At 31.6% G+C, this 72,089-nt stretch overlaps 4 protein-coding genes across 4 annotated transcripts in view; 3 read left to right on the forward strand and 1 right to left on the reverse strand.

Annotated features, from left to right (window-relative positions):
- Positions 1–2,112: 2,112 nt before the first annotated feature.
- tapas lies at positions 2,113–29,581 on the reverse strand. The gene is made up of 10 exons (XM_065511189.1): positions 29,300–29,581; positions 23,356–23,584; positions 21,784–22,740; positions 10,191–11,495; positions 9,761–10,132; positions 9,579–9,697; positions 9,224–9,521; positions 8,937–9,085; positions 3,224–3,372; positions 2,113–3,114 (listed from the first exon to the last, which is right to left on the reverse strand). The coding sequence occupies exons 2-10, from the start codon at positions 23,578–23,580 to the stop codon at positions 2,888–2,890; spliced, it is 3,801 nt and encodes a 1,266-aa protein (XP_065367261.1). The 5' UTR covers positions 23,581–23,584; positions 29,300–29,581; the 3' UTR covers positions 2,113–2,887.
- Positions 29,582–51,889: 22,308 nt separating this feature from the next.
- On the forward strand, positions 51,890–57,110 carry LOC135962450 (uncharacterized). The gene is given in 4 exon segments (XM_065514382.1): positions 51,890–52,644; positions 54,236–55,570; positions 55,644–56,014; positions 56,095–57,110. Coding segments are annotated over 4 exon segments (1,884 nt in total). The 5' UTR covers positions 51,890–52,640; the 3' UTR covers positions 56,269–57,110.
- A 1,941-nt stretch (positions 57,111–59,051) lies between these two features.
- Positions 59,052–60,355, forward strand: LOC135961149 (protein transport protein Sec61 subunit beta-like). Its single transcript, XM_065512646.1, has 3 exons — positions 59,052–59,063; positions 59,573–59,781; positions 59,864–60,355. The coding sequence occupies exons 1-3, from the start codon at positions 59,052–59,054 to the stop codon at positions 59,949–59,951; spliced, it is 309 nt and encodes a 102-aa protein (XP_065368718.1). The 3' UTR covers positions 59,952–60,355.
- Positions 60,356–61,622: 1,267 nt separating this feature from the next.
- Spred (Sprouty-related protein with EVH-1 domain) overlaps positions 61,623–72,089 on the forward strand; it is a 16,510-nt gene continuing 6,043 nt past the window's right edge. Inside the window, exons 1-2 of the mRNA XM_065513562.1 lie at positions 61,623–61,849; positions 64,034–64,378. Of these exons, the coding sequence (XP_065369634.1) occupies positions 64,359–64,378 (20 nt within the window). The 5' untranslated portion in view covers positions 61,623–61,849; positions 64,034–64,358. The remainder of the gene's footprint in view (positions 61,850–64,033; positions 64,379–72,089) is intronic.

Raw genomic sequence — 72,089 nt, forward strand, 5'->3', positions numbered from 1 at the left:
GGGAATTATTGAGAAAAGAGTACGGCAGATTGAAGCGTACGCGGAGGAAGTCGAGTTAGTTCAGCATTCGCTGATACTCCATCCTATTCTTCACTGATACTGCCAGCATTTGGCATCCTTCATTCATGAACCAAAATTAATGGATTGAGTACCAACCCGGATAAGACGGACATAGTTGTGATGAGTGTCTAAGGGCACTGCTACACATTCAATATATATTGACCGCGATCCAGTATCGCGATATGTATTGAACGTGTAGCATGCACGTTCCAAAATTGCAGAATAGCCAAATAGCCAGAATAAAAAAGTACGACGACAGACCACAACATGGCGAATTTTGCATCGTGACTTGGGCCTACACGCTTACAAAATTCAACTAACCCAGGAGTTTAAGTTAAACGATCATAGACAAAAACGTATGTTCGCTTGAATTGACTCTGAAGCAGTTGGAAATTGTCCCACATTTTCTTCAGCGTTGAGGCCCAGTTCTGGATGAATGGGTATGTCAGCAATCAAAATTGTCGAATTTGGGATGATACCAATCCACATGAGATCCGAGACCGTCCAATGTATCCCGGAAAAGTCTAAGTTTGGAATCCTTTATTCATGGACCAAAAGTAATGGATTGAGTATCAACCCGGACAAGACAAGGAGATAGTTGTGATGAGTGTCTAACAGAGGTGTCACGAGACAGAAGATAACCAATTTCGATATTTCTCTAAATTTCACTAACAATGAACCCGTACGATGGCGTCCCTCACAAGAACTCGGCCTTTCACAGACCACAACATGTCGAATTTCGCATCGTGTCATGGGCCTACATCCTTACAAAATTCAACTAACCCAAGAGTTGAAGGTAAACGATCATAGACAAAGACGTGTGTTCGCTTGAATTGACTCTGAAGCAGTTGGAAATTGACCCAAATTTTCTTCAGCGTTGAGGCTTAGTGCTTAATGAATGGGTATGTCAGCAAGCAAAATTGTCGAATTTGGGATGATACCAATCCACATGAGATCCAAGAGCGTCCACTGCATCCCGGAAAAGTCTAAGTTTGGCATCCTTTATTCATGGACCAAAAGTAATGGATTGAGTATCAACACAGACAAGACGGATATAGTTGTGATGAGTGTTTAACAGAGGTGTCACGAGACAGAAGATAACCAATTTCGATATTTCGGCGTCGCTCACAAGAACTCGGCCTTTCACAGACCACAACATGATGACTTTTGCATCGTGACTTGGGCCTGCACCCTTACAAAATTCAACTAATCCAGGAGCTGAAGATAAACGATCATAGACAAAGACGTGTGTTCGGTTGAATTGACTCTGAAGCAGCGTTGGGCCTACACCCTTGCAAAATTTAATTGACCCAGGAGCTGAAGGTAAACACCATAAACAACGATTTGTGCTTGCTTGAATAAACCCTGGAGCAGTTGAAAACAGATCCTAAATTCCTTAAGCGTTGATGCCCATTTCTGGATGAATGGGTATGTCAGCAAACGAATTTGGGACGATACCAATTTACCTGAGATCCAAGAGCGTCCAATGCATCCCGGAAAAGTCTAAGTTTGATGTGGATTTTGGGCTGGCAGCGTCATCGGTCCATATTTATTCGAAAACGATGTTGGCCATCAACGGCAAGCATTATAGGTCGATGATTACTAACTTCTTTTGGCCTGAATTGGATGTTACGACACAGCTCATGTAACATTGAACATTCTGCACTAGTGATTTGAGGGCATGGTCATCTCAGGAGGAGGTGATATGATCTGGCCACCGAGATCGTCCAGTTTGACCAGGTTAAACTTTTTCTTATGGGGTTTTCTTAAGTCTCTGGTCTATGAGAATAAGCCACAAACCACAGCGAATCACAAAGACAACATCGATCAAATTCAATCTGATTTATGGGGCAGTCATGGAAAATTTGAAATTTCGCAAGAGCGCCAACTAGCGAAGCCTCGGCGTTAATATTACTTACATAATGACATCGATAGGTATGCCTTTCAAACGAATTTGTTTTATTTAAATTTAAAGCTAGGAAGCGCTTAATGAAAAACCCTTTAGCTCTCAAACTCGTCTTAAAACTTTTAGACAATAAAACGCAATTAAAATATTTTTTATATCATTTTTTTTTTTTGTTTTAATTTTCGCATATTTATAAGTGGTTTTTATTGTTATATATATAGAGTTGTTTGTGTAATTAATATTCTATTCATGTCTATAATTCTCATTTTGAAAAAATTGTTTGCATTCAAATAAATATACACGCATATTTATATAGATGATGAAGATAATAATTGTGTTAGTAAATTAACATTTTTTATGTTGCTTTTTTTTTGAAATCATTTGTTTTTTTCTCGATATAATTATAAATAAAAATAAAGAAGTAATAATAAAAAAAAACTAACTAAAACGAGGTTTTAGTTTATAACAAAGGGAGAAGAAACTTAACTTAAAGTAAAATGAGGAGCAGAAAAGTCTTTAAACAAAATAAAAAAACTGATAATGATAATCTTTGAAAAATGCTTAAATGTCGTTCGTGTTAAATGGATGAGGATTTAAGGAAATAAGTAACTTTTTTTTTATTTAAACTAAACAAGTTCGCGGAATGTGAATGAGAAAATTAAAGTAAAAGTAAAAATCTCGTTTAATATATAATGAAAATTATATGTTTTAGATGTAATTCGTTTTGTGTAATATAAATAATTTATAAAAAATAATAATAATAATAATAAACTTACGTGATCAACACGTAAAAAACAATTAATAAAAAAGAATTATGAAACGATTGATTGATTACATTACATTACCCACTTTTTTGTAATTAAACGCAACGTTTTTTTTTATAGGGGGGAGAGATTTTTTCAAAAGTCTTACTTTCCCTGCTTACTCTTCGTTAATAGCACGTTTCTCATTGAGTAAAAGTTCATGTATCAAAATATCTTCATCCGTAGTAACATCAATCAATTCCAATTCGAGTATTGGGGTGTTTGGTGTACAATCCTTATCGTATTTTATATCTTTAATAACAGATACAAAGGTTTTACCCATAGTTAATTTACGGAAGAATAAACAATCATCCAGGGTCCAGTCACCATTAACAGCTTTAATACCTGTTTTTTTTGTTTTGAAGGGGGCGTGGAGGGGGCGTAATATTTTCGTTGATAATAAAATTTTATATAAATAATCGAATAATTGGAAAAAATTTTATGAAAAACTTACCATAAAGCTTGGCTTGTATGGCCATTTTGGGTAATTGACGGAATTTCAAAGGCAATGTCTTCAATTGACTGCTATCTAATGTGACTATATCACCGAAATCGCAAAATAAAACATGCAGCATATCGCCATACTTTTTAACAACCGTCACTCTGTAATTGAAAAGAAAAATATACAAATTTAGAAATATTTCTTTGAGTGTCCTCGGCTGGGTTAAAATAATATTTGTTAATAGAACTTAGCATAGAGAATTATACATAGAGACGAGACACTCCGTTTTGTCAAACAATAAAAAAACAAAAAATCATATGTCTGACAATACAACAAAATATATTGACTAACATGTATTTGGTTTTTGGAAGAGTTAGGTTTTTGCCAACATAGAGAGTAGGTTCTTAACAATTGCGTCTCGTCTCTATGTTACCCTATGTAAACTTAGCTTAACCCTAGGACTAATTAATTAGAACAAGATCAAGGCGGAAAAATCATCATGGATATCTTATTGAGGGTTCATTGATACAGATAAGATCCTAGTGTAACTACCTATATTTAAAGAAGAGATGGCTCATGAGAGGCTTGACCTACTTTTAAAAGCATAATTTTTCCGTCTGTAGATGATTACAGGCGAAAGCAAAACTTTGATTAGGTACCGGTTATTTTTCGGCCATGTTATTTAATAATTCTGTAGTCTACAGCACGGATAAGATCCTAGTATAACTGATTATATTCAAAGAAGATTTTATAGTTGAGAACCTTGCCCTACTAAGGAGTGGAATCGAAAAAATCTTAACATACATAAATGTTAATAAGAAAGAACAAGTAAGAGAGCTATATTCGGCTGTGCCCTTCACCAAATTATACTTCAAAAAATACTTTGGAAAAGATTTTTTTTTCGAATGGTTTTTTAAATTTTTTAAATTTAAAAAAAAAAATTTTTTTTTTGTTTTTTAATTTTTTTTTAATATTTAGCGAAAAAAAACTTTTGGTGAAAAAAAAAAATTCTGGTTAAAAAATATTTTTTCCGATTTTGACATTATAGGCCCAACTGGTCTTATATACGTCGCTGCAAAGATCTTTGAAATATCTATCATTAGATATCGATATTGTATATATTAATGACTTAGAGCTAGTTTCTGGGATAGAGATAATCTACATTCTTCGCTTAAACCTAAATTAAACTAAAAATTGTGTTTCTCACTTATTGTTTATATGCTATATAATCTAGGTTTAACTGAGCATCATTGGTGAGTTAAACCTAAGTATAAAACGCCAAAGCACAAACAGATGAAAAATAAAATAAACAATTCAGCACAGCAGCTCTTTGTTTTTATTTGCTTTATTAACATCAATATAATTTTTAATATACATTTTATATACTTTAATGTCACTTTTTCTTTTAGAAAGTTAAAATTTACAAAAAAAGTTATGTAACGCGGTTGCATTTTCTTATAAAATCTATAGTATTGCCATATTTATATGAAAAAAACTGAAGAATAAACATGTGATTTGACTGAAAAGTATGGCAATGCTAACAAAATTAATCCACTAGTGAGAAACACAATCATTAGTTAAATTCCGGCAAAATATGTTTCAGGATTAATATAACAGCGTGTTAAGCTGAGTTTAACTGACAAGTAAGAAACTAGCTCTTAGTAATCCAGATATAGGTCAAAAATCGAGGTGGTTCTGATTTTTTCCTTATATCTCAGCTATTTGTGGACCGATTTTCTCGATTTTAAATAGAAACCGAGCCGGAAGAATTCCAGAGATATTGATGTATGAATCGTGTATGTAAGTTATTTGGGGCTTCAGAAAGTTGATTTCAACAGACAGACAGACTTAATCGACTCCGCATTCTATAAGGATCCAGAATATACATATATACTTTATATGGATTACTAAATCATTAATATAGACAATATGGATATATAATGATAGATATTTTAAAGACCTGTGCAGCGACGTATAGAAGACCATAGTAAGTTGGACCTACAATGGGTCAAAATCGGAAAAAATATTTTGTAACTCGAATTTTTTTTTTCACTAAATATTAAAAAAAAAATTTAAAAACTAAAAAAAAGATTTTTTAAAATTAAAAAAAAAAAAATATAAAATTTAAAAAAAAATAATTAAAATTTAAAACAACTATTTAAAAAAAAATTTAAAAAACAACCGGAAAAAAAAAATTATTTTTGTTTACCTAAATATATTTAAAATTTTTATTTTAAAGTATAATTTGGTGAAGGGTACATAAGATTCGGCATAGCCGAATATAGCTCTCCTACTTGTTATTAACTTAATTTAACAAAAAACAAAGGACATAATTGATTAAATTCTAAAAATGAGAAAACAAAATTAAAAGATTTCCTTATTACGGCATTGACAAAACAATGGAAACTTAGGTATTATTTTAACAAATATGGTCTAAACTATGCAATAACTCAATATTTTGTTGGGTATCCCTTATTATTTATAACTGCTACACATCGACGATGCATTGAACCAATTAAAGAGTCAATGGTCTCCTTTGAAATATTTTGCCATTCCCTTATAACAGCCTCCGATAAATCTTCCTTCCTGGTGTAATTTTGGGTCCTTATTTTACGATCTACAATTTCCCATAGATTTTCTATGGGATTGAGATCTGGCGATTGTAACACGTACCTCGTTGGATTGTAACCACTCGGTTACAACTCTAGAGGTGTGTTTCGGGTCGTTGTCGTGTTGGAATTTCCAAACTAGGGGCATATTTTCCTCAGCGTATGGATACATAACATCGTTTAATATGGTTCTGTATCCTATAACTGTCATGGTATCTTGCCCTGAAAAACATTTCCATACCATAATATTGCCACCGCCAAACTTTACAGTCTTATTTGTGTACTTTGGATCTAATCTTTTTCCCTTTGGTCGTCTTACAAATGTTCTCCCATCACTGCCTCTTAAATTGTATTTGGATTCGTCGGAAAAGAGGACAGTATTCCATTTCTGTATCGACCAGTTTAAATGATCCCTGGCAAATTGTAGACGAGCAGAACGGTTCTTTTTAGAAATGAATGGTTTTTTCACAGGACGAAAGCAACCAAGACCAGCCTCATTTGCCCTGCGACTAACTGTTCGGGTACTTATTTCTAATTTTAGGCTATTAACAACCTCTCGAGGAGTTATTTTGGGAATTTCTTGAACTCTCTCGCTATTAAATTATCTTGTCTAGGAGTAGTCTTACGAGGTCTTCCACCTAAATGTTGAGTTTTTACAGAACCGGTCTCACGAAATTTCTTTATAATTTATGAAACTGCTGATTTATTTATTGAATATTTGTCACAGATACTTTTTTTGTTTTAAACCAGCTTTAAAATCGTTAATTATGTTATTTTTTAAGTCTTCACAAATCTTAACTTTAGCCATTTTCGTTAACTTTGAATAAAAGCAATTATGCGAAAAACTTAGAAAAAGAAGTTGTGAAAAATTACCAGAATTTAAAAATAAAATAACTGTAAACAGGAGGCTTTTTACATCGTTTTTTAAAATATTATTTTCGTTTTACACTTCTTTCTTGCAGAAGTTTAAAAGTTTCCATTGTTTTGTCAGTAGCGAAAAAGTGAATATTTTGTTCCCTTTTTTCAGAATAATGGAGCATTAAGGGCTGGTTAGGGTTATGGATGTGGACGGGCTTCTAGTATTGTCGAGAGACTCTCTTGGTGAATCTAGTACCACTGAAAAGTTCGAGAAAATGGTTCTGCTCTCTGACGAGGACGAGCTGGATATCACTGTGATATCAATTAACAATAAGAAGGATCACCTACAGAGGGATCACCTACTACCGATGACGACAAGGGAATCCCAAAGAGTCTATCGTTAGGGGGTATTGCAGCGGAATGCTAGGAGCGGAACCCCGGAAATCTCTAGCTCATCTGGCTAAGATGGAGAAGAGAGATCCGTCTTCATTTATCTCATAGAAGAAGTATCTTCTGAAAAACTATCGTCTATAAATTTGAAAGAATTTTCTTTCCTGTAACAGCAGTTTTGGGTTGGTCTTCTTCTGGGTAGCTTCATGCAGATGCTGACCTGGACCAGGCAAGCACTCGTAAGGGTGTAGGGTGGGCGATGTCATTAGCATTTAGCTTATGTGAAAATAAGGAGGGTGGTGTTCCAACTTTTGAATCACTTAGGGCTTCGGTAATATTTGTGTATGTTAGAAGGACATCACCGTCATCTTCACTGGTACCAAGGGTGAAGAGTGCAGGGAAACATTCGGCTAGTTCTCTTAAGGTACTCCTTAAAGGGGACCATAAAGGAAACAAAGCTGACAGTGTTCAGCATTCCACAACAAAGGTACTGAAGATCTCGGCATTGGTAAAGACAGGCGGTTTAATTTCTGATAGTTCTCGTAAAGGCTCCCAAAATGAGACTATTAAGAGATCTAGATCTGGGGATGATCAGCCGTCCTTATCAACTAAGAAAGTGAAGAAATTTTTGTGCCAGGATGTAAACTTTCAGGCAGCTTTTATCGATCGTTCCTGATATGAAAATCTGTACCAATCTGTGGCAGTTGGTTGAAGGTAGGCTCTATAACAAAGGTACTGAAGATCCCGGCATCGGTAAAGACTGGCGGTTCAATTCCTGCTAGTGCAGTTAAAGACTCCCAAAATGAGACTATTAAGAGATCTAGATCTGGGAATGATCAGCCGTCCTCATCAACTAAGAAAGTGAAGAAATTTTTGAGCCAGGATGGTAATTTTCCGGCAGCTTTCATCGATCGTTCCTGATGTGAAGATCAGTACCAATCTATGGCAGTTCAGTTGAAGGTAGGCTCTATAACAAAGGTATTGAAGGCTGGCGGTTCAATTCCTGCTAGTGCAGTTAAAGACTCCCAAAATGAGACTATTAAGAGATCTAGATCTGGGGATAATCAGCCGTCCTCATCAACTAAGAAAGTGAAGAAATTTTTGTGCCAGGATGATCATTTTCAGGCAGCTTTCATTAATCGGAATGATCCTAATGGGAAAATCAGTACCGATCTATGGCAGTTCGTTGAAGGTAGGCTCTTAGTCGAGACATTTAGATTGACAATTCAAAGTATGTATTCTTCAAAGGTGCTGATTGTTAATAGTGGCAATAAGAATTCCTTCGAATTCTTAAGGGCCTCCAATGGAAAACGTGGCGAACTTAGTCAAGACTCAAGTGATATAAACCTCTGAGTTGCCCTTAAGTTTAATAGTGACAGGAAACCATAGAGGCGATACTGGAAAAACCGAACTGTAATCTGGTTAGGGACCAATGTGGGCTGGTTACCTCTACGGTGTGCAAGGCGAATTCCGAAACGGATTTTCGATTCGCTGTAGATCGAAAATTCCTTGAATTCTTGGATGGGGTGAAGGGTATTCTCAATTTTAGTCTTGGCCAAAGAAATTAAAAGTGAGGCAGCTTCGGCAGAATTAGCAAAAATCATCATCCAATCCATGGCACACGGGCCCTAATCCAAGAATTGGATTAACTTGGATTAACAAAAATAGCGTTTGCGGAAGAGACTTTCTTAACTTTATTTTTGAAACTCTTTTTTGGATATTTAAATTTTTAACTTCTTTAATCTATAGTTAATCCATTTTAAACATCCATAATTGAAAGTACTGGCATTTAAACCTGATAAATTTTGTTATTTAACCTCAAATGTTGAAAAAATTTAAACGTATTAAAGGTTATTCTAGCAACTTACCTATGAAAGAAACCATCAGGATTTTTGGCAGCATAAGCCTCGCCAATTTCCACCATATCAGTGGGTATAAACTCATCACTATTCTCACAAAATTCTTGTAATTCTTTCATTAAAGCACGCAAATTGGGATAGTCTTTATAGGGTTGTATCTGCAAAAAATAATTTAATGATTATTCAGAAACCGTTAAACTTTTTAAAGAAATAAATGTCTGTCTTTAAGACTTCAAGGTCTTCGAAATGTTGATTTTAACAATTTCTAGAATCCCTGAAAATATCAATATACTCACCGTAAAGTTCGAAGGATTAGCCGACATTGTTATGCGCACTTCAAAGTAATCATGTATATTTGGTATGTCTGCATAGTTTTGCAACTTAGGGAGATCAGATGATTTCTGTGGTGAGCCTGGCACTTTGGTAAGTGTAAGGCCTCGGGTTACATCGATGAAGGGATTCGAAGTAGGTGTTGTGGGTGAGGCTAGTGAAGAGCCACTGGTGCTATGGGCTAGTTTCTTGCTAATATCTTGGGCAGATTTAGTGGATGAATTTGTATCATCTATAGTACAACCTTGTAGTAAATCAGAACATCTGAAAGAAACAAGGAAAGAATAAATATTTAATTTTTCAAATTATTCTTACACTCACTCTTCTAATTCATGTTCTATACGTATCACATCATTAATAGTACATAAAGTACCAGGTCCTTCCAAACGAGTATAAATTGTTACGAGAGGAGGAAGTGAACCGGTTACAGACAGTCTTACCTTTTGGGGAAAAACAAATTATTAAATTCATAAATTCTTTTGTTTTATTAGAAAAAAACTTACTAAAGCTTCACAGTCACTGGGCAATAGACCACGTATACGTCCCACAATATTGGCCGTAATATCGGGTATATTATGCAGTCTCACTTTAATGGCCTGAGCCGGAAACTTGCTCAAGGCCATGCTTAAACTTTCCAATAAAAATATTTTCGAAATACTGGTAGATTTGGTACGACCATTGTCCACACAATACATTTCATAGCTATCGCTGTCTGGTTGGACATTTGAGTCGGCCAAGGCAGCACGATACCATTTGATGTCAGTGCTATCATCATCATCACAAATTAAAAATAGATTGGAACGTTTCAAATCCTCAAATGAGATTTTATGTTGATCGCTATTGAATTTCGACTCAACTATTTGTTGCAAAAGTTTCTAAAAAGGCAATAAAATTAGTATTTCTTTTCAATTTTCACCTCCCAGCTAAACTTACCTGCACATATTTCAACTCAGCACTATTTACTTGCAAATAAATATCACCCTTGTCGTTAATATGAGTGACAATGACATTGGTTACGGTACTTTGTTTAATTTCCGGTACCATTGTCTCACTGCATATGGTATTCAACAGCTGATGATTGAGATTGAGATCCTCTTGTGTAGAGGTATCGAATAATACCAATTGTATTTTGCCATGACTCTTCGAGTTGGTATCATAGAATTCGTTTTCTTTGGTGAATATACGACCCACCAATGATTTGGTGGGCAATAAATCATCCAAACACTTGCGGGCATAAGGATTTCCCTCGAAATCTTCTAGGCCATACAGAGAAAAGGGCACAGCTTGTGCCGGCAGTCTTAGGAAATGGGTTTCGCAGATGTGCAATTGATCGACAGCCAACCAGTCGGCATCACCGAAATCAATAAAGAAACACAAAGCACTACCCTTTGATTTATCCAGTTCTTCTACTCTCACACGATGCCAGCATTCGTTAATGTGTACAAGATAGATATTATTGCGAGCTATGGACACGGGTCGTTCCTTTTTGGTGGCCATATAGGCCTCAATATCATTTACCAAAGCACCAAAGCGTACATTATAATCCTGACCAAACAGGCGACCCCAAACCTCTACAGTGGAGGTGCAGTGTGTTATAAAAACATCCCAATACTCATCCGACCAGGGCAAACGTATGGGATCGATTTGTATGGTCTTGGTGGCCTCGCCCGTACACAAAGCCAACGTATCCTTATCAGCATCCTTGTTGGCAAATATAATCACTTTTCCCAAATTCGTTTCGGTGGTAAACAAACTGGAGGTCTGCACCAAGGCCCACCAATTATCGGGCAACTGTAGCTGGAAGGTTGACTCAAATGTTTCGGGTAAATTTTTGGCAAATATACCATGAGGATGATTCAATAGTTCCGTGTACAGTTTATCCAAAAGTTCAGTGTCTGTTAGCGAACATGTGGGCAGAGGACGTTTCTTCTCTAGCATTTTAGTCTTTTCCATGGCTCTTTTGGCACACGCCTCTTTGGCCAAATATTCAGTCTCATATTCATGGGGATATGTAGAGAAGATGATGTCGTTAACATGAACACTGCACGAATAGGTGCCACGTGAAAATTTATCCTTTAGTACATTGAAACGGGGTGCTGGATAGTTTTTGGCACGACAGTATTGTATAATGGAAGCTATGGCATCCATTTTTTGTGGTTGATTGCTGAACTGATGATGCGAGAAGGCATTGTAATCGATTTTGGGCGCATTGCTGAACTGATGATTGTAGGTTATGGGCTGGAAAAGTTATAAAAAGATGTTAGTTTACAAAATAATATATTCACGATTGCTTTATAAAATTTACTAGAGAAAGACCCACGATTGCTTTATAAAATTTACTAGAGAAAGACCCACGATTGCTTTATAAAATTTACTAGAGAAAGACCCACGATTGCTTTATAAAATTTACTAGAGAAAGACCCACGATTGCTTTATAAAATTTACTAGAGAAAGACCCACGATTGCTTTATAAAATTTACTAGAGAAAGACCCACGATTGCTTTAAAAAATGTGCTAGAGAAAGACCCCTGATTGCTTTATAAAATTTACTAGAGAAAGACCTACGATTGCTTTATAAAATTTACTAGAGAAAGACAAACGATTGCTTTATAAAATTTACTAGAGAAAGACCCACCATTGCTTTAAAAAATGTGCTAGAGAAAGACCCCTGATTGCTTTATAAAATTTACTAGAGAAAGACCCACGATTGCTTTATAAAATTTAATAGAGAAAGACCCACGATTGCTTTCAAAAATTTAGTAAAGAAAGACCCACGATTGCTTAAAAAAATGTACTAGAGAAGACCATCCTTCTTGCTTAAAAAAATGTACTAGAGAAAACCCATCATTCTTGCTCAAAACCCTTGAGAGAATCATTGACACCCACATTCGAATGTCGATTGATCAGGGACTATTATCTACCTCTCTACATGCTTTTACCAAGGGAAAATCAGCTGAGATGACACTTCCCTCATTAGTAGGGTTTATCGAGAGATCTATCGAATTCAGCAATTACACACTCGTGGGCTTCCTAGATATGGAAGGAAACTTTAATAAATTGAAATCTTCAACCATAATATCAGCCATATGCTCTTTAGGAATTGACCAATCCATTGTTAGGTTCATTACATACCTTCTGAATTATAGGATCTTCCTGATAATATCGATTACTCACCCCTAGACCCTTTTTCTTGAGGAACTTCGGTTTTTCAATCTCATGCAGTATGGAATCTGAAGTTCAAGGGGACCATCGTACACTTCTTATATAACTGCCTGGCACTGGGTGATCTGTGTGCCAGGCTCTTAGGGGAAAGATCGTTTAGCAACCTTCTTCTCTACTGTAACTCCTCTAATTTCCATCTAAAATTTATCTTATGAACCCCACTCTCACTAGACTTATCCCTCAACGCCTTCCCTATTCTCTTTTACTTCTCTTCTCTATTTTCTTTATTTTCCTCAGGTAACACAAAGGGAACAATCAATGGACCCACGTGAGCTGCAGAAGGATGAAAGGCTTTGGGCTACCTGAAGACTTAACCTAACACATGACTATTTTAAAAAAGAACTAGAGAACGACACAAGATTGCTTTAAACAAGAGAGCTTTATTCGGCTGTGCCGATCTATATTATACTTAAAAATAATAATTTTTTTTAAATATTTTTATTTAAACAAAATTAATTTTTTTTCCAAATTATTTTTTAATTTTTTTCCCTTCCCAGGCTATTTTAATGGCATGAAATAAATTGTGAAAATTTCCGATCCTTATTTCCGCAATTTTCACGATTTATTTTCATATTAACAATGTGCCACAAATTCTCAATAGGATTAAGATCGGGAGATTGACTAGGCCAATGAAGAACTTGAATCTTATTGCTCTGAAGCCAAGTCATACAAACTTTGGAGGTGTGCTTAGGATCGTTATCCTGTTGGAAGCTCCCTTTAAGTGGCATCTCTTCACTGGCATATGGCAACATTACATCTTTCAATACATCACGGTACATGAAGCGATCCATAATCCCATAAATTTTATGATTTGGCCCAAATCCTTGACCAGAAAAGCATCACCAGACCATTACATTGGCTCCTCCATGTTTAATTGCTCCTTTGCAATACTTAGGATTCAATCTTTCTTCTTTTGGTCCGCGTACACGCCTTATTCCAGCGAAACTTTTTAAGTTCTATTTGGATTCGTCAGGAAACAGTACACTGCAGTCGATGTTGGCTTTGGTAAACTTCAGTGTAGCTTTCTTGTTCTTAGCTGGTGGAAATGGTTTTTTTGCTGGTCGTCAGCTGAATAAACGGGCTACTCTTCTACCGATTGTTCTTTCGCTAACGCATAATCTTAAACTTGTTCTCACTTGACTAGCGGATGCTCTACAATCTTTTTATATTGCTCTTTTGATCAAGGAATCATCATATCGTGTGGTTTTATGCGAACGACCTGCAGAATGCACCGGTGATATGCGGCCAGTCTTAAAAAATTTTGAAACGAGCCTGAAAATAACTGATCTGTTAATTGAATATTTTTTACTCAATTCATGTAGTGATAAGCCCGTCTTCCAGTCTTCAATAACTTTAATTTTAAATTCACTGGAGTACTTGTTTCTTATAATTGTTTTTTTTTTAACAATAAACTGTATAAAACTTAAATTTTAAACACTACGCCTTCCATTATTTTTATCTTTTGGAATTTTTAAGTCCATTCATTGCGATTCCCGATAACTCACATTGCAAATATGCAGTACCGAGTCAAATTTTTAAACATCTTATAAGAGGGTGCTTTTGTATTGTCCGTTGCGTTTTGAGTTTTTATATGATTTATCATTTTAAATTAATTTTTAATAAAATTATATTTTACTAAATGAATATTAGATGAACATTAATAATATTAGTTAATAAAATATATACAAAATACATCCCAATAAAGCTGTTTTATCAAAAAAATTATGATTTGAAAAAATTCATTGAGGGGATGCTTTAGTTATGGCCAATACTGTATCTATCATTAGATATCCATTAGGGTGGAGCGATTTTGATTTTTTTTCGTAATCGCTTAGGAATACCTGTTAAAAGTTGCCTTTTTAACTCCTAAATACACACAAAAAATTTCATTTGGTGGATCGTATATATAGAGGTGCCCCCACATCATTATAATAATACAGAAATAAATGTCTATAGACAACGGGGGTAGTGAAAGTCCCCAATGCCCTTCTTATGTCTAGTAGCCTTGGATGTCCTCTATCAGTAAAAAAAATAACCAAGTGATTAGGCCCACTTTCCTAAGCTACAAGTACGATTTTGTGGATTGGGTATAAAAATACCCACTTCGGCATATGTGGGCTGTAGGTTAGGTTAGGTTAGGAAGGGGTGTACATTGAGTGTACTTCCACTCGGAGACCTTGAGGTCCATTGTGATTCCCTTCAATAGAGATAGATAAAGATGATAGCATTAGAGTAAGCAAAAAAAGTCCAAAATTTCGTCTGTTAAAAAGAAGAAGAAAGAAAGGAAAGATAAGTCTTTTTACGGATTTGGACCTGCCGTAGAACGTCCCTTAAATAGCCACCCTATTCCTTTAATGAAATCCAGTATGTTGCTTAGTTTGCAGCCAGCAACACTACCAAGTTCGTCCAGAAATCTATTTCCTAGCCATTTAAGTCTGTGACCCTGTAGCATAGGGCAGTTGCACATAATGTGCTCTACTGTCTCTATCTCCTCTGCATCCCCACATACTCTACAGAAGTCCTGTCTGCCAATATCCCATTTACCCTTAAAGGCTCCAATTGAGCAATGACCGGTTATCACTCCTACTACAATCCTGAGATTGTACCTATCCAACTCTAGCAGTGTTCCAGTCGCGTTCGCATTCAGTCTTGGCCATAAGGGCCTGGACACTTTGCAATCTGTTCTACTGCACCAGGATTGATTCGTACAGTCCCGGAATCTTTCGTAGATTACCCTGTAGTAGTGACAAATGGGTGGTCTAACAGCCCGTTTCCTAGTGTCATGGTCCAGATCAGAACCATGTCTAGCAAGTTCATCTGCTACCTCGTTACCCTGTATATCACAGTGCCCTGGTACCCAACACAATCTCACTGAGTAGTGTACCAATAGCTCCTCCAGAGCTCTCCTACAGTCCTCTACTAGGTTGGAGTGTACTAAATGACATTCCAAGGCCTTCAGTGCCGCCTGACTGTCTACATATATCGACACTACAGCCCCCCTATTGATGTGTGTCCCTATCAACTCTGTGGCTTTCCAGATCGCGAAGATCTCTGCCTGGAAGACGCTACACTCGTTAGAGAGTCTATATGAGCGCTTGATGTCTTGGTCGACCAAATAAACCCCGGCCCCTGTACCAGAATCCATTTTGGAACCGTCTGTGAAAACTGCGCACCCATCAAACAGTTGATCGGATCCAGCCCACTTATCCCTAGTGGGGAATTCTATTGGGGGTGAAGCACCAAAGCTGAAGGTCGCGACCTTATAGTCAGAGATTCCAGATGGAATAATGCCCTGACCAACAAGACCTGCTTCATACAGTATCATAGTGTGTCCTATCCGCAAGGGTTTCACCAAGGAAGACTCCGATAGTCTGAGTAAGTTCCTTGGTGCCACACTTTCAACATATTTCTCAATGGGTAGTAGGTTCAGGATTATATCCAACGCCGCCTGCGGGGTGCTGCCTAAGGCACCTGTGATACCCAGACATGCACATCTTTGAGCCTTGTTGAGTATAGCCCTGTAGCTACGTTTCCTCACTGCCTCCCACCACACTGTGCAGCCATAAGTAATAATAGGTCTAACAACAGAAGTGTAGATCCAATTAACCATACTAGGTCGCAAGCCCCAGTTCTTGCCAATTGAGTTCCTACATGTATAGTAGGCATTAAGGCCCCTTTTCAATCTTTGATTGTAAGTACATTTGTAATAGAGTATCCAAAACCGAAACAGAAAACCGGTTTTTTCATCTTTGTAAACTCGACCGGTTTCGGTTTTCTTTAACATTCCGGTTTTTTGAAAAACCGATTTTTGTAAGACGGTTAACCGGTTTTAATGAAATATATTTTCAAAAGCTCATTTCAACATATTTTTGAAAAACTTTTATACCATTTTTAAAAATATTGATTCATTTTATGGAAAATTGTAGCATTTAGCAATATTTCGAAAAATATATAAGGCAATTGCATTAAGAATTCCAAAATTTTAAATCAGCGTATTTTTCATATTGAATAAAAATTTAATATAAACCGGTTAACCGGTTTTTTTGAAGACAAAAACCGAAACCGGATAATCGGGTTTTTTAAAAGATAAAAATCAAAACTTTTTCGGTTAAACCGGAAACCGGTTTTTTAAATTTGCCGGTTTTTTGGACTCTCTAATTTGTAAGCTTGACCCCTGAATTTTTTTTAAAAATCTCGAACAACGGTAAGTAGTGTTTCAGTCAAATAATAAGTAGTTATCGCTTTGCTCCAATTATACTTGCTGGCTTACTAGGTAAGTAAAGTTTTTGCTGGGCAAATGAATATAGAAAGATCCACGATTGCTCTAAAAAAGTAAACTAGAGAAATAATCTAATCCTTTGTATTGAAAATCTTTCTGTATAACAGTTTTCTCTAGGGGGAAAAACTTGTGTATAACAGTTTTCTCTATAGATAATCTTGTGTATAACAGTATTTTTAAATAAAATCTTGCGTATAACAGTTTTTCCTATAGAAAAACTTGTGTACAACAGTTTTCTCAAGAGAAAAAATTGTGTATAACAGTTTTATCTATAGATAATCTTGTGGTTAACAGTAGTTCTATAGAAACTTTCTGGGTTACAGTATTTTATATAAAAACTTTGTGTATAACACAGAGGTTCGCAAAAATAAATCCTCTCACCAATACACTTACTCTCACCAACACATTCAATTCTTTATTTTATTCAGTGCACCTATACAAACACACAAATACAAAAACTGAAATAATAAAGAAAAAGTCATACACCACCCAGCAGTTAAGCAAGTAGTCAATGTATCCCTTAAAGACAGTAATTGTCACAAATATCTTATCAATTGGCTGACTCATTTTTATATATTTTGGTCATTTGACACGTGTGTGCACTTTGTAGTGCAGAGAAAAGACAATTGGTTACTTTATGCATCCCAAGTAATCTAGCGTGCAGACAATTGTCACTTAAGTGTCTCTAAGTAATCTAGAGTGTAGTCACTTTAAAAGTTTTGTGAGTTATTCGTACAAACTGGTTTTTTTTACAAATTGTGTTAATATAATTCTCATACAGTTTATTTTTATTTTTGCTTAAGTATACTGATATCCCATGTAACATAGCATGAAGTCAATATTCACTGAAGTGTATCTTAGTAACCTATGGTGTAATCACTTCAAACTTTTTTTTGTACTGCACTTTATTTTACCCACCAGAAGCGATGACTACTTTCGATCAGCTATCCGATATTCACATTGTAATCAAAAGGGTCAATTGGCCCCCTGTCAAGTACCTGATCAAGTAACCAGTTACAAAGCTAGCAAGGTAACTGACGCTATGTAACCAGTATGTGAATTCAATGCATTGCCAACTTTGGACCAGCTATTACACAGTCCCATTGTAATCAAAAAGAGACAATTGATCCTGTGCCTAGGACATGCCCGTGTTAAAATGACTAGTCACGTGGCTATTGAAGTAACTAGCTCCTACCCTAAAAGATGGGTAAAATCACTAGTTCGATACTGTCTCCTAGAACTGCTGGGCAGTGCTCATGCGTATTCATAGTTGTCTCGTTGAGTCAGTGTTGCCAAAACGGCGGTTTTTCAGCTAGATCTGGAGGTATTTTTTCGTCGTTGCGGGTATTTTTCGGAAAAAAAACGCTAATTGGTTTTTCTAGCTGCAAATTTTTTTCATTTGGCTGTTTTTAGCTTTTTTTATATCTTGTGTTTATATAAACGAAACAAGAAAAATTAAATTTTTCGAATATTTTTTAAGTGTATGCGAGTATCCATGTGAAAGCGGACAGTAGTCGGATTTATCATCTACGATTTTAATGAAATTTACCAAATACATAATCACCCCTATCGCGAAACAATATTTCACATGAAATATGTTCCCTTTTCCCATTTTTTGTTCATAAACTTTGTTCACGTGAAAAAATTGCCCATGTTGTGAAATTTTTAGATGGAATTTTGTAAACAATAAACAGCTGTTACGAACAAAATCAACTATTGTGAATAAAAAGTTTAGGGGAATATAACGATAGCAATTTTCCCTTTGAGGGAAATGGATATTTCATGGGAACATAAATTTCACATGTTTTTCACGATAGGGATGAATATATTCTTCATATCAGTGACTTTTTCAATGGAAACTCACTTGAAAAATTTTTTAAATTTGTCTAAAATTATATGCACATAATTGTGCAAAACTTTGAAACTACTCAAAGACCAGTATAATTTTTTTACTCCATTTTAAAGCCAACGATATTGTTCTTAAAATGGTGCGTAAGAAATTGTTTACTTCCAAAAGGTTAAAGGACAATTTTCGCAGTATATATTTCATTGTAAAAAATATCAAAGATCGCGGTGTTAAAAATTAATAAAGAACACGGTATGAGGACACCTAACTCTCTACTATATTCGTGCAAAAAAAAAATTCGATGGAGACTCGATTAGTTCAAACGTTATTAAAAGTATGTTTTAACATATACATTTTTTTTTATGGTTTATCGATAAATGGTGTTTGGCAAATATCTAAAAAATCTAAGCGCCTTATAGTGCATTTACACCGAAGCGAAATCTAGTACATATGAGATTTCGAGCCAAATCTAGTTATTTTGCCGAGATTTCCCATACAAAATGAAATCTACTTCGTGACTAGATTTTGGGGAAATCTCCTCAAATCTACTCAGTACCAAGTGATGCAACCGTGAATTTCTTCATAACGGACTAAAAAATACAGCACTGTACAAGTAAAATTTGACAGATACAAATAAAAAAAATAATATAAAAAGTGCGGAACAATTTTAGCGTTTGATAAATATTTTCAATGGATGCAAATATGAATAAAAGTTAAATTTATAAATTATAATACTAAAAATTTACTTATTTACTGCGGGTTTTGTTAGTCAGCTGTTTTTGTTATTAAATGAAATCTTGCTAAATGTCAGAAAACAGCGGTGTAAACGGTATAGATTTTGAACAAGATTTCAATTAAAATCCACTAGATTTCGCCTGGGTGTATATGCACTATTAACATACAGTTCTAAATCGAATGTTTTGAAAATTACATTAAGCCTAAAGCTACGTATACACGGTTGTCATATTCTTACAATAGACAATCTTCAATAACATCTACATTATTACTTAGGTGGACAAATCATTCAAATACTACATCGTTTTGGGTTAAGCTTTTCTAGTATCAGGATTCCGCAGAAAATAAAACTAGCTGAACTAGCTGATTTTACTTTACAAATTATTTGTATGCCATGATTAAATGTGGAGCGAGTTTCTAGTCATTGTACAATCAAAGTAAAAAATAACTTGTTTGCTACGAATTTTAAGTCTCAAGAAAGTTTTTAACTTTAATTGGTATCTCAGAAATATACTCAAAATGATAATTTCTAATGGATTGATCTTAATTAATTATACCCTTCACCTTCGTGAGAAGGGTATATATAAGTTTGTCATTCCGTTTGTAATTTCTACATTTTTCATTTCCGACCCTATAAAGTATATATATTCTGGATCCTTATAGATAGCGGAGTCGATTAAGCCATGTCTGTCTGTCTGTCTGTCTGTCTGTCTGTCTGTCTGTCTGTCTGTCTGTCTGTCTGTCTGTCTGTCTGTCTGTCTGTCTGTCTGTCTGTCTGTCTGTCTGTCTGTCTGTCTGTCTGTCTGTCTGTCTGTCTGTCTGTCTGTCTGTCTGTCTGTCTGTCTGTCTGTCTGTCTGTCTGTCTGTCTGTCTGTCTGTCTGTCTGTCTGTCTGTCTGTCTGTCTGTCTGTCTGTCTGTCTGTCTGTCTGTCTGTCTGTCTGTCTGTCTGTCTGTCTGTCTGTCTGTCTGTCTGTCTGTCTGTCTGTCTGTCTGTCTGTCTGTCTGTCTGTCTGTCTGTCTGTCTGTCTGTCTGTCTGTCTGTCTGTCTGTCTGTCTGTCTGTCTGTCTGTCTGTCTGTCTGTATGTCTGTCTGTCTGTCTGTCTGTCTGTCTGTCTGTCTGTCTGTCTGTCTGTCTGTCTGTCTGTCTGTCTGTCTGTCTGTCTGTCTGTCTGTCTGTCTGTCTGTCTGTCTGTCTGTCTGTCTGTCTGTCTGTCTGTCTGTCTGTCTGTCTGTCTGTCTGTCTGTCTGTCTGTCTGTCTGTCTGTCTGTCTGTCTGTCTGTCTGTCTGTCTGTATGTCTGTCTGTCTGTCTGTCTGTCTGTCTGTCTGTCTGTCTGTCTGTCTGTCTGTCTGTCTGTCTGTCTATCCGTCTGTCTGTCTGTTGAAATCAGTTTTCTGAAGACCCCAGATATCTTCGGGATCCAAATCTTCAATAATTCTGTCAGACATGCTTTCGAGAATTTTGCTATTTAAAATCAGCAAAATCGGCCCACAAATGGCTGAGATATGAGGAAAAAACCAAGACAACCTCGATTTTTGACCAATTTTTGACCTATATCTGGATTACTAAGACATTAATATAGACAATATGGATATCTAATGATAGATATTTCAAAGACATTTGCAATTTGCAACGACGTATATAAGACCATATTAAGTTGGACCTACAATGGGTCAAAATCGGGAAAAAAAAAATTTTTAACCCGAATTTTTTTTTTCAAAAAAAAAAATTAAAAAACCAAAAAAAATTTTTTAAAATTTAAAAAAAAAAATTTAAATAATCGAAAAATTTTTTTCCAAAAAAATGAAAAAAACAACTAAAAAAAATTAAATTTTGTTTACCTAAAAATATTTAAAATTTTGAAGTATAATTTGGTGAAGGGTATATAAGATTCGGCACAGCCGAATATAGCACTCTTACTTGTTTTAATATATAACGGTTTTGGCACACATTTTAATTTAAAATTTAATTATTTTTGTTTTTAAAGCAGTTTTGCTTCATAAATCGTTAAATAAAAATTTAGCTGTTTTATCAGTGGTTTTATTTAAAGATTTAGTGGTTTCTGGCTTTATTTTAAGTGCAATCTGGTGGGATATGGTCTTAAAGTTTTGGCCACACTGCGTTGAGTGGACAACGACTACTAAAATGTAAGTATTAACAGTATTTCCGAAAGGAAATCTTGTATAAAACGGTATTTTCTATAGAAAAACTTGTGTATAACAGTTTTCTCTATAGATAATCTTGTGTATAACAGTATTCGCTTTAGAAAATCTTGCGTATAACAGTTTTCCCCATAGACAAAACTTGTTTTTAACAGTTTTCTCTATAGATAATCTTGTGTATAACAGTATTTCCTATAGAAAATCTTGTGTAAAATTTAATTTTCTATAGAAAATCTTAAGTATAATTGAATTTTCTTTATAAATATCATATTTAACATACCTGTGCTGGATAATCTGGTTTGACATAAACTTTCAAACGATTTTGTATGCCAGAAGCCGCATTCGATTTTGATTGATCCATGATGGCATTAAATGAAGCGCCAGCTGAAGCTGCAGATGGCAATGGTTTGTGTGTTGGTGCAGCAGCTGGCTTAACAGCAGCAGGTGCTTGTGTTTGTGGTTGAGGTTGAACAACAGCGGCAGCCACAGTAGCTTTCGTTTGTTGCGGCTGTGTCTGTAGATTATGTTGTATGGCGTTTAATCTCTGTTGTGGTTTCAAAACTTTTGACTCCAACGATGATGCTGATGAAGCTGAAGATTTTTCAACTTTGTGTTGTGCCGCTGTTGTAGAGTGTTTTTGTTGTGTTTGTGTTTTCACTTCCGATTTCTTGTGATCAGTATTATTTTGAGACTCTCTGGTTTGTTGTTTGGCACCTAGTATTGCTCGTGGACCACCGCCTGCTAAATGTTTTTGCTGTTGATCATTAGAGGAACGTTGTGGGTCTTTGCCTTGTTGCGGTTGTATAACTTTACTAGCTAATGGTGATTGTTGTGCCGTTGTTAACTTTTGTTGTATATTGGATTGTGGCAAATTGGTTTTGAGATTTTTCTTGGAATTCAACATTTCACGCAAATCTTTAGCCTGGCTACTATTAACGCCACTGCTGCTGCTGCCCATGGATTTTTGTCTTTGCAACGATGCTGTATGATTTGAAGGTTGATTATTAAAACTTCTGGCTTGAGTTAGATGACCGCCACCAGTTGCACCAGTAGAGCTACGATTATTGCTGTAACTATTGTTATTGCGATCACCAAAACCATTTGAACGTGAAGGCATACGAGAAGGTTGTTTCATAGCTTTTACCGGGGCAATGCGGGTACTTCTACTCGTCTTTTGACCTCTAACCATAGACGAAATATGTGCCGAATTTTTGCTATACTTGGCGGTTATGACAACCTTTAGGTTTTAAACGACCGATAAAAGAAAAAAATTAAGGAATATATTCGACTTGTTTTAAATAAAAATGTAGGAACAACACAAACGTTTGCTAGAAGAGCGTTATTAAAACTAAAGAGATACAAATTGTATGTAGATACATATTTGTATGTATCTGCACATTGAATTGAAATATTTATTTATATACACACTACAATGAACAACAATAACAACAACAAAATCTATTTATAATTTCATTTGTAGCAAGAAACATAAACAATTGCATATTTCGTTTTCGATAAAAAAGAAGGAGCAGTCAAAAACAACAGCATCAGCAATAAATAAAATAAGTAAATAAATAACAAACAAACAGACAGAAAAAAATAAAAGTAAAATCAAATCAAATCTTCAAATGGGGTGAACGAATGAATGAATGAATAAATGTATGGCAGCCAAACAGGCAGGCAGGCAGGCATGCATCACATCATACATGTATCCATTAAAACAAAATCCCAACTCGTATTTGTATTTTATATATTTTAAAAGATGTTGCTTTCATTTTTTTTTGTTTCTTTGTTAAACATTGTTATTTTTCTTATCAAATTATTGTGTTTTCTTTAAGAGTTTACTACTTACATCTCCACTGCCATAACTATTAAAAATAAATTCTCCAGTATCTTCGAGCAGTTCTTGAGCCGTTTTATAGCCCATACTTTTAAAGGGTAAAGTTTTACTTTCCACTTCGGGATATTCCCTTAAAATATCGCGTAAATAACATGGCGGCTTACGTGATGTTACCAATGCCCGAACTATAGCACCAATATGCTTAAGTTCTTGCTGCTTGGCGGAATTGTTGGACATTGTACTGGAAAATAAAGTAAAGTGAAATTATGATAAATTTGTTTATTGAAAAAAAGACGGAACAGACGGATCCAGTCCTGGGACAGCTTATATTTACAAGTTATTATAGCCTTCACAATGAGTGTAATTTCTACATGTTTCATTCGCGATCCCATAAAGTATTTATATAGTGGATCGTTATGGATAGCAGAGTCGATATAGCCATGTCTGTCTGTTGAAATCAACTTCTCGAAGACCCCAAATAACTTATATACACTTTTGGTATATCAGTATATCCGTTATAGTCCAACTTAGATTTGCTATTTAATATCGAGAGTATAGGGCTACAAATGGCTGAGATATGTATATGTACTTCGATTTTTTTTACACAAATTAGAGCATTTTGCTTTAACAATTTAATGAATAATGGATTTCTTTAAAATATTTACTAAAGAAAGATCAACAAATGATTTTAAAAATCAACTAGAGAAAGCCTTGAGAATGATTTAAAAATGTACCAAAGAAAGACTATTGCTTAAAAATATTTACTGAAGAAAGACCCACAATTGCTTTAAAAAATGTAACAGATTAAGATTTACGATTGCTTTAAATGTCTACTCACGAAACTCCCTTTATTGCTTTAAAATTGTTATGCAATAAAGACCCACGATTGCTTTAAAGTGTTTTATTATTTCCAAAAAATTGCTAAATAGAGTATAAACTGTATAAACATTTTGTGAAGTAAAAAAAAAGATTTAAGAAAAAGTTACTTTTAATAAAAATTACTAAATCTACTACTTTTTAAGGAAACTTAAATAAGACGCTAAAAATTTGATAAAAAAAAAACTAAAGACTAAATATGAAAACAATTACATAACAAAATCTATTACTTTACGTCTTTTTAAAAAGTAGTAAAAAAGTACTTTTTTATTTTCATCGAAATTTATCGAAAATTAAACTAAAATATGATAAAATGGCTTAAAACCAATAAAATGTTTTTTTTAACTGATTTAAAATAAAAGTAATAAATCTACTACTTTTTAATAAATTTGTTAAAAGTGAATAAAACTTATAAAAACCGTTAATAAATGTTACTTTTTATAAAAAGTACAGTTTTAAAAAAGTACTAAATATACTACTTTTTAATAAAACTTAAATAAAATTTTATAAAAACTTATTAAGACTTAAAATAAGTACAAAACAAATTACAAACAAAAAATGTAGTAAAAAGAGTATTTTTATTATTTTTATCGAAATTTATCGAAAATTAAATCTAAATATGATAAAACCAATAAAATGATAATTTTTCCAAATTTAAAATAAAAGTAATAAATCTACTACTTTTTAATAAATTTTTTAAAAGTGTAAAAATGTTATAAAACCGTTAATAAATTAAATTAAACTTAAAAAAACATTTCAAAAATTAAAAAAAAAAAATCATTATTTAAAAAACTACTTTTTTTAGTTCACCAAATATAAATTTTATAAATTTTTTAAAAGTGTAAAAATCTATTATGATTTTATGAACAAAATTATATTAAAAAAGTATAAACGTGAAAACAAAAAGTAGTAAGAAAAGTATGTTTTTATTTTCTTGAAAATTTTTCAAAAAAGAAAGCAAAACCATCTAAAAACCATTAATATGTAAATATTTCCAAATTTTTAAAAAAGTACTAAATCTACTACTATTTTATAAAATTTTTAAAAATTAAAAAAATCGTATTTATATCTCTTGAATTAATAACGGATTTGCGAAAATTTATTTTTTACGCAAAATTTTTAATTTTTTAAAAAGTTGCATAAAAAAGTACTATTTATTTTGCAGCAAAATTTGCATAAATGGAATTTTAATTAGTATGTATGCATGCTTAAATTGTCAAAATTACAAAAAGAGTTTTTTTTAAAAGAAAGCTTAGAAACAAATCTTAAAATGTTGTTGCAAGCTAAATATACATTTGCTGAACTAATAATAGTTTTTGTATAGTTTTTGAAAAAAGTACTAAATTTATTACATTTTTTAAAAAGTTATAAAATATGCTACTTTTTAACTTTTTTTTTGATTTTTAAAATATTTAGGATTAAAAAATAAACAGAAAAAGAATTTATAAAATTTTAGTAAATCTACTACTTTTTTAAAATATAAAAAAAAAATAATTTATAAATAAATTAAGTTTAAATTTTTATTAGTTGATTTAAACAAAATCTACTACTTTTGTTTAAATGTATTTAATCTGCTACTTTTTTAAATAAGTACTAAATTGAGAAACCACTACTGTGCGTTATTTTAAAAATGCACTAAATACTTTTGTAAAAGATTTAACATTAAAAAATAAAAAAGTATATTTAAAATATATGAGTAAATCTACTACTTTTTTATATAAGTTATAAATTTATTAAATAAAAGTACTAAAATCAAAACAAATGCTTTTAGTACTTTTTGTAAATTTACCAAAAAGTTTTAAAAGCTAAACAAAGGTCTTATGAAAATATGTTTTACTAAAAAATAAAGCAAGTGAAACTATTTTCTCAATATTACTAAATTTAGTACTTTTTCCACAACAGTTTTTAAGTATAAGTCTCATATTTGTGATGATAGGTACTTCTTAGAAACTTATTATAGGGTTATTTAACTAAATCTACAAATTTTTAAAAAGTATTAAATCTACTACTATTTTTACATAAATTATAAATTTACTAAAAACACGATGTTTAACTACAAATAAAGCAAGGAAACAATTTTTGAAATAGTACTAAATCTACTACTTTTTTAAGTAAATACTAAAAACAAAATAAACGCATTTGGAAATGATTTTTCACTAAAAAATTAATTTTTAATTATAAAATTTAATAAATTTTTTATGCTACCTCAAATCTCATATTTGAGCTGATATTTCACTAATTCTATTAATTTTTTAAAAAAGTTTTAAATCTACTACTTTTTTACAAAAGTTATAAATTTACAATAAACTTCTAAAATCAAAACAAGAGCCTTGAGAAAATAAATTTTACAAAAAAATAAAGCCAGTGAAACTATTTTTGAAATAGTACTAAATTTAGTACTTTTTCAAAACCGGGATTTAAACATAAAATTTAATGATTTTTTTATGCAACCTCAAATCTCATATATTAGCTAATTTTTCACTAATTCTAGTAATTTTTTGAAAAAGTATTAAATCTACTACTTTTTTACTTATGTTGTAAATTTACTAAAAAATGTACTAATAGCTTGGGAAACGATTTTTCACTAAAAATAAAGCAAGGAAAAGTATTTTTGAAATAGTACTAAATTTAGTACTTTTTCGCTATCGTTTTTTAGTACTTTTTCAACACCGGTTTTTAAGTTAAAAATTTAATATATTTTTTTATGCAACCTAAAATCTCATACACATTTGTTGTGATATTTCACTAAATCTACTACTTTTTTGAAAAGTATTAAATCTACTACTTTTTTTACATAAATTTTAAATTTACTAAAAAAATGATTTTTAGTTAAATAAAGCAAGGGAAATGTATTTTTGAAATAGTACTAAATCTACTACTTTTTTACGTAAGTACTAAAAGCAAAACAAACGCATTTGGAAATGATTTTTCACTAAAAAATTAAATCAAGGGAAACCAATTTTCAAATAGTACTAAATTTATTACTTTTTCTACAACGGTTTTTAATTATAAAATTTAATAAATTTTTTTTATATTTCTCTAATTCTATTAATTTTTTAAAAAAGTATTAAATCTACTACTTTTTAACAAAAGTTATAAATTTAAAATATAGTTCTAAAATCCAAAAAAAAGCCTTGCGAAATAAGTTTGCTAAAAAATAAAGCCAGTGAAACTATTTTTGGAATAGTATTAAATTTAGTACTTTTTCAACACAGGTTTTTAAACATAAAATTTCATATATTAGCTAATATTTCACTAATTCTAGTAATTTTTTGAAAAAGTATTAAATCTACTACTTTTTTACTTATGTTTAAATTTAAACTAAAAAATTTACTAAAAAAAAAAAGTACTAATGGCTTGGGAAACGATTTTTCGCTAAAAATAAAGCATGGAAAAGCATTTTTGAAATAATACTAAATTTAGTACTTTTCCGCCATCGATTTTTAGTACTTTTTCAACACCGGTTTTTAAGTTAAAATTTAATATGTTTTTTTATGCAACCTCAAATCTCATAATATTTGTGGTGATATTTCACTAAATCTACTACTTTTTAGAAAAGTATTAAATCTACTACTTTTTTTACATAAGTTATAAATTTACTAAAAAGTACTAAGCTAAAAAAAATTATTGGATAAGGATGTTTAACTACAAATAAAGCAAGGAAAACCATTTTTGAAATAGTACTAAATCTACTACTTTTTTGAAAAGTAGTAAATCTACTACTTTTTTACATAAGTTTTTAAATTTACTAAAAAGTACTAAAAGCTAAAAAAAATGAATTGATAACGATGTTTAACTACAAATAAAGCAATATATATTTTTGAAATAGTACTAAATCTACTACTTTTTTACGTACGTACTAAAAGCAAAACAAACGCATTGAAAACCAAGGAAAACCACTTTTGAAATACATACACCAAATGTAGTACTTTTTCAAAAATCGTTTTTTGAGCATAAAATTTAATAAGTTTTTTATAGGTATTTGTGCTGAAAATGTTTATTGGGTTTTTTTCAAAAAAACGTTTCTGTATCATCTTATCGCGATAATTATTATTTAGTGTGAAATTTTGTTTAAAAATAATCAAACGGCTGTATTATATTATCTATTTGAATGTATTATCTGGAATTCCTGAAGTTTGGTATATTTCTGCAAACTAATATTTCCGCAAGAGGTTTTAATCTTTTGATAATTCAATGTTTATAAATACATACTTGGCAATATAGCATTGCATTTCAATTAAATATAAATAAAATGAATGACAGAATTTAGAGACAAATCTGAGGATTTTCATTAAAAGTTGAGGCAAAAAATTAGGAGCCACAGACTATTACTAATTAATGGCAGCTAATGTTGATATTTAAAGGCTTTGAAAAATATTGAATTCATTTATTTAAATTTCTTACACTATACAATAAAAGGATCCACTTACCATCTTCTTATAAGACATGATATCAATACTTTTCTCGGTATGGTAGGTTATGTTAATAATAAATTATGTTCTAAATTCATATAAGACAGATATTAATTTAAATCAACAGCAGCATGAATATTTAATGGATCAAGGTCACTTCTTAATACATAATATAAATGAAACTCGCACACAATTTAATGAAAAATATCCACAATTAATATGCACAACATCACAAATTCCAGAATATTTCTGTTGCCACTTAAAATATTTATACAATGAAGTCATTTATATGCAATACATACTAAGTACATACATTTTCTCATAAAAAAATGACTGGCCTTTCTTTTTTTTTGCTGTTTGTTCACTTATTGACTGCAATTTGGGCGTACTTGTTTAGTGTTTAAACCAAAGTGTAAGACGAGAGGAGTATATGAAGAATACACATTTCAGCATACGCCAGCAATATTACTTGCATATTTTTTTTTTAAGCATGATAATGGCTTTACTTGTTTCTTTGCTTGTAATAACCGACTACCTACTTCTCCACCAAATCTCGTCTTCCAATAAGAATGCATGCAAATTTTTTAAGTAATTAAGCAATTTCCTTGAAATTAGCAACTTGTTGAATGATTTTAATTAATTAAACAAAAAATCTCTATTATACTTACATTTATAATTATTTCTCAACTTTTGCTTGTTTTTTTCTTGCAATTGTAAGCAGTAAATTGTTTTTTTTTTTGCACTTTCCCTGGTTTATCGAACTTTTTGTATTACGGGGAAAACTTTCACAACCGAAACACAATTGACCTACAACCGTTTATATTTTAGCGTCGTAAGTAAACAATTTGAATCATTGAATTTTGTTTACATACAATTCGACAATTGTTAATTATTGTTTAGCCAAGCGGGATTTGGTATTTTCGTAAAAATACACAAATTATAGTTTAATTACAATTAATGCAACAAAATTCCCTTACACGTACGAACTTTCTAGCTGATGAAGCCAGCTGTTTTGTACGAACGTTTTGATAGATTATATTACCATATTGTATTTTTATTTGTTTATTGCAGTGACTAGTAATTGCCAATCTGGCAACTTTATACTTCTCCGGCTCATCTGGCTTACATCAACATGATTACACACACACGCCGTGCATTTCTTATGGGATTGATTGGCTGAAGCTCGTAAAAACTTAATATAAAAAACAAATGGTTTTGCTCATGTCAGCCGCTTTGGCTCATAGGTTGTTGCCTCTTGTTGTTTTACTACAAAGTTTAGCTGTTTTGTGGTGAAATTGATGGAGAGAAGAAAATAATCGTACGGCAACGCAGACATGGTGGCAGCGCAATGCAACCCTGTAGTGTGATGTATTAGCTATCAGGGTGGGGAAGTTTGACATGCTTTAGAAATTTAAATAATTTTTAAGTGTTTTTTTTTAAATTAATAACTATTTTTAATACAAAATATGGTTTTATTTATTGCAAATACTAATACTAGTTGTATATGTTAGATATTTATTAACAAATATTTAAAACTGTAATGCCAAGGATGGAATACAATTTTAAATACTTTAAAAACTTGTAAAGAAAACTTGAAATAAGGAAATTTAACGGTCGTTTGATCCTGAATTTTTTTTGTTATTATACCCTTCACCTTCGTGAGAAGGGTATATATAAGTTTGTCATTCCGTTTGTAATTTCTACATTTTTCATTTCCGACCCTATAAAGTATATATATTCTAGATCCTTATAGATAGCGGAGTCGATTAAGCCATGTCTGTCTGTTGAAATCAATTTTCTGAAGACCCCAGATATCTTCGGGATCCAAATCTTCAATAATTCTGTCAGACATGCTTTCGAGAATTTTGCTATTTAAAATCAGCAAAATCGGTCCACAAATGGCTGAGATATGAGGAAAAAACCAAGACAACCTCGATTTTTGACCTATATCTGGACTTCTAAGACATTAATATAGACAATATGGATATCTAATGATAGATATTTCAAAGACATTTGCAACGACGTATATAAGACCATTGTAAGATGGACCTACAATGGGTCAAAATCGGAAAAAAATTTTGAACCCGAATTTTTTTTCACAAAAAAAAAATTTTTTAAATTTAAAAAAAAAAAATTAAAATTAAAAAAAAAAAAAATTTAAATTTAAAAAAAAATTAACAAAAAAATTTTTTTTAAATTTAAAAAAAAAAAATTTTAAATTTAAAAAAAAATTAACAAATGATTGGAGACATCATCCGAAGATCCGCCCTTGAGAGTTAGAATCTCACCTAGATAGCAGAACTGGTTCAGGTCTTGAAGAGTGATATTTTGAATGGAGAATGGTATGCTATTCTCCATTAGTAGAGTTGATTCTCATTACCTTTGTTTTTGGTATATATATTCTAAGGCCTGCGATTGAAGCTTCTATTTCGAACTTTTTCAAATTTCCTACCATATCTGAGTGATTTTGTGTGAGTAGGTATATGACGTCTGCGTGTAAAGTTCGAAAAGACGGCCATTTAAACCCCTGTGATCCCTTTTCTGCTAAACATTGTGGTTCTCAATACGATATCCAAAATTACGTTGAAGAGTAAAAGTGATAAGACGCAATCCTGTCTTACACCTGCTCTAACGTTCACCGTACCACTTACAAAGTTTTCGTGTAGTATCCGATAGTTTGAATTTCTATATAGCTCCTGGATGATATTGATTATTTTTCTAAGTATATCTTTACAGGCAAGAGCATTCCAAATGACAGAGTGGGAAAGAGTGTCTAAAGCCTCAGATTCGGATTGTTTGATCTATGTATGATTTTTGTGTTTTAAAACTCGCCTGTTCGCAACTGAATTCGAGATCGAGGGAGTCAGATAATCGATTGTGGACGATGTTTGCAATGACTTTGTTGATCATGCTTTTAAAAGTGTTATGTTATACAACAGAAACACCACCGGAAAACCATTTTAAAATTTTTGTATGAAAAAAACTCAAAAATTTTTTGAAAACGGAGTAATTTTCATATAAAAATTTAAAACTGTATTCCAGTAGTGTTTCTGAATCAGGCCCTTAATAAATAAGTTATATTTTTTGAACAAAAAATTAAACCACTTTTATTCTTATTTTCCAAGGGAAAAAATTGCACTTGAAAAATAATTAAATAAATAATTATGTCAGTTTTATAATATTTAAAACTTTTAATTGTAACGGTCTCAGTTTAAAGCTAAAACTAAACATTTATTGCTCTGGCAACACTTTCTAACAACAATAAATAACACAGAATACAACTCTGAGTGTGGTGAGTTTAAACTCTACAAAATAAGTGCTCGTTAACATCTCCAAAAAGAACCGTTAAAATTTTAACAAATGTGGGGAGAAAAGAATGCACATTATTATTAAAATATTAAACAGTTTTATTAATAAATATATAAATATAATAATAAAAAATTTAACATATTTATAAACTATTTAATAGAACTATTAATAATCCCCCTCTTTTAAGCGAAAGGCATCATAAAGACCCTGATATTTTTTTTGTTTCTTATTACTGCGTGTCTTTTGTAATTTGTCTTGCTCCTGCTGCACATCTCTGTTTAATTGTCTGAAGCCTTTACCTGGATAATTGTTATGCCCTTGATCTTTGAGCATTTCAAAATTTTCTCTGGTTAAAGGATCTGTTATTAAATCACTACTCATGTCGGCCTTTAACAAAGCATTATGTACAGCATTATCTAAAATACGTTTACAAGTCTCAATTTGTTGTTTCCAGGACTTGACGGCCTCTTGAGCCTCAGCTACAAAATCATTTGTTTGACCAGCTTCTGTTTTAGGAGGCACCGACCATTCACTGATAACATAACCCGGTGTCTGTGATAACACATCTGGATAGACTATTTTCTCCAGGCCATTCATAGATTCACTTAAATTTATGGTAGAATTTTTACATAATGCCTCCAGATTAGAGGGGGATGATGAAGATAATATATCCATTTCCAACACATTCATGTTTCTTATTAAAGCTATGGCATGTTGTCTCATAGATCTTAGTATAACTATAATGTGATCTATAACATCATCGGCTTCTGAGGTAATATAAGATTCGGATGTGTCTGATGGTGGAGGATTACGGGTTGTTGTTGGTAGGTCGGTGGTAGTTCTATATGATATTGGTTTACATTTTTGGTTATAGTTTTCATCGGCCTCTTTTGTGAATCTTTTATGGTTCCGGTCATAATTATCCCAATAATCTTGAATGTCCTTGTCGCTCACATCCAAACTGTTGTAATCCGGGTAATATATAGCAGCAGCTTCGGATAATTTCCACGATTTAAGCAAAAATATACAAAATAAAATAATTAATTGGTTAAGTATTGACATTTTTGTAAAAACTACACAGAGAGCGAAAAGTAAATGAAATAATATAGTAAACATTTTGAATTTTATACACTAAAATAAAATATAGGGACTTTTATTATAATGAAAGACCCCTTATAAGCTAATCTAAGACTATATAAAGATCCACGATTAAAGCTAATCTAAGACTATAAAAAGATCCACGACTAAAGCTAATCTAAGACTTTAAAAAGATCCACGATTAAAGCTAATCTAAGACTATATAAAGATCCACGATTAAAGCTAATCTAAGACTATAAAAAGATCCACGACTAAAGCTAATCTAAGACTATAAAAAGATCCACGATTAAAGCTAATCTAAGACTATATAAAGATCCACGATTAAAGCTAATCTAAGACTATAAAAAGATCCACGATTAAAGCTAATCTAAGACTATAAAAAGATCCACGATTAAAGCTAATCTAAGACTATAAAAAGATCCACGATTAAAGCTTATCTAAGACTATAAAAAGATCCACGATTAAAGCTAATCTAAGACTACAAAAAGATCCACGATTAAAGCTAATCTAAGACTATAAAAAGATCCACGATTCAAGCTAATCTAAGACTATAAAATGATCCACGATTAAAGCTAATCTAAGACTATATAAGGAGCCACGATTAAAGCTGATCTAAGACTATATAAAGAGCGAGGATTAAAGCTAATCTTAGACTATAAAAAGATCCACGATTAAAGCTAATCTAAGATGATATAAAGATCCACGATTAAAGCTAATCTAAGACTATATAAAGAGCCACGATTAAAGCTAATCTAATACTATATAAGGAGCCACGATTAAAGCTAAGACTATAAAAGGATCCACAATTAAAGCTAATCTAAGACTATATAAAGATCCACGATTAAAGTTAATCTAAGACTATAAAAAGATCCACAATTAAAGCTAAGACTATAAAAGGATCCATGATTAAAGCTAATCTAAGACTATATAAGGAGCCACGATTAAAGCTAATCTAAGACTATATAAGTAGCCACGATTAAAGCTAAGACTATAAAAGGATCCATGATTAAAGCTAATCTAAGACTATATAAGGAGCCACGATTAAAGCTAATCTAAGACTATATAAATATCCACGATTAAAGCTAATCTAAGACTATAAAAAGATCCACGATTAAAGCTAATCTAAGACTTTATAAAGATCCATGATTAAAGCTAATCTAAGGCTATATAAAGATCCACGATTAAAGCTAATCTAAGACTTTATAATGAGCCATGATTAAAGCTAATCTAAGGCTATATAAAGATCCACGATTAAAGCTACTCTAAGACTTTATAAAGAGCCATGATTAAAGCTAATCTAACACTATATAAAGATCCACGATTAAAGCTAACCTAAGACTATAAAAAGATCACAATTAAAACTATAAAAAGATCCACGATTAAACTTAATCTAAGACTATATAAAAATCCACGATTAAGGTTAATCTAAGGCTATATAAAGATCCACTACTTAAGTTAATAAATAAATTTGATTTAAAGAACACCAACATTTTTGTAACAATAACGGTATTTTCTTCTAACATAAACACAACAACTTATCTGGCAACATTATGACTCATTACTTGATGAAATTTGTTGCCAATTTTTCAATCCTTCCAGTATTAGAATACAAGAACAATGCGTTGACATTTCCAATTCCAATATGGAATACACATATTAAGTTTTTTTCCTATTAGTTTCCTTACAACCACCGGACGCCGCACTCTGGCGGACGTGCCTGACTCGTTAAAATTCCCAAAATTAAAAACAAGAACAAGAAGAAATAAGAAGAGGAGGAGGTGAAGGAGAAGCAGAAGAAGACTAAAAAAACTACATCAAATGCAGTTTGAAAATCGTTTATTAAAGTGTTATACCTCCGAGACATAAGAAGAACAAAAAAGCCAACCAACGGATGAAAATTTTCCAACAAATTAAAATATTTATACAAAACTTCTTGTTTATAAATATTTTTTGTGTTTAATTTTTCCAACTTAAAAAACAACTAACGAAAAAATAAACAGTTTTTTCAGTTTTTCGGTTTTTTTTCGCAAAATTTCAATTTCAATATTATTTTTTTTTTGTAATATAAGTTCATTTCGGAAATTTTCGTATTAAATAAAGGAAAAGAAACAAAGAAAATTTTAAAGAAAGTGGTGTTTCGTAATACAGTCAAAAACAGTTTTCCTTTGTGTATAAAAAAAGTCTTTGTGTTGCGGGTTTTTTTTTCTCGGGGTCTTGAACAACGTTTTGACCATGGACTTGTTAAGAAATATGTGTGTGCAAAATTTAATATTAATTTTATTTTATTATAACGGTTCCTACAATTGGAATCAAAAACTTTAAATTATATACTGATAAAAAAACAAGTAAAAGCTGAATAAATTTCTTAAAAATCAAGAAAGGTATGTAATAATCGAATATGTTATAAAAATCCTTTAAATATCAATAAATAAAATGTCTGGCTGTATATATGTATACCTATATTATAATTTCATAAAATGTTGTAATAATAATTCTTGGTAGTTTTGCGTTTTAATGATTTTTGCACCCTACCTTACACAATTTAGGTATATTAATTTATATAGTCATAAGCAACCAATAGAAATTATGGGAAATATTCTCTTGTTTCTAAATAATCAAATAAATTTAATTTGAATAAAGCTTTATATAGTCTTATATTAGCTTTAATCGTGGATCTTTATATAGTGTTAAATTAGCTTCAATCGTGGATCTTTTTATAGTCTCAGATTAGCTTTAATCCTGGTGATTTATTAGCTTTAATCGTGGATCTTTATATAGTCTTAGATTAGCTTCAAGCGTGGATCTTTATATAGTCTTTGATTAGCTTTAATCGTGGGTCTTTATATAATCTTTAGCTTTAATCGTGGATATTTTTATAGTCTTAGATAAGCTTTAATCCTGATGATTTATTAGCTTTAATCGTGGATCTTTATATAGTCTTAGATTAGCTTAATCGTGGATCTTTATATAGTCCTAGATTAGCTTTAATCTTGGATCTTTTTATAGTCTTAGATTAGCTTTAATCTTGGATCTTTTTATAGTCTTAGATTAGCTTTAATCCTGATGATTTATTAGCTTTAATCCTGATGATTTATTAGCTTTAACCGTGGATATTTATATAGTCTTAGATTAACTTTAATCGTGGATCTTTATATAGTCTTAGATTAGCTTCAATCGTGGATCTTTTTATAGTCTTAGATTAGCTTTAATCCTGGTGATTTATTAGCTTTAATCGTGGATCTTTATATAGTTTTAGATTAGCTTCAATCGTGGATATTTTTATAGTCTTAGATTAGCTTTAATCCTGGTGATTTATTAGCTTTAATCGTGGATCTTTATATAGTTTTAGATTAGCTTCAATCGTGGATCTTTTTATAGTCTTAGATTAGCTTTAATCGTGGATCTTTATATAGTCTTAGATTAGCTTTAATCGTGGATCTTTATATAGTCTTAGATTAGCTTCAATCGTGGATCTTTTTATAGTCTTAGATTAGCTTTAATCGTGGATCTTTATATAGTCTTAGATTAGCTTCAATCGTGGATCTTTTTATAGTCTTAGATTAGCTTTAATCGTGGATCTTTTTATAGTCTTAGATTAGTTTCAATCGTGGATCTTTTTATAGTCTTAGATTAGCTTCAATCGTGGATCTTTTTATAGTCTTAGATTAGCTTTAAACGTGGATCTTTTTATAGTCTTAGATTAGTTTCAATCGTGGATCTTTTTATAGTCTTAGATTAGTTTCAATCGTGGATCTTTTTATAGTCTTAGATTAGTTTCAATCGTGGATCTTTTTATAGTCTTAGATTAGTTTCAATCGTGGATCTTTTTATAGTCTTAGATTAGCTTTAATCCTGGTGATTTATTAGCTTTAATCGTGGATCTTTATATAGTTTTAGATTAGCTTTAATCGTGGATCTTTTTATAGTCTTAGATTAGTTTCAATCGTGGATCTTTTTATAGTCTTAGATTAGTTTCAATCGTGGATCTTTTTATAGTCTTAGATTAGCTTTAATCCTGGTGATTTATTAGCTTTAATCGTGGATCTTTATATAGTTTTAGATTAGCTTCAATCGTGGATCTTTTTATAGTCTTAGATTAGCTTTAATCGTGGATCTTTTTATAGTCTTAGATTAGCTTTAATCCTGGTGATTTATTAGCTTTAATCGTGGATCTTTATATAGTTTTAGATTAGCTTCAATCGTGGATCTTTTTATAGTCTTAGATTAGCTTTAATCCTGCTGATTTATTAGCTTTAATCGTGGATCTTTATATAGTCTTAGATTAGCTTTAATCCTGCTGATTTATTAGCTTTAATCGTGGATCTTTATATAGTCTTAGATTAGCTTCAATCGTGGATCTTTTTATATTCTTAGATTAGCTTTAATCCTGGTGATTTATTAGCTTTAATCGTGGATCTTTATATAGTTTTAGATTAGCTTCAATCGTGGATCTTTCTATAGTCTTAGATTAGCTTTAATCCTGCTGATTTATTAGCTTTAATCGTGGATCTTTATATAGTCTTAGATTAGTTTCAATCGTGGATCTTTTTATAGTCTTAGATTAGCTTTAATCCTGGTGATTTATTAGCTTTAATCGTGGATCTTTATATAGTTTCAGATTAGCTTCAATCGTGGATCTTTTTATAGTCTTAGATTAGCTTTAATCCTGGTGATTTATTAGCTTTAATCGTGGATCTTTATATAGTCTTAGATTAGCTTCAATCGTGGATCTTTTTATAGTCTTAGATTAGCTTTAATCCTGGTGATTTATTAGCTTTAATCGTGGATCTTTATATAGTCTTAGATTAGCTTTAATCCTGGTGATTTATTAGCTTTAATCGTGGATATTTATATAGTCTTAGATTAGCTTCAATCGTGGATCTTTTTATAGTCTTAGATTAGCTTTAATCCTGGTGATTTATTAGCTTTAATCCTCGCTCTTTATATAGTCTTAGATTAGCTTTAATCGTGGCTTTTTATTAGCCTTACGGCCATTTTCACAATGTACGATTATTTCATTTTAACCGGAAAATTAACTAACTGTCGGTTTGTTTAACGGTGACCATTTAACCAACGGTTACCGATTTACGTTTCACCATCATTTGATTACTTAACCAAAGCATTCAGTAGAAAGTATGGCAATAATACATGCATTTGTTTACGAAAAATAGTGTAATGAAAGATTGAAATATAAAAAATTGTCTAAAAGACGGCATAAAAAATAATAATTTGTGTTTTCTTAGTGGTATAATAAAAAAAACGTATAAAACTCAAAAAGATTAAGGTTCCTAAATGTAAAATTTACAGAACAAACTGAACAACAATTACTGAAAACCAACAAGGAAAAGTGCACATTTGTTGTTTGGTTTGTAAGTGCAATATCCGGGTGGTATATGGATCACCCCGTGCAAAATTTACTTTTCTTCACTTTACACTTTTAAAAATTATAAATATTACAAAAATATAAATGTTTTTCCATGTTCTTTTATTATATTTCTTACAATTAAGATACTAACCGGCGAAATTTATTCGGTTATATTTAACAGCAACTTTGTTGTTAAATAGTGTCAGTTAAGAATTAATCGTACATTGTGAAATTCATATTAGCCTAACTTGCGGTTAAAGTTCACGTTAACTTTTAATCGTACATTGTGAAAATGGCCGTTAATCTTGGATCTTTTTATAGTCTTAGATTAGCTTGAATCGTGGATCTTTATATAATCTTAGATTAGCTTTAATCCTGGTGATTTATTAGCTTTAATCCTCGCTCTTTATATAGTCTTAGATTAGCTTTAATCATGGCTTTTTATTAACCTTAATCTTGGATCTTTTTATAGTCTTAGATTAGCTTTAATCGTGGATCTTTATATAATCTTAGATTAGCTTTTATCCTCGCTCTTTATATAGTTTACTTTTTTGTACATAACCTTATTTTCTATAGAAAATCGTATATTTAACAAAATTGCCACACCAATCTTGTTTTTTATTTGTACCAAATCACTGTTCCATGACCGCTTGACGTGTCTGTGCAAAATACATAAAAAAAACCCATACATACCATTCCAAACTGCAGTGTACCTGAAATTCGTCTAATTTCAATTTCCAAATTTCTTACATATTGGAATTTTAATTGCCTTGGAAATGCGCAAACTCCGTATTAGTCACCACATCCAGTTATTCCAAGACCTACATGTGTTGTGCCATGATGTTTTTTTTTTTGTTAAATTATTCTTAGAATTTGTGCATATTGTTATTGTTTCTCAGAACTATGTTTACTATAAAATTCCACAACAAAACCCCCAACCAGATAACCACCCTTGCCCCCTAAAAGTCACGTGCATATATAATGTTTCTTTTTCATGAAACTTAATGTTGGCAGTTATTGAGAAAAAAAAACTAAAATATTCATGAACTTCTTATAAATTTAATGATTTTCATTAACTTTTTAATAAGCTATATATTGATTAATGTTATATTTAAACTTGAAACTAATATTTATCACAACAAAACCTTAAAATTAGTTATTCTGTTGCTTTACACATCCACTAAACTTAATTAGGAATATTTAATTAGCAACTTAATTAAATAAAACAACTAAAATGAAAAAGTATAATACAAAATAAATAAAAACAAAATACTTCTACACACATATTTTCTAACCTTAAGTGTATGATTTTTTCAATAAAAAAAACACCATATTTGGACATTACTCGTTATCAATAAACACGTGTTTTAATTATAACGGGAATTTCTTTAACTTAAATCTGGCAACATTTCTGGCAAAAACAATATCCTTCATTTTTGTTTTGACACTGCATTTGGGTAAAGGCCACACATAAACATAACCTTAATATGGGGATGTGTCATGATGTTGTAGTTAACAACATATGGTTTTACGTCATTTAATTAATTGCTCATTTAATTAAGAATAATAGACGCCTTAAGGTTGATTTTAATTGGTCATTTCACTTGTATTCCATAGGGGAGCATATGCAATAAATTGTTTGCTTTTATACTAAAAAAACATTAAAAGAAAGTTTAATTATAACTGAAGGATTTTCAAATGTGGATATTAGAGTGGTGCAAATTCACTTAATAATAAAGCTAAGCTAAGACTATATAAATATTCAAAATTATTGCTAATCTAAGGTTTTATAAATAGCCATGATTACAGATAACCTGAAACAATATAAAGAGCCAGGATTAAAGCTAATCTAAGACTATATAAAGATCCACGATTAAAGCTAATTTAAGACTATATAAATAGCGAGGATTAAAGCTAATCTAAGACTATATTAAGAGCCACGATTAAAGTTAATTTAACCCCCAATCTCTGGTTATCGTTTTTCGTAACGATATAAAGTTAAGCAGAGACTACATAACGGTGCCTTGATTAAATCTAATTTAAGACTGTATAAATAGCCACGATTAAAGATAATCTAGAACTAAATAACGACCCACAATTAAAGCTAATAAACACTATCAAAGTGCCAGGATTACAGTTAGTCAAAGACAATATTAAGAACCACGATTAAAGCTAATCTAAGCTACATAAAGAAGCACGATATATACTTGTATTAAGTTAAATAAAAACAAGTAAGAGAGCTATATTCGGCTGTGCCAAATTTTATATACCCTTCACCAAATTATACTTCAAAATACAAATTTTAAATATTTTTAGGTAAACAAAAATTTTTTTCCGAAGTTGTTTTATTAATTTTTTAGAAACATTTTCTTAACTTTTTTAAATTTAAAAAAAAAAAATTTTATTTTTTGATGAAAAAAAAATTTATTTATTTATTTAATTCATTTAGTCTATGGATACAAAAATCCTTACAGACTAGGTTTAAAAAATATTTTTTTCCGATTTTGACCCATTGTAGGTCCAATTTAATATGGTCTTATATACGTCGTTGCAAAGGTCTTTAAAATATCTATCATTAGATATCCATATTGTCTACATTAATGACTTAGTAATCCAGATATAGGTCAAAAATCGAGGTTGTCCTGGTTTTTACCTCATATCTCAGCCATTTGTGGACCGATTTTGCTGATTTTAAATAGGAAACTTCTCGAAAGCATGTCTGACAGAATTATTAAAGATTTGGATCTCGAAGATATTTGGGGTCTTCAGAAAATTGATTTCAACAGACAGACAGACGGACATGGCTTAATCGACTCCGCTATCTATAAGGATCCAGAATATATATACTTTATAGGGTCGGAAATTAAAAATGTAGAAATTACAAACGGAATGACAAACTTATATATACCCTTCTCACGAAGGTGAAGGGTATAAAAACGATTTTTGGCCAGAAATATGAGTGATCACAGATCGAGCTCTTTTTCTTGATTAAACGCTTATTGGCCAAGTTATTAACGATTTTAGATATTTTCAATTTTTATATAAAAAAATCGATTTTTGGCCAGAAATATGAGTGATCACAGATCGAGCTCTTTTTCTTGATTAAACGCTTATTGGCCAAGTTATTAGCGAATTTAGATATTTTGAGTTTTTATGTAAAAAAATAGATTTTTGGCCAGAAATATGAGTGATCACAGATCGAACACCTTTTCATGATTAAACGCTTATTGGCCGAGTTATTAACGATTTTGATATTATGAGCTTTTATATAAAAATATCGATTTTTGACCAGAACTTTGCACCAGGACGGTACTAAAATGAACTGTGGTTACTTTAGTTTGAGCCCCTGCACTATGACAATGAACAGGCAGGCGAATTAGCTAGAATAGGATCTGCTTTGGATATCTCCAATGCAATTTTTCAGTAGCTATTTTGACTGGGGACTATTCAAATTATTATCTTCAGACACTTTATACACTGAGAGTAGATGACGCAATTTAAATGTAGGGTGGCCAAGGTAATGTGGCCCTCTTTTAGCAAAAACTTAACTATGAAGCTGATAACCCGTAATAATAGAAGGGATGTATCAAGGTTGCTGGCAAATCGCCTTGGACTCTCTTTTAACGACCATTGTCGTAACTGTGAGGACAAGGAAAAAGAGGAAACGATTTTCCACCTCCTCTGTGAATGCCCAGTCCTGAGTGTCAAAAGGCATAAATTCCTGGGCAACCTTGGTGAGGTATCTAAACTTAATAACCTACTGAGATATCTCACGGTTACAGGTTGGGTCTAATAACTTCGAAATTTTAATATACGATGTAAATGACACTACATCTGATGAGTGGTGTGGTCTTGTCGAAACTGGGTCCTTTCGACTCTAATTGACGGTTCGCGCGCAGGGAACCATGTAGGAGCTTCAGCAACATTCCACCTCCAACATAAAATTTTCTAGAAAAACACGAATACCCTGTTTATTTCTATTTCATGCGAATGTGCGTGAAATAATCAAACCCCTTGTGATTCATTATTGCTGAGATGCCACGCTTTTGTTTATTTGTTTACGTCAAGCGCCACTTGTTTATCATACAACATAACTAGAAAAATCATTTCGCTGTTAACCACTTAAGATCTTTGCTAAAGAAATTAGCAAATTTTATATAATTTATGCAGATAAACACATTAAAACCCTTTTATTCTGAACAATGTTTAAAAAACTACGTATTTTATTTTATGATTGCCAAATAAACAAACAAATATAGAAAATTTAGCTAAATTAAATTGATAAGAGGCTATTATAAATATGTATTCAACGTGACAATTAAATTATGATTTCGCTAGACAATTGTTTAGATAAATACAAGTATATTTGGCTCTAAATGAAAATATTTAATAATAAAAATATGTAAACAAAATCTACAAACAAACATATTTACATAACTAAATATATTTGTTTATTATTTATTTGGTTTAGAGATAAAACAGCGCTATATAAAATAAAATTTTCCTACCTTAGCCTATGAATTTTGAAAAGACGTAAAAACTATTTCTAGAACAAGAAAAAAAAATGTATGTAAATATTATATTTAATAATGTGCAACAAACAAATTGTAAATTGTTTTTATCTTTTATATATGAAAACTGCATACGAATGAGTATTTATTTGTTTAATAAGCCAGGTATGGGTTGGGAACAGGTATTGTTTTGAACAATTTGTAGGCAAATGTCTCTTGCATTTATAGAATTAATAATAAATATAAATGTACTCAATTAATAATGTGATGAAAACAGAGAATTCTAATTGTTAGCAACGTTGGAGTGTCAATTTGACACGCGTACATTGTTTATATTCTCAATGTAGCAGATTGTGTTTGTTAGAAGATTTGACAAGCTGTCATAAGGTTATTCTGAGGGATTTCCGCTCTGGTTTATAGGTTTCCCTGGTTAAACTTGTTGAATTTTTTTTTTATTCATTAATAAAATATTAATTTTCTTAATCTAAATGAGTGTTTGTTACAAAGATTTATTGTGTGTAAGGTGTTCATTTTAAAGGTGCTCACAATAAAATGTGTTTTATTAGTTTATTTAAAACTTTTAATAACATTTACCCATGATGAATATAAATTTAAAAAAATCGTTAGGAATAACTCTTGCCCGTAGTCCAAGCTTCATATATTAAAGGCAATATGTAGTGAACCAGTTCTGGGGTGTATTTGAATAGCTCTGATAGAAGATTGTCCAAGCCTGATGCTTTGTTGTTCTTCAACTTTGCAATTTCGTTTCTGACCTCCACCTCTGTTGGTGCTGTTTTCGTTATAACTCTGATCGGGTTTCGTCTTAACAATGATTCTTTCTGTACAGGATTGTTGTATGGCGATGCTGGAGATTCAAAGAACTCTTTCCACCTCTGAAGCTGTTCATCTGTTTTGGTAAGCGTTCTTCCATTTACATCCTTGATGTTGGATAGGGAATTCGCCACTTAGTTGTCTGACAGCTTTGTAAACTGCGCGATGATTTATTTACTTCCTTCTCCGCATTATTATAATTTGTCCTTACGAGGAGTAATTCTGTCTTCCTTTGCGCACCAAGTTTCATTACTTATCCATGATTTAATATGATGTTTACTGCTACCAAGATCTGTTTGATTGCGTGTTACGTTGTCCGGGGACTGCCATGTGTACTTGTGAACATCGCAGTGGGGGAACTTTGTAAATCCATTGACTTTGTAACTTTATTTGACGCTCACCATTGTTGTTGCGAAATGATCCAAGCAATTTCTTACCCACGATGGAACGTTAGTTCGAATTGTCATTCCCGACCTTAGTAGTTCTTGTCGCCAAGAATGAATTTAATGTCACTTTTCATTTCCCGTGTCCAAAAAAACCCAAAATACAAATATTTAATACAAGCCTAAAATCGGTCTTGCTATACGGAAGTGAAACCTGGAAGGTTATAAACTCAATCTCCAAAAGACTACAAGTATTTGTGAACATATGTTTAAGGCGTATCTTAAAAATATTCTGGTCGCGACCAGATCTGCTCCAAAGATGCAGTGGATTGGTCACAAAATCATGTTTACAGTGGAATCCCCAGAGACATAGGAATCGTGGTCGTCCAAGAATAACCTGGCGAAGATCGGTGGAAGAAGAGCTTAGAAGGGGTTCTCATGAGCAAAACTCAGACATCTTGCCCAAGAAGCTAATGTCAGATTATATAGAGACAAGAATAAAGCTAATCTAAGACTAAATATATAAAAACCCCGATTAAAGCTATTCCATGAATATACAAAAATCCACGATTAAAGCTAATTAAGACTATATAATTAGCCTTGATTAAAGCTAACCTAAAACTAAATAAAGAAACACGATTTTAACTAATCTATGACAATATCAAGAGCCATGATTAAAGCTAATCTAAGATTATATAAAGAGTTACGATTAAAGGTCATATTGGACTATATAGGAGCCACGATCCAAGACAATACAAAGAGCTACTTTTAAAGCTAATCCAAGTCCATAAAAAGAGCCACGATTAAAGGTAATATAAGAGTCGCTATCAAATATTATATGGAGACACTATTAAAGACAATATAGAACAATCTAAGACTATATAAAGATCCATGATTAAGGCAATCTAAGGATATATAAAGAGCCACGATTAAGTCAATTTAAGACTATATAAAGATCCACGATTAACGCAGTTTAAGACTATATAAAGAGCCACCATTAACGAAATCGAAGACTATATAAAGATCAACGATTAAAGCAATCTAAAACTAATATAAAGAGCAACGATTAAATCAATCTAAGACTATATAAAGAGCCACGATTAAGGCAATCTAAGGCTATATAAAGATCCATGATTAAAGCAATTTAAGACCATATAACAATCCACGATTAAAGCTAATCTAAAACCATACGAAGAGCCACGATTAAAAGTAATATAGAATATATATGAGCCACGATTTAAGATTATATAGAGACACGATTAAAGGAAATATATGACTATGTAAAGAGCTACGATCCAATACTATGTTTATGAGGCTCTACGAACCAAGTCTATATAAAAACCTATTAATTAAAGTGTCACGAATAAATCTAAAACTGTAGACAGTGTCACGATTAACGCTAATTTAAAACTATATAATAGCCCCTGATTAAAGCTATTCCGAGATTATATAAAAAGCATAGATTAAGAAATTACATGATTACACTGTCTTCCTTCCCACAATTTATTTTCAAATTTGCCCGATAATAATGCATTATAGTTCAAATAATAATCTTATCCAAATATTTGAAATAATTGAGGTAGGCCATATCGGTTGATGGGTTTCCCTCTTGCGATAAAATAAAATAAAAAAGAAATAATAAAAATCCATGTGAAATAATGCTATTATGATGTTAAAATGTTTGTACTCAATTTTCTGAGTTTTAATTTATACTTTGTAGGGTGTAAATCTTATGACTTTGAATAATCATTTCAAATCTATTTCAATAAAACTATGTGTACACGAAGGAAATTAAAAACAAGTAATAGAGCTATATTCGGCTGAGACGAATCTTATATACCCTTCACCAAATTATACTTCAAAATAAAAATTTTAAATATTTTTAGGTAAACAAAATGTATTCTTTTTTCCAAATTTGTTTTTTAAATTTTTTGGAAAATTTTTTTTTCGAATTGTTATTTTAAATTTTAAATATTTTTTTTTAAAGTTTAAAGGTCCAACTTACTCAAATATCTATCATTAGATATCCATATTGTCTATATTAATGACATAGTAATCCTGATATACAGTGGTGGCCACCAATTTAAGACAAATACTTGAATTTTTTTCATCAACTGAATTTTAAGTGCGATAGAGCCAAAATAAAAGGACCTCTAAGGGTATGAAATTTATTAATAATGTTTCTAGTTTCTGAAAAATGTTTGGAAAAATCGGTAAAACATATATGGACAAAGATATGTTGAAATACGTTGACCCACCTCAGTGAACATTCGCTGTTAATAACATGATATGACCGAAACTAATGGAACTAAAAATACGAAATTTGGTCCGAATATTTTATAATAATAAAACTATAATGATATAAATGTGAGAAAATATGTTTATTTAAAAAAAAATTTTTTTGGTCAAGTTGTAGAAAAATGTTATGTGTTCATGGTGAATATGTATGAATTGACACAGTCGAATAAAACACACTTGTGTGTTCAAACAGTCCTCATGCATACATATTTGTGGAAATATTTGAAAAAATAATTGACAATTACATGGAATTTAGCAAACAATTTTTGTCTTAAATTCCTGGCCACCACTGTAGGTCAAAAATAGGTCTAAAATCGAGGTTGTCCTGGTTTTTTCCTCATATCTCAGCCATTTGTGGACCGATTTTTCTGATTATAAATAGGAAACTTCTCGAAAGCATGTCTGACAGAATTATTGAAGATTTTGATCCCGAAGATATCTGGGGTCTTCAGAAAATAGATTTCAACAGACGGACAGACAGACAGACGGACATGGCTTAATCGACTCCGCTATCTATAAGGATCCAGAATATATATACTTTATAGGGTCGGAAATGAAAAATGTAGAAATTACAAACGGAATGACAAACTTATATATACCCTTCTCAAGAAGGTGAAGGGTATAATTATATTTCAATGAGCACATTAAATCAAAAGAACGTAAGCAAATCGTTAGAGACACGTCGAAAGCACTTAAATAACAACCATATCTTGAAAATTTTAAAATAAATGGTAATCTAATCAAATTTTTAAGATTTCACTAAAATAAATTAATAGTTGTATATAAGTATTTATAGATTAGTTATTTAAAAGTTTTAAAAAACTTATTCTAAATTGTAATTGAAAATTTTACTTTCTTAGGTAAACATTTTCAAATATTATTTCTTTTTACAACACCCTGCATCATATTCTTCTCATTTTTCTCTTACACAAATCATTCATTCTATTAGGAAATGTTATACATTTATATTAGGAATTCAATTCCATTCATTAATAGCCATTCACGCTTTTCCATTATGCTTAAAAACGTGATCACTCTAGTTCTCCATGTAAAAAATTACTGCAAAGAGGGGATTTACTTGCTGGAGGGGTTTGGAATTTGGTAAAACAAACTGTATTTACACTTGATTAAATATAATGTTTGTTAAATTAACCTTGGAAATTATAATAAAATTAATATTAGTTTACAACCCCCTTTTTGTCACTAAGTCACACATATTAAATTTCAAACAACGGAAACTTTTTTCCATATAAAATAATAAAAATATTCTTATTTTGAATAGAAAATTTTACATTTCAAGACAGCTTATTATTTATTTACATATACAATTTTTTTTGATAACCCTAAGAAGATTGTAAATAATATAAATTTGCTAATAAAGCAATGAATATTTTAAAATTTTGAGAGCATTTTAAAAGAATAAAAAAATTAAAACGCAATTTTACATAATATTCGAAAACAAAGATGAAAATGAAAAGACATGTGGTTAATCCAAGATTATGTAAAGAGCTATGTTCAAAGCGAATCTTATATACCCTTCACCAAATTATACTTCAAAATAAAAATTTTAAATATTTTTAGGTAAACAAATTTTTTTTTTCCAAAGTTGTTTTTTAATTTTTTGGAAATTTTTTTTAAAACTTAAAATTTTTTATTTTTTTATTTTTTCAATTATTTTTTAATATTTAGCGAAAAAAAACTTTTGGTGAAAAAAAAAATTCGTGTCAAAAATATTTTTTCCGATTTTGACCCATTGTTGGTACAACTTACTATTATATACGTCATTGCAAAGCTCTTTGAAATATCTATCATTAGATATCCATATTGTCTATATTAATGACTTAGTAATCCATATATAGGTCAAAAATCGAGGTCCTGGTTTTTTCCTTATATCTCAGCCATTTGTGGACCGATTTTCTCGATTTTAAATAGCAACCAAGTCGGAAGAATTCCGGAGATATATGTAAGTTATTTGGGGGTTTCGAAAAGTTGATTTCAACAGACAGACAGACGGACATGGCTTAATCGACTCCGCTATCTATAAGGATCCAAAATATATATACTTTATAGGGTCGGAAAATTATATTGTGGAAATTACAAACGGAATGACAAACTTATATATACCCTTCTCACGAAGGTGAAGGGTATAAAAACCCATGATTAAAGCTAGTTTAAGACTATATAAACAGTCACGACTAAAGCTAATCGAAGGCTATATATAGAGCCATAATTAAAACTTATTTAAGTCACATTTAAAGACAATTTAAGACTATTTGATAAAGCTCAATTCAATATAAGCTTGGATTATATAAATAACCACGATTAAAGCTAAACTAAGATTATATAATATGCCTAAATAAATGCAAATCTAAGACTATATAAAGGGCCACGATTAAGACACACTAGCGAAATATGAAGAGCCTTGATTAATATTAATCTAAGACTATAGAAAGATCATTTTAAGACTATATAAAGAGTCACGATTAAAGCTAATGTAAGACTATATAAAAAGCCACGATTAAGGCAAACTAAGACAATATGAAGAGCTTAAATTTAAATTTAATCTAAGACTATAGGGAGAGCCTTTTAAGACTAGATAAAGGGCCACGATTAAAGCTAATCTAAGACTATATAAAAAGCTTCAGTTAAAGCAAATATTAATCTATATAAAGAGCCGCGATTAAAGCCAAACTAAGACTATATGAAGAGCCTTGATAAAGAGCCGCGATTAAAAGTTATCCAAGACTAAGCTTGGATTAAATAAAGAACCACGATTAAAGCGAATCTAGGACTATATAAAGAGCCACAATTAAGGCAAACTATGACAATATGAAGAGAATTGATTAAATTTAATGTAAGACTATAGAAAGAACCTTTTAAGACTAGATAAAGAGCCACGATTAAAGCTAATCTAAAACTATATAAAAAGCCTCAATTAAAGCTAATATAAAACTATATAAAGAGCCGCGATTAAAGCCAAACTAAGACTATATGAAGAACCTTGATAAAAAGCTAGATTAAAGTTAATCTAAGACTATATAAAGAAACTCTGTTAAAGCTGAGCTCATACTATCAGCCCAATTATGAATAAAAAATTCTAGAGTTTTTCCCCATTGAATTTGAATAGGAAAAATGGGAAAAGGGAGAAAACTTCCGGGGAATTTTTATTCACAATTAAGCTGTATATAAAAATCCATGCTCAAATCCAATTTAAGACTTTATTGAGACCTCCGTTTGAAGCTAATCTTAGACAATTTAAAAATCCTTGAATAAAGCTAATCTAAGATTATATAAATAGCAACGATTAAAGCTAATCTAAAACTGGGTAAAAATCTCGATTAAAGCTAAAGGGTGTTATTTTAAGCTTGATAGAACTTGAACTTTAAATGATTTCGGGATTATGGCCACCGTGGCTGTTCTTTGACAAAGCGCAGGTAATAATCTAGAGGTGTCAAATCGCACGACCTTGGGGGCCAATTGAAATCAAGCGATAACTCGAAATCGAAGGTTGCGCTCGTCATATGACACGTAGTTCCACCCTGTTCATCATGTTTCATCATTATCATGGTGCGGTAACGATCTCCATTGAGCGTAACGCTACTTCCGGCTTAATTTTTGAAGAATTAAGGTCCGATGATGCCACCAAACGGTTTTAGATGAATTCAGCTGCCTACAAACATTTTGAAATTGCTGATTGAGTAGCTCCCAATGATTTTGAAAGCTCTTGTTGGGTTTTACAGCAATTTTCATGGAGTAATGCCTCCAATTCTTGGTCTTTTTTGGCTGGCCTGGGCGATCTTTGTCAAAATCACCACTTCTGAACCGAAGTTAAAAACAAAAACCGCGTTCAGAAGATGCGCCATCTATTGTCAACCCCGCATTTTTAAATCATACACTTAATATCTTATTAGAAGGATAATTACGTACACATTTCGATTATTTTAAATTAAAATGCAAAAATATTTTTTACATTAAACTGCAAAAATTTTAAGAATCAAATTTCAGAGCACAATTCTAGGAGTGGCTGTCAAAATTCTTAATTTAATTTTTTTTAGAGCACTCTAAAGTCTATATTAAAGGATAACTGTTACAAAAGACTATAAAAATGTATTGATCTTAAAGTAAAATATACATTTGTAAAACAAATTGTGCTCTGAATCAGCTGACTGTTAGATTTGTCTATTATAATCAAATATTATTTTTGCAAGAGAATATGCACAAAATTTAGCTAATGTTTATTATAAATTATTATTTTGTTAATTTTTCTAGTTATTGTTAATTTACCACAATATTTCCTTAAAATTCCTGATTAAATTTCCTTTTTCCTGAAAACGCTATAATTACAGCATTTTATTTTGAGTGGCAACTCTGTACAAGTTAACTCTCATAACGGAAGTGAGTTAGTTGTTGTTGTAATGGCGGATAATTTAACAGGGTGGCATTTTAATGTTAAAGCTTTAAAAAAACGCTAAAATTATAATCTTAATAAAGAATGAAGGGGTTTTTAAGATTATTTGTATAAAATTAAAGAAAATAGGTCATAATTTCAAAGGATTTAGAGTTATTTAACTAAAAAATTTAAAATATTCATTAATATTTTAGTAATTTGTTTGTAAATAATCGTTTAAAGATGAAAATTTAAGTCTCAAAATTATTTTTGTATGAAAACTGTTAATAAAAAACTATTAGTTAACACATAACCAGACTTTGTGTTAATGGGGATAAATGGAAAAATTTGTAGGTTGAAAACAAAAATTTCCATAAAAAAAATATTTATCATTCTTTGTAATCGTGACTAGCCAACTAGGCTATAAACATATAATAGATCCTATATTAAATTTATAATATGTATGTTTATATTTTAATTTGATAGTAGTACCTATACTAATTAATGTTTTAATATTTATTTTATTTTCTTGCTATCTTTTCAGTGTTTCAAGTGTGTGAGAGTGAGGGGTTTTGGGGTAAAAGCACGAGACGTTAAATAACAAAAAAAAAACCAAACGGTTAATGGAAATTTAAAAAAAAAAATCTGTGAAAACTGATAAGATTTAAACAATATTTTACAACAGCTTCAAATTAACATACATACCAACAAAAAAAAAACATTGTAAAAGAATTTGATTTAATAAATTTAAACAAATAAAAACAGAAATAACACAACTATTACGCATTAAGGTGAAATCTAACAGAAAATAAAAACAATTTATATAGAACCTTAGAGAAATATAAAACAAAAACAAAACAAGGTTATTAAAACAGTTCTCTGGGGTTAACTCTTTAACTACATAGACGTTTGATAATTCAACAAAAGGGATAAAAACTCCCCCTCAATTAAATTATATTGTACACTCACTAAGTAAACTCTCTAATTGAGAGCAATAACAATTTGCTAAAATAAACAATAACATTTGCTTGTTTGTTTACATTTTGTGGGGCGAAAAGAAAAGAGTGCAAAACACAAAATAAAAATACAGAAAAACAATAACAAAAACAAAAATTCACATTAGCTGATCGTAGATACGAGTGTATAAATGAGCTAAAATTTTTACTATATATAAACACTAAACATATTAAGGTCTTTGTGTATCACAAAACACTCAGTCGTTAATTGACTCTTGATCATTTAACTCTGCGCAAAGACAGTGTATTCTTGGAAAAAAGTGTAGTGAAAGTGTTTTTTTTTTTTTGATAACTTTAAAGGATCTTTAATGAATCCTGTAGAACTTTTAACAACTTAATTTTTATATTAATGTTTGTGCAAGCCACAAGTGCTTTTCTATTAACAATTTCGATGTCGAATAATTCACCAATATTACGTTTACCAGACCTGATATAAACAGGCAAATAATTCTAACAAAAAAAAATTTAGTTAATTTCAAATCAAATTAACAAAACAAAAAATTACAAAACAGCAGAAACGTAAAGTTGCCTACACAAAATAATAACAAATCTATTTTGTGTTTATATTATAATAATAATAATAATAAAAATAAAGAAGAAAAAAACAAGCACATAGACAAATTTAAAAACAATTGCATTGAAAATAAAACGCAAAAATACTTGAATTTTGAGTTTATATTATATTAAAATAAGAAAAACCAAAAGAAAAAAACAGATAGCATTTGTAACAAGACAATTAAAGAGAACTTGTGCAGCTTAACAATTGAATACAGCCAACGAGATAATTGGATATTGGGGCTTTGGCCATTGTATGGGTAAGTAAAAAATATCTAGAAAAATTTTGTTCTAAATAATTTTCTACAAGGTCTAAAGTATTATATAAATCATAACTAATATTTCATTTAATCAGTTACCAAGTGTTTAAATTTAATCAGAAATTTATTATTTTTAGGGATTAGTTAGTTATTATTTAGCTACAAGTGTTTAAAATCTTATCTAGCTTTTCAATTCCCATAGTTTGAGTTTAAACTCAATAATTTACCGTCATTTAAGTCCATAGTTCACAACAAATGTAAACAATAATAGCCATTTCCGTTTTACTCACTCATTTATATGTTCTCTTCTTCACGCTCTATTTACTGGCATATGAAAAAGAAGAAGAAGAGGAAGTTAATAAAGGAGCCATTTGTTTTTACTTGCTCTCTCTTCATTTTACTTATTCATGAAGAAGAAGAATAAGCAAATAACGTAGCCATTTTTTATGTTGCCAGATTGTGTTGTTCTTTTACAGTTTATCCTTTCAAAGGTCAATTGCTTTAATTTTAAAGCAAAATTTTTAATAAATATCAAATTTCTTTGTGTGTAAGTGTTTTTATTGTGGGTTTTACTTTATTATTAGTAAAACACAATGATCACATGTTTTTTTTTTCTTGCTGAGAGCAACAACAATAACAAAGAAAAACTTTACACGTTGAATCATCAAATTACTTGGAAGAAAAAGTAATTGCGTCATAGATACACATGCAATAAGCATATGTTTTACTTGTTTAGGGTCATGAAAAAATATTTTCTTTTTGCTTTTAAATATTTTTATTGGTTTTTTTAAACTTGCAAAATTTTTAAGAGAAACAAATGTAAGGAATATCTTTATTTCACTGTTGCAAAGTGGAAATGTAGAAAAAACTAAAAAAATTATAAATTGGACTCCCATCTTCTAGAATTAAAATGTTTGAAATTTCTCTTTTTTGAATAAAAGCAGTTTTGAAACCAGTCTTTAATAGTTCTTAGCAAAAACCGTTATTTTTTTGTAAAAAAAAAACAAAAATTGTCCATTTATTTTCTTAAAGTCTAGCATTGCTTAATCTTAATCAATTTAAAGCTTTTAAATAAACCAAAAGTCGCTTTTTAAACATTTGGCATCGTGTTGAATTTCTCATATACCCGAGGTACACCACTTTGAGGTCTTGAGACTCCACCTCACCTTGGATTTTAAAGCCCAAATTTCAAACGTAAACTCAACTACACCTTTTCTATAAACATAGGAAATTTTATTAAAATCGGACTATCCGTTTAGAAATTCCAGATCTATTTTCCCTTTTCCTCTACTGAGCACTGGTCGGCATAGAGAGAACATGTAATATTAATTGTAATAACGAGTTATGCACTCTTTTTCTCTATTGTAACCTGGCCTATGCTATTGATTATGACTTTTGTGTCTTATTTGATCAGTTTTATTAACTTAACGGATCATATTCGAACCTCCTGCCGACCACTGCTTTATAACTAACTTTTATATTATTCTACATTTATTTCATTATCTCCACATCCATTCTTTATAATATCTTTTAATATACTTTCCAAAAACTAATCTCTATCTTTGATTTTATATCCTTCTTCCCCCTGCAGAGCTATCTAAACAACCATTGAGTTTTGGAGACGAGCCGGACCTGTTCATAAGAGCACAGGGCCGGAATAGTCTGCATTTTATAAGCGGCATTGCAGCTGCTAATACAGCTGCTACGACAACAACAACTTCTGTTCACTCAATTAACGCGTCAACGGGCAAAATTAATCTAGACATCTCTATCAATGATTGCGAAACCGGCTATGTGCCAACGGTTGGCCGTTGGGGCGCTGAATGGCCAAGTTGACTCGCCGAAGCTGGTGTACAACATGGCGCCACCGCCGGCGCCAACTATGGTTTATCGGCGGGATCGGTACGGGTTGGATTGACTACAGCCACCGATTCTGAACAAGATAAACCCAAACATTGCATTGGTGCCGCATCATTACAATGCGGCAACGGTCAAATTCAACAAATTGACACAACCGATGACGATGATGATGATGACGATGATGACGACGACTACGATGAAGATGACGATGAAGAATCGGCTTTCGGACTTGCCAAGGCTAGCCAAGAACAGCATGCCCAGCCAACTATCACTGAAACTGATAGGTTGTGCAATTTGGCCGTCGCCAAGCAGGTTAGCAATTTGACATCAAGTCCATCATCGGAACGATGCATTAGCGTCAACAAGTTGTTGGAAGAGCAACATCGCAGATGCTGGGGTAGACTTTTTAAGGGTAACGCTAATGCTGCTGAGCATGGTTTACGCTTGTGGCAGGGTGATGGCTATAATATGACAGCCTTCAATCAAACCAATGGCAATTGGCCGTTGGGTCATCCCTTGCCTTTGCCGGACTGGGCCAGCCATAACGATGAGGACAACCAAAAAGGCATTTTACATTTGGATTCGGTGTGGCAATTTGAAGATCTTAGCGCCATCATTGAAACCAAATTACAGCGCATGCTAGAGGAGACCCACTATGATACAGTTCATTTGTTTGTGGACTTTTTTGAGGCCTTCAAACGCACTCGTCGCTCCGACTTGAAATCGTTCTATCAATTCTACGATATACCCATTAATCGCCGACATCACATGTGTGTTTCCCTGGCCATGGAGATAATGGCACGTATTGTGCAAATCTTTCCCATTTTGGAGCAGTATTTGTATATAGTGTCTTGCGAAGAGCAGGTGGTATCGTTGCAGGATTACATAGAGACCAGCGAAGAGGTGGGTGGTCTCAATTCGCCCTTGGCTAATGTGGAAAAGGAACATGCTATGGTTGCTATGAAATTGAATATTGCAGGACGTAATGGTGTGATAATATTGGATCCGGGCTATCATGTGGCCCGCTGTGTTACCATTATGGAGGATCAAATGTATCCACATACGGGTGAGTAAAGAAATTATGGAAATTTGTGGAAATAAAGGGACTTATCTTTTTTTAATTTATTTTTCTTTAATAGGATGGTTTACCCAATCCAAGGAACAGCATTTGCAGCGTGACTATTGCTATGTCTATAGCAAGCATAGCCATAAATATGTGGAATGGAAAGAGCGCGAAATAAGAGGCGATCAATCTACTTACAAGTCTTCATTGGTGTATGTGGAACAGCCTTATGTAACCGCCATTGATGTTACCGTTAGACGTAATTTGGTATACAACTTTAGATCGTTATTGTCACGTGATGCCAAGGGTCGTGTGTTGGCGGGCATCTATTTGCCAGTCTTGCAAAACTCCAATGAATCCCATTTTACCTTGTTCTATGAGGGCAGCAATATGGAGCAAAGGGTCAAGGTTAAATTTATGTTTAACATATTCAAAAATCCCAATAAGGTAAAGATTTCTGGAACTAATTTAATTTTTAAAGTATTTACTTATAATTTTCTTCTTTCATTCATTGTTGCCTTCCATAGTTACCCGATAATGTACAGCAACATTTGGAGAAATTGTCACCACAGCTGAATATGCCTTTGAAAGAGCTCACCAAATTATTATCATCTCTGGCTGAGGCCGTAATGGATCAAGATTTCATTACCCAGGTATTGGCCATTAACGATGACATTGGCAATATGTCAGCAGAGAATTGACAATCAACCGATGGTAAATCCTCCAAACCTTTAACAGCAAAACAGCAAACATCTAACCAAACCCCAGAGCGCGATGCTAAAAATGAAAATGTCCCTCAAGGGACCCAACAGTAAACAATTTTATTAAAAAATATATTCAATAAATAATAACAGCTTAAAGAAAAAAAAAGTTTAAACTCACTTAAATAACTTAAACTTAATATAATCAAATATTAGAAATTTCATTTTAAATTACTTTATAATTTCAATTTATAGTTTTGTTTAAAGCAAATAAAAAAAAATTTAAAAAAAATACACAACATATATATCAAAATACATAGAAATTAACTGCAGTAACACCCGTAATCTATGAAATAATTAAATACAATTTCTCTATATATTAAACAAAACGATATATACACATTTTATTTCCAAAGAGAATGAAGGAAAAAAATAAGTTTTTTCTAGTAGCAAAACACCAGGAAACTCTTCAAGTTTTCTTTAATTTTTCTCCCCATAACAATTTAAATCCAAATATTATATTAACTCTATTACACAAAATGTTTTATTATTATTATTAAATAATTATTTAACTTAATATTTTGTCTGAAAGTTATTATGTTTAATACATAAAAAAAAGAAAACAAAAATTGTTTTAAAGAGCATGAATTTTGGAATGTCTTAGTTAAGTTTTTGATTTAACTAAGTTAGAGTTAAATTTTAATTCGATTTTGTGAAAAAAAACATTGTATTTGGTATATTTAAAATTTCATTGCGTTAAATTTAATTAATTAATTTGTAGAAATTTAAAATTAAACTGATATATAAATAAAAATAAATAAATAAAAACAAAACATAAAGAATTGAATTATTTAAAGCAAAGGAAATCTATAAAAGGTGGGTTTAACATAAAAGAAAAGAAAAAAAATTAGAAAATTCAAATAATTTACACACATTTATATTAGAATTTTATATAATTTATAAAAAATAACTCCTTACATAGTTATTTAACAAATATTATATTAAAAATTCATAAATTAGTTTATTTTTTAAACCTTTTTAATTTCAAAACCTTTTATTTTTACCCGCCAACTGTAAATTAAAGTCATTTCCGTTTAATTTTCTCTTTATCTCTATCTCTCATTATTTCTACAAGTTGCCACTTTAAGGCTACCATATGTTAAACACTTTTAAGGCTACCATATGTTAAACACTTTAACATACAGCAGCTACATTTTTAAATAATTTAATAAAAAACTAAATTCATTGTTATTTAAGTTGTATCTTCACTAAAATCTTTAAAATTCTTTATATTTTATTCTAAGCCTTTTTCTATATGCAAAATGTAAACAAAGAGCATTTCCGTTTTACATTTTTCTCTTTATCTCTCTCTCATTATTTCTAGGTGTTGCAACTTTAACCAAACAGCATTTTAAGGCTACCATATTGTAACGTTTACGTAATACACCTCATTAATGGTGAATTTGTTAATAAAAACTGAATTTAGTAGTTTTTTTGATAAAAACATATTAAATTAATACAAATTAAATTATTAAATTCATTAGAAATATATTTGCTAAATTTTCTTATAATAATTTTAAATTTATTATAAATTATAGTTATAAAACAAGCAATTTGATCTGATTTTTAGATCAATGTTAAACTATTCATTTCGGCATACATTTATTAGTGATTATTTTTTTTTTTTGTTTTAGGGTAAGTAGGATAAAAAAGGTTTTTTTTTCAACTTTAATGAGCTAAATTTGAATATTATCTAAATCATCTTGTTAAGAATTTCTCAAAAGTTAAAGAAATTGTAAAAATTTCAAAGTCTAAAATGTTGTTCACTCTCAAAGTGCTAAAGTTTGACATCCTGTAGTTTGGACTGTATTCAAACCAGATGAATAAAAGCGTAGGAACTTTTTTATGATTGTTACATACATTGATTTGCAATCGGGCCGGCAGTTTGGAAGATACCTAACTATTTTTGAAAACAGACTCAATGTGCAAATTAAGTCATTAATATAGACAATATTGATATCTAATGATAGATATTTCAAAGTCCATTGCAACGATGTATATAAGGCTATAGTAAGTTGGACCTAAAATGAGTCAAAATCGGAAAAAGTATTTTTTAACCCGAATTTTTTTCATGAAAAAAAAATTTTTTTTTGTCATAAATTGTTTTTTGAAATTTTTTGTTTTTAAAAAATTAAAATAATTTAAAAAAACATTTTTTAAAAAAATTAAAAAACAATATGGGAAAAAATTTTTTTTATAAACAAAATTTTAAAAAAGATTTTTTAAAACAATTAAAAAAAATTAACTTTGTTTAAATAAAAATATTTAAAAAAAAAAATATTTTTAAGTATAATTTGGTGAAGGGTATATAAGATTCGGCACAGCCGAATATAGCTCTCTTACTTTTTTACAATCTAATTGTTTTAAAATCTAAGAATTTTTTTTTGAAAATAATGTGAACCAAGTTTTTCAATCAGATTTGTATTTTGGAAGATATAAAATTATTTTTATCGGCCTACTATAAATTGGTAAAAGAAAATGGTGAATTTTTGTAAGAAATTCAATAGGCTTTCTACAAATTTGAAATTTTTTTCCCAAATTGACTTGATTGGAAAGTTTTTTCATAAATCTATTGCTCATTTGTTGATTTTTAAAAAATATTTAAATTTGGATGGGAGTTTTTTTGAAAATGTATGTGGTAGATCAAATATTTATGTTAAAAATAATTATTTATAAATATTTAAATGTTAAATTAATTTTCCCTCCAATATGTAGAACAACAAATGGAAGCAAAAGTAACTTTTTCCAGAAAAAAATTGGCTTTTATGTTTCTAAATCAAGGTCAAAGTTAAGTAAATACATAAGGGCAAATAATACTTTGAATTATTATAAAAAACGCTTAAAAATAATTATTTTCTATTAAAAAATATTTTCTATTAAACTATAACGGTAAAATCATTCACCTCTCATTTCTTACCCCTTAATTCACCACACTAACCACGAATACAACCCTGCCTAAAAATGCAACAGTAATTTAGGTGTGATGAAAACAACTGCAGCCAACTTCACTCGCATACGTGGAATGAACGAATAATAATAATAAGACGAAAAGAAACGAAAACTGACATTCTCTTGCATTTACAACTTTCGTTTTAATTCATTTGTGTTTTGTACGTAGCATTATTGAAATCATACTAAAAAACAATGGTAAATACAAGAAAAAAGTGAATTTAATAAATAAAAATAAACATAATTTTTTAAATAAAACAAATAATAAAATAAAAACAATTTTAATATTTTTTAGCCTGCACCAGCTAGTTCTACTTCAGTGGGTAGTGGCACCCGTTCGCCCAGCAAATTGTCTTCACCACGTAGCTCTGGAGCTGGTGGCAGCACTTTGAAACAACGTAAAACTACTAGCAGTACTACAGCTGCCCGTAGCCGTACTACCGGCGGAGCTGGTACTGGTGGCATGTGGCGTTTCTATACCGATGATTCTCCCGGCATTAAAGTGTATGTTGTTTTTTTTTTGTGTTTTCTATGTCACCAAAAGAACAAGAGTTTTTAATTTGTTTTTGTTTCCATATACTTCCAGAGGTCCTGTCCCCGTTTTGGTTATGTCTCTTTTGTTTATTGCCTCTGTGTTTATGTTGCACATCTGGGGCAAATATAACCGCTCTTAAATGACGTACATGCAATGAAATTGTTACCTTCAACTGGTTGCTGGATTTTTGTTGTCTTTCGTGCGAACGTAACCCAATTTTTCATTCATAAACTTTGTCGACGTCATCATCAATGTTGGTTCGTTACCGCTGCCACAATTCATTGATGGCCGCAACACACAATGAATTATCTAGGCTGGTAGTGTTAAAACTTTCAAATAATTTTAGTTTACTTCATACATTAAGTTAAAAAAACAATTTTTATATACATATTTAATTTGAACTAATATGAAAAAAGATGGGAAAAACTACTGCATAACAAAGCAGTAGTTTCTTCTGTTAAATGATAATCATTCCACAATTTTTAGTGGCTTTAATATAATATAAAAATGTAATAAATATTTTCTTTTTTAAAAAAATTTTAATTCCAATTGGGTTTTCATTCATAAATTGGGAGAAATAAGTTATTTTTTTTTACAAAACTTTCCAATAGTAATTTCTTTTTGGAAAATTTCTTATCAAACATCTTTAAAATGCAACACTGTGTTATCTATCTCTCACATTTGCTCTCATTGCGGCGAATTTAGCATACAAAACAAATTTAGAGTTGCCTGCAGTGTAGCCAGAGAAGGAGATTTCTCCCCAAATTGGGGATTTTATTATAAATTTTGAAAGAGGAGTTTCGTGGGGAGGGATTTGGGAATTATATATATTACATGCAATAATCCAATTTTTTAGGATTTTAAATGAGAAAACAAATATTATTTTTTAAAAATAGTTTTATGTGTTGAAAAATTTTCACATTTTTCCAAAATTTGGTAAAAGATGCATGACGGGACTGGTATTTTTTCTGGAACACTTTTTAATTTGATTTAAAAAAATCCGCGGAATCTCTCGAACAAAACCATAATATTTTTGTGAACGAGTTGAACATCATAAAATATACATATTTCTGAAAATTATAGGACAATTTTTAATCAGACAGAAGCTATTTAATCCTTTAAATATTGTAAATCATAAGACATTATATGAAGACTATATTTATTTGTTTATTTATATGAATTTTGGTTTTAATATTTCGAATTTACATTATAATTATATATTTCGGGAATTACCGGGTTAACCGAGAACCAAGGCGTATTTAACAAGGTGACAGCAGTGGCGAATTGAAATAAATACAGGCGAATTCACTTATTTTTTATATATAGAGTTTGACATACGGGCGTACGGGCGAATATTTTTTATATATGTAGTTTGACATTTGTGCGAGCTATTTCTATAATCAGCTGTGCTGCCGATGGCACCTTATTAAATGCACCTTGCCGAGAACGTACCACAAAATTACCCGATTCCCGGGAATCACAAAAGATAGGGAAATTAAAAACCTTGCCTGTAATGAATTCGCCGTGGAAACTGTAAACCCTAATATCAACACTATGTTCAGTTAAAACACAACATAGTGGCAACACTGTGAGCCGATGTCACTGCGCTGCCTACGTCGTGAGCCGTTGACAAGAGCAAAATAATTTTTTTTATATTGAGTTTCTCATAGTGAGAAATGGGGGGTCTTCAAACCATTCTGTCCCACAATAAGAAATGCACGGGATGTGTGTGTATTGTGTTTGAAGTGAGCCAGATGAGCCGGAGAATAAATTTGAACAATCTGGCAGCATTTTTTCAAATTAGTAAAGCAGTCATCAATTTGACAGTTCAAACTGAAGAAAAATTTTACGGGAGATACAAACAAATGTAATTTTGTCGTCCTTCTGTGCAAAAGTCCGTGTAGTGAAAGTGAAAAAATCATGCAAAAATCTAATATCGTATATATATAATAAAATTTTCTTTATTTTTTTTAAGTTTTTATTTAATCAAACCCCTACTCAAGGGCTAATAGTGCTAAAATTTATAACCGTAAAAAAGTAAATACAAAAAAAACAAGTGAAAAATATCTATAACACAAAAAAATATCTATTAAAAAAACATCAGCTAAAATTGCAAAAAATCTTTATATGAACGAGTCAAAAATTCTTATACACAAAAGCCCCAACAAGAAAGAAGTAAAACTGTGAATTGGTGAAAGAAAGAAAAAAAATTCCTTAATGTCTGGCCGTATTTCATTCATGGAATTGAAAGGATCCTTGAAAAATACGCCGAATTTATACGAAAAATTACTAAACTAAACAATTGTTTAGAAATTGTTTATAATAATGAAAAATATTGTTTTAATTAATACAAAATGTTATAATATAGCCAAAGATATATAGGGAGTTGGTTAATATGTAAAAAAAAATAACATCGGTCTCGGAATTTCTTATGTACATATTTAAAACGAAAGGAAAAAAGTGAATTGAGAGTAAGAACTGAGTTGCCATATCAAGAAATACATAGTTTTGGGGAAAATTACCAATTTTTGAATTTAGAATTGTTCTTAAATTTGAATTAAAATTACAAAAGTTAATTAGTTTTTAAATATTGAAATATAACCAAAATAGAGAAACTTCCCAAAAAGCACTAAATTCCTAAAAATTCAAGCAATTGAACATTTTGTTGGAATTTTATTTGAATTTGAAAAATATTTCCAAAATTGAAATATTTTTTTATGTTTAGGTTTCCTTTTTACTGGATCATGCTATTGATATAAAGTGTTATGCTAGTATAATTCAATTGCTTGAACTGGATTCAAGACTTGAATTATTAAGTTAGTCTGAAAATAAACCCAATAATCATTTTTGATGGAATTCAAGTTGAAAGTAAGATTAATTCTAGCTTGATTCCAGTGTCAAGCAATCCCAATAAGCCCCAAAAACTCAAGCACTTGAACAATTTGTTGCAATTTCACTTGAATGCAAATGCAATTATGTTTTCAAATTGAAAAATATTTGAAAAATGAATTTATGTTTCCTTTTTACTGAAAAATGCTATTGAAATAAAGTGTAATACAACTGTAATTCAATTGCTTGACTATAATTCAATAATTCACTTGCAATCAACTTGAATTCCAGTAAAAACGCTTATTGGTAATTGAATCAACTAAAGATATAATATCGGGATATATATTTTCCCATTCAGTTTTAAATATTGTTTCTAAATCTTTTAAATTTGAGGAGTTCTTCTTTACACCCCGATCTGCAAGATCCCATAGATTTTCTGTGGGGTTGAGATCGTGAGATTGTGGCGGCCACTCCAAAACTTGCACATCATTGTTGCTTAAAAAGTTGCTAGCTATGCAAATAGTTTGCTTAGGTCCATTGTAGTGTTGAAATATACTACATGGGGCCTAATAATTAAACTATAAATGATCTACGCTTAATCTTATATGAATTATTATTTCATTTCCCACACCATTATTGATCCTCCGCCATGTTTGACTATTGGTAGTTGACATCGAGGAAAATATCTTTGTTTTGGTGGCCTGCCTTTTTCTTTCTGAGCCAAATAAATTAACATTTCCTTTCGTCTCTTTTTGTACTATACCCCTTTTTGTACTATACATATTTGAATTGAATAAATATTGAATCATTTTTAAAACTATTTTGTAATGGATTTGAATTAAAGAAACTTTGAATGATTCAATAAGAAATAAATTCCATAAAAAATTAATTCTCAAAGCAACGACATTTAATACATTTTGAAGTACAAAATAATTAAGCCTATGAATTAATACATAATGAATTCTTTAAGAGAAAACATTTAATTTGATTAATTAGAAATGAAATTAAGAATTAATTCTTAAAAAAAGCAACAACTTAGAACTTATGGAAACATATTAATCTCGTGATGTGGCAACTCTCCCAACGAAACAACAGCTACAGACAGAAACTGCAGAAATCGCCCAAAAAATCATATATTCGCTCTGGTTGCTGTTGTTTTTGTTGTATTCCCAGCATATTTGTTTTTGTATGTTTCTCCACTATTACTCTTCACCTACAATTCTCAAAAATCTCGCCTACAATTTTTAAGTTTTTTTTATACTTAACTTGTGTGTTCTTTTAAACCAAAAATGTAAAGCTTTTGTGTATAAAACTTATATAAAAAACAGCACAATAATTAATAAAAAACAAACTCCTTATAAATATTTAATAATTTGTTTTCATTCAAACTAGTGTTAATGTGCAAACTTAAATATAAAAAAAGTAATAAATAAAAATTATATAAAATTCATTACTCAAAAAAGAAAAAAAAAAAGAATAAAACAAAAGAAACGAAAGAATTAAAAAAGAAGCAGAATAGAATAAAGCACGGACAACTATTAGCAAACACTTTGGTCATTAGGAGGATATCTAAGCTCGTTGTCATTTGTTGAAAAAAACCCGTGGTGTTGTCCAGCCTAAAGTTTGTGCAATTCTGCATGTCTGAATATTTTAAACATGGTGAAATTGACCACCGACACCATACGCTTCTATATTAGAATCTTTCTGATTACAAATCATGACAGAAGGACATGAAAGGTAAGTTGTTATACTGAAGGTTCTATAAATTTTAATAGTTTTAAATATAAATTTGTTTAAAGATATTAAAAACTACTTTTACTTTTTTTTGTATATGCAAAAGAATTTTTAAGATACATTTGTTTTTTTATGGTAGCAAACACATCTAAACAAAGCAATACACATAGATATACAATAAAATAGCCAGATTTATATTTCCTCAAAGTCTTAAAGGAGAAAAAAGAAAATGCCCAAAATCCCCTAATTAGTAATTAGTCTAGATCACAATAAAATGTTTATAGTTTTATTAAATTAAAAATAAATAATTTGTAATGTTACGTGTACGACGGACGCCTCCGACCCTGAAAGCTAGGAAGAAGTCTACAATACCCCTGATAAGTCAATTAAGGAGAGCAACCGATGTGAAATAATGATTGTAATGGGAATGGCGAACTTTTTTTGGGCATGTGTTCGTAGCTGTGTCGCTATTCCTTTACAGGAATAGTTTGGGTCTCCCCGGACCAAAGAACGGGAAACCAAATCGACCATGTGTTGATAAGCGGTTAATGGAGGGTTCTCTATTAGATGTACGTAGTCGTAGGTGTGCAGACATGGCAAGTGATCATCATCTTCTAGTCGCAGAGATACCTATAAAACTTGAAGCTATTCGAGATACCGGCAATAGAGGAAACATGCTACCTATAGACATAATTAGGCTGAAGTATGGAGAAGTTGCCTCTGCATATTCCGAAGCTGTTGGATCTTGCCAAGAAGGTGGCAATATATTGGAAGCTGCCACTCGAATTCTCGGCCATAAGGAATATGCGCGAAAAGAGTGGATTTCTAATGAAAACTGGAGAGTAATCCAACAATGGAATAGCTCAAAATCTTATCATTTGAGCACGAACCCGTACAATGAGCTCGATATAGAAGTGAAAGTTAATGCTCATCGGGATAAAAGGAGATGGCTGGATGAAATCAGCAAGGACACACAACACAACGCAGCAGATAGTCATCGTACCAGTATATGCATAGGTCTCTGAGGAAACTCACGAATGGTTATACGACATCGCAAAGGACCCTAAAGGTGAGAATGGCGAACATGCGACGACAGAAGAGCAACTGGGTGAGGTATGGGCGGATCACTATAACCAAGTGTTCTCTTGGAAAGTCCGTTTTCTACAAACGGAATGCCTATGTGAGTTTCACGTGGATGACCCATACATCGTTTCCGCATGTCCCACCACTGAGGAGATCACGAATTCAATTAGCTGTCTCAAAGGAAACAATCTCTGCTGAGCTCTTGAAGTCGCACCTACATACGAGTGCTGGAATATTACTGCCAAACATTCGAACATTCTGGGAGGTAGAAAATCTCGACAACGAGCTGACTGAGGGCGTGATAATAAATATACCAAAAACAGCAATCTCACGGACCCTAACAACTGTCCCTGCATTACTCTGCTGTACGTGATTAATAAGGTTAATAATTTCCAGAAGGATTTCCAACAGAGTAACATCATCTTTGAGGCAGGAACAAGCTGGATTCAGACCCCATAATTCCACCATCGACCAAATAAACAGGCTAAGTCTTATTTTGGAACAATATGCTGAGTGGCGTTCACCATTGTATCCATGCTTCATAGAGTTCGAGAAGTCTTTCGATAAACAAAAACTCGATGTGATTTGGAGTTCATTGGCAAGTAGGTGAATACCTCTCCAGCTTATGCACCTTATAAAAAGCATATAACGTAGTGCATCTAGTAGGATAAAACATTGGAAAATGCTGAGTAAAACTGTGAGAATTGGGATAGGTGTCGGACAGGGATGTGTTCTGTCACCACTTCTATTTAATATAGTTCTGGAAGAGCCTTATATAGCAGTAGGGGGATATTGTGGGGATTGCGTTGTCACCTAAACGATCTTGATTATCTTTATATATGTTACGAAGGGTAACGCTGGCAGCGGAATCCTCAGGTTTGAAAATAAATGTCATGAAGACAAAAACTTTACGTATTAATGCAACCTCCCGCAATTTATTTATTATTGGTGCAAGCGAAATAAAAGATGTCAACCAATTCAGCTATCTTGGGAGCATTATGTCTACCCATGGGGGATCGGGTGAGGACCAGACCCTGCGCCGACCAAATTTCACGGCGGCGGCGGCCGACTAAAGAGTAAATACTCAAATTCTAAATAAAAATTTAAAAAGTGAAATTCTGAAAATTTCATGAAATTACTAAGGAACTTTTATCATAAACGGCGGCTATGTTCAAGCCGACTTAAGCTGAAAAAACGGCGGCGACGGCTTTGAAAATTTATCGTAGGCTCGGTTTAGCCGGCTTACAGCCGTTCGGCGCAGGTCTCTGATGAGGACATCAATAATCGCTTGCAGAAGGCACTTCAAACTTCAGAACGGAACTGAAATTAAAAATGAAGAGTTCGTCAATTGCACAGATTCCCCAACTCAGGTCTTTGCAAAAATATTGCTTAAAAAGCTCTTGGAATATCGGAAAATTGAAACAATGAATAAATATCTAGAAAATATGGATGTAAGAACGGAGTTAAGAGACCTGTATGTAAGCTCTCATATTTAATTCGAATTCAGATTCGAGAGATCGAACTCCAAGCAACCACCTGGTATTAACAAAATCAATATCAAGATGCTTATGGATATAGCAATAAAAATAGTTGCATGGAAAAAGATCACTAAAAAGTCGAGTCATTTAAATGACGTGATAGTATATTTCAAGTATATTTAAAAATGTAACATTTTGTTGTATCCTTGAAAGGTAATTGTTTATAATTTGTATTAAATTAGACTCCAAAAAGCTGCTTCATTTTTCCACTTTTCTCCCACAAGAAACTTAACAGCCCGATGTTTTTTTTTACATCTGGCAACACAATTCACAAGTGGTGGGTAGAGAGAAGAGCACCGCAAAGCAAAACAAGCATTAAATGAGAGAGAAATGTATGGCACTTGCCAAAAGTGTGTTCATTCATAACGGGAAATTACTATACACTTTTTTAATGTCTTCAATACAAAGACAAAATAAAAAAAAATTGTTGACTATTGAAATGTTGAATGAATATTATCAATTATCATACAACTTGTTTAATTTAATGAATTTTTATTACATTTTTTAATTGTTTGTTAATTACATATACATTTTTTTTGTAGCCAATTTTATTTAGGGGAGTAGACACGCATTATTGTTGTTGCATATGTATAATCAAAATTGTTTTTTTTTTTCTTTTCATACGATTTTGTATAACACATTATTTGTTGTATCTGGACTAGTTCTCTCTCTCGTTCGTTATTCCTTTTTATTCTCATTTTTATTTTAATCAAACAATTCGTAGGTGATACTAATTTTTAGTTGTCTTAGGACATGTTTTTTTTTATAATTTTATTGCTTTTATTAGATGTCTTAAATGTTATTTAAATAATTTATGGCTTTTTTTTATTTTTTTAATTTTTTATTCCTATTTATTGTTTGTTTTTAAAACTGTGCTTAAAATTTATTCATTATTAAATCATTTTATAGAGTTACCAAGACTAGAAATGTTATAGGTATCTGGTAGGGATTTTATAATAGAAAAAATGAAGTAGCGACGAAGAAACAATGATCCAGAATTGGCCTAAATTAATATACCAGCTGGGGTCACAGCTGGTATATTAATTGGCCTAAATTCTATAGGAATGTACAACTACTGTTCTTGATTGGGTTGAGAATCTCCCGAGTTAAGTTTATTGCCTATAAGAAGGTCATTAAAATCACAAAAATAACTTCATGAATAAGTTTCTGCTAATTTATTGAGATTTCTGAGGACTCCATAAAACTCTGAGAAGATGACTCCAATATGATCTGTGTTAAAAGGATGGATGATTCCTGGTCAGAATCTTTGGATATCCTACGCAATTTCCACTTCCCAGGATGTAAGAATGTTGGGGGGGGTGTAATTTGATTTTTCAAAATACTATGAAACACAAGTACATCTCTTAGACATAGAAGATATTAATATACATAATATTAATGAATGATTCCTGGTCAGAATCTTTGGATATCCTACGCAATTTCCACTTCCCAGGATGTAAGAATGTTGGGGGGGGGGGGGTGTAATTTGATTTTTCAAAATACTATGAAACACAAGCACATCTCTTAGACATAGAATATATTAATATACATAATATTGATGTTATGATGTCTTGCGATATTCCTTCTATTTTAACGGTATGAAAATAAATAAGGGTCGGCAATTATCACGATTTATTTTCATACATATGTATTAACAATCTCCCACAAGTTCTCAATGGGATTGAGATCGGGAGATTTAGCAGACCCATGAAGAACATGAATCTTATTGCTCTGTAACCAAGTTTTAGGAACTTTGGAGGTGTGCTTAGGATCGTTATCCTGTCGGAAACTTCCTATATGTGGCACCTCTTCATTGGCATAAGGCAACATTATATGTTTCAATATATCACGGTACATGAAATGATCCATAATCCCATTAATTTTATGAATTGGCCCACTTCCTTGACCAGAAAAGCAAAACAAGCCCATTATATTGCCTCCTTCCTCCATGTTTAATTGTTCTTTTGTAATACTTAGGATTCAGTCTTTCTCCTTTTGGTCTGCGTCTTATTCCATCGGAACTTTTTAAGCTGTATTTGGATTCGTCAGAGAACAATACTGTCTTCTATTTTTGGAAACTCCAGTTGATGTGGGCTTTGGAAAAAGTTCAGTCAAGCTTTCTTGTTCTTAGCTGATATAAATATGCTTCTGCTGCTCTTCTACGAATTGTTCTTTCGCTAACGCATAATCTTAAGCTTGTTCTTACTTGACTAGCTGATGCTGTAGGATATTTTTATATTGCTCTTTTGATGAAGGAATCATCTGCAAAAACTTTGAAATGAGCCTGGAAATAACTGATCTGTTAATTGAATATTTTTTACTTAATTCATGTCGTGATAAACCCAGTCTTACAGTCTTCAATAACTTTAAAATAAAATTCTCAGATTCATCCTTGATAGCTCATCTATGACACGAGAGGATGGCTTTTCCATGAATATATTCCCTCAAGTTTGTTAGAGCCGGGCAATGGAAGAATAGGTGGGACACAGTCTCCTTCTCTTCTTCGATTCGAAAGCTTCTACAGTAGTAGTCAAACCGTAGGCCAATTCTTCTAGCATATGTTCCAATTATCCTTTATTTACCCAAGTAGATTCGTCCTGTCGGCTTCGTAAACGGGCCAGGTTGACCTCGCTATAACACAGGTGGATCCATAATTCCACCAGTTCTGTGCAGTATCATATAGTTTCTGTATTTAGCAAGGGAAATACCAGAAAAGGGATCAATCGCCACCTCAGCCATCATCGATCCGCTTCTGGCCAATTCGTCTGCTATACAATTACCCTGATTTCCATTGTGTCCAGTACCCCATTTAAGCGTTATTGCCTTTTAAAATCATTGATATATCAATAGAATTTAAACAATTGAAAGGGTTAAGCAAATCAAGCGAAACACAAGATGCTACTCTAACCAAACTGACCATTTTGTCATCACTAATGTTAAGCATCAGAGATGTCGTATTATGATCTCAACATAAAGAATATTGTGAGCAAATAATGTGTTCATTAGAAAATTAAAGTATCTGATCCTTGTGTTTTTTTTTTTCTTGAGCGTATTTAATGATATTTTGCACGATTGATTTAAATACCCGCCCCATTAAAGCTCCAATGGTCTTAAATCTATCGGATAGCGACTGTAGGTGCACGACGATGAGATATGTGTCTTCTTTCGCTCAATTAGTTTTGATTTGGTGCTGCCGACTTGTTTTTCACCCAAGATTTTTAGAACACTGCCGTTTGAGAATGCAAGTAATACCAAGACTGTCGCCTAGGGATCGTTATTGATGGCTGCGATTGGCCTGGACTAGAGCAACTCCAATATTTGTATTATAACTATAAGTAGCTTCTCTATGGAGCTACTTCGGAAGTTCAACAGACTGCCGAATTATTATCTTGTGTTGGAATTAAAATAATTTTGACTGCGTATGACTCAATTTCTCCGCATGTCAGAGCATCACTTCTCGTAGCTGACCTTTTAATAACATGGTCGAACTAAAACATTTGTACTTTACAAATTGAGATATACCAACAGGAGAAAGAAGCAGATATAAAAAATTATATTCATTCCAATGTTTCCTCACAATTTTACAATGCCAAATAGGACCAAAAGAATTATAAATACCAAGAGAATAAGTAGTCATCATTTAAGTCAATGAGAATGAGAAGCATCAACCTATAGTTATCCATGGGTCAATATGGCCCAACGAATCTAGCGATCTAGAACTATTGTCTTGGAGTAAATCCATCATGTAGCCTTCCAGAAGAAGTTTGCACAACTCACGTGGGATAATTATAAGTTCACTTCGTTTTACCTGTAAGTAGAAAAATGAAGAGAAAAGAGAGAGGTAGAATAAAAATTTAAAGTAGATATTGCAGGATTTCTAGAATAAGTTAAATGTTGCAAAGAAGATAGAAAATAGAGAGAGGATTCCGTAACACCCTGAGGTGCAATTCGCACATCCAGCCTCAATGGCCATCTACTCCTAATGTAGGAGATACTAAAGGAGCGTTTACCTAAGGACCTAACACGCAGAACTCCTAGTGCCGGACAGTTACAGAAAAAGTGAAAAATGGTTGCTTCCTCTTCTTCATTTTGAAAACTCCTACAGAAGTCGTAATGAGGCAAACCAAGTTTTACAGAATTAGCGCGAGAGATGGTTTGTGGGGTTCAGAAGTGGCGATTTTGACACGGCAGACAAATATCGCCCAGGCCAGCCAAACTAGTTTGAAGACTAAGAATTGGTCAAGACCAAGAGTTTGCAAAATAATTGGGAGATTGTCAAGCAGCAGCGAAAACGTTAGCAAGCAGCAGGATTTATTCAAAGTAGGAATATTAGGTACCATAAGAATTGAAGCTGAGAGACTTTTTATTTGAACATAATTTTTCACCGAGTCATTACTTGCGATGGAAATTGGATCCATTAAGATATCCCAAAACGTAAGAGATCGTATGTGAAGCCCGGCGAACCAGCCAAATCGTCACCAAAGCCAAATATCCATTTCGCTAAGGGCTGCTGAAATCTGGCCAGACCATCACATTGAATATGTGATGCCAAAAAGCGCCCAGAATATGGGACCAGACATGAAACCGTAATATTCCGTCATGACAACGCTTGGCCGCATGTTGCAAAACCTGTTAAAAAGTATGTTTATGTTAAAGTATATTTGGTGAAGGGTATATCTAATCCATCCTTTCGAATCCAGTTTTGCCGGCAAAACGGAGGAAGTACAAAATTCCAGACATTCAATCCATTTACTTCTGCAAGAGAGCAATTGAAAAATTCAGGAGATAAATTGAATAGAAGAAGATAGTGAAAGATGGATGAAACGTAATATTCTGGGAACATATGGCTCAGAATGACTCTTTCATTATCTGTGGTAATCCAAGAACATCTTTATACATCGCAGATTCCGTCCGGAAATTGAATATGGTCATTTATAGATATCATAATTTCATTAAATATTTCAAAAACCTGAAAAACACTACAAATTCTACTAGAATCCTTAAATCTTTTACTATCACTACATTTTCGCTGAATGGCAACCTTTTTGCGAATTCTCTTTTGTCTTCGCTCTTTATGCAAAAACAAAAATAAA

This window comes from Calliphora vicina, chromosome 5 (assembly GCF_958450345.1).
Source record: "Calliphora vicina chromosome 5, idCalVici1.1, whole genome shotgun sequence".
Classification (NCBI taxonomy): Eukaryota; Metazoa; Arthropoda; class Insecta; order Diptera; family Calliphoridae; genus Calliphora; species Calliphora vicina.

What these genes read in the sequence shown, in the direction of transcription:
- tapas (XM_065511189.1), bottom strand. Translation starts at nt 23,580, where the DNA reads ATGTCCAACAATTCCGCCAAGCAGCAAGAACTTAAGCATATTGGTGCT. An exon ending in AACCAGATTATCCAGCACAG is followed by an intron (nt 11,496 to 21,783) that starts GTATGTTAAATA and finishes TAACTTTTCCAG; the next exon opens with CCCATAACCTACAATCATCA. An exon ending in CTAATCCTTCGAACTTTACG is followed by an intron (nt 9,086 to 9,223) that starts GTGAGTATATTG and finishes TATTTTTTGCAG; the next exon opens with ATACAACCCTATAAAGACTA.
- LOC135961149 (XM_065512646.1), top strand. An exon ending in GATTCTCCCGGCATTAAAGT is followed by an intron (nt 59,782 to 59,863) that starts GTATGTTGTTTT and finishes ATATACTTCCAG; the next exon opens with AGGTCCTGTCCCCGTTTTGG.